The sequence below is a fragment of the Pseudorasbora parva genome, chromosome 5, assembly GCF_024679245.1.
Source record: "Pseudorasbora parva isolate DD20220531a chromosome 5, ASM2467924v1, whole genome shotgun sequence".
Lineage (NCBI taxonomy): Eukaryota > Metazoa > Chordata > Actinopteri > Cypriniformes > Gobionidae > Pseudorasbora > Pseudorasbora parva.
In genome coordinates, this window is record NC_090176.1 from 8,009,535 (window position 1) to 8,070,482 (window position 60,948).

The 60,948-nt window shown below is 38.7% G+C and overlaps 2 protein-coding genes across 2 annotated transcripts; both read left to right on the top strand.

The window, feature by feature from the left end:
* Nucleotides 1-10,862: 10,862 nt before the first annotated feature.
* On the top strand, nt 10,863-18,478 carry atp5mc3a (ATP synthase membrane subunit c locus 3a). The gene is made up of 5 exons (XM_067443151.1): nt 10,863-10,946; nt 11,132-11,202; nt 13,730-13,804; nt 15,228-15,418; nt 17,925-18,478. The coding sequence occupies exons 2-5, from the start codon at nt 11,164-11,166 to the stop codon at nt 18,037-18,039; spliced, it is 420 nt and encodes a 139-aa protein (XP_067299252.1). The 5' UTR covers nt 10,863-10,946; nt 11,132-11,163; the 3' UTR covers nt 18,040-18,478.
* An 845-nt stretch (nt 18,479-19,323) lies between these two features.
* atf2 (activating transcription factor 2) lies at nt 19,324-58,885 on the top strand. The gene is made up of 12 exons (XM_067443150.1): nt 19,324-19,375; nt 21,475-21,544; nt 21,664-21,760; nt 21,848-21,966; nt 24,560-24,685; nt 25,894-26,072; nt 28,582-28,696; nt 32,600-32,686; nt 39,992-40,147; nt 42,443-42,649; nt 45,955-46,060; nt 54,883-58,885. The coding sequence occupies exons 2-12, from the start codon at nt 21,497-21,499 to the stop codon at nt 55,089-55,091; spliced, it is 1,449 nt and encodes a 482-aa protein (XP_067299251.1). The 5' UTR covers nt 19,324-19,375; nt 21,475-21,496; the 3' UTR covers nt 55,092-58,885.
* Nucleotides 58,886-60,948: the final 2,063 nt, after the last annotated feature.

Sequence of the window (60,948 nt, forward strand, 5' to 3'; positions counted from 1 at the left end):
TAGTGATGGGATACAGTGATGGGAGACAGAGATGGGATACAGTGATGGGATACAGTGATGGGAGACAGAGATGGGATACAGAGATGGGATACAGTGATGGGATACAGTGATGGGATACAGAGATGGGATACAGTGATGGGATACAGAGATTGGATATAGTGATGGGATACAGAGATGGGATACAGAGATGGGATACAGTGATGGGATACAGTGATGGGATACAGTGAAGGGATACAGAGATGGGATACAGAGATGGGATACAGTGATGGGATACAGAGATGGGATACAGTGATGGGATACAGATATGGGATACAATGATGGGATACAGTGATGGGATACAGAGATAGGATATAGTGATAGGATACAGTGATGGGATACAGTGATGGGATACAGAGATGGGATACAGTGATGGGATACAGAGATGGGATACAGTTCTGGGATACAGTGATGGGATACAGTGATGGGATACAGAGATGGGATACAGTGATGGGATACAGTGATGGGATACAGAGATAGGATTTAGTGATAGGATACAGTGATGGGATACAGAGATGGGATACAGTGATGGGATACAATGATGGGATACAGTAATGGGATACAGAGATGGGATACAGTGATGGGATACAGAGATGGGATACAGTGATGCGATACAGTGATGGGATACAGAGATGGGATACAGTGATGGGATACAGAGATGGGATACAGTGATGGGATACATAGATAGGATGTAGTGATAGGATACAGAGATGGGATACAGTGATGGGATACAGAGATGGGATACAGTGATGGGATACAGTGATGGGATACAGAGATGGGATACAGTGATGGGATACAGTGATGGGATACAGTGATGGGATACAGAGAGGGGATACAGTGATGGGATACAGAGATGGGATACAGTGATGGGATACAGAGATTGGATTTAGTGATAGGATACAGTGATGGGATACAGAGATGGGATACAGTGATGGGATACAATGATGGGATACAGTGATGGGATACAGAGATGGGATACAGTGATGGGATACAGAGATGGGATACAGTGATGCGATACAGTGATGGGATACAGAGATGGGATACAGTGATGGGATACAGAGATGGGATACAGTGATGGGATACATAGATAGGATGTAGTGCTAGGATACAGAGATGGGATACAGTGATGGGATACAGAGATGGGATACAGTGATGGGATACAGTGATGGGATACAGTGATGGGATACAGAGATGGGATACAGTGATGGGATACAGTGATGGGATACAGTGATGGGATACAGAGAGGGGATACAGTGATGGGATACAGAGATGGGATACAGTGATGGGATACAGTGATGGGATACAGTGATGGGAGACAGAGATGGGATACAGTGATGGGATACAGAGATGGGATACAGTGATGGGATACCGTGATGGGATACAGAGATTGGATATAGTGATAGGATAAAGAGATGGGATACAGTGATGGGATACAGAGATGGGATACAATGATGGGATACAGTGATGGGATACAGAGATAGGATATCGTGATAGGATACAGAGATGGGATACAGTGATGGGATACAGAGATTGGATACAGTGAAGGGATACAGTGATGGGATACAGTGATGGGATACAGAGATGGGATACAGTGATGGGGTACAGTGATGGGATACAGAGATGGGATACAGTGATGGGATACAGAGATGGGATACAGTGATGGGATACAGTGATGGGATATAGTGATGGCATACAGTGATGGGATACAGTGATGGGATACAGAGATAGGATATAGTGATGGGATACAGTGATGGGAGACAGAGATGGGATACAGTGATGGGATATAGTGATGGGAGACAGAGATGGGATACAGAGATGGGATACAGAGATGGGATACAGAGATGGGATACAGTGATGGGATACAGAGATGGGATACAGTGATGGGATACAGAGATTGGATATAGTGATGGGATACAGAGATGGGATACAGAGATGGGATACAGTGATGGGATACAGTGATGGGATACAGTGATGGGATACAGTGCTTGATGGGATAAAGTGATGGGATACAGTGCTTGATGGGATACAGTGATGGGATACAGTGCTTGATGGGATAAAGTGATGGGATACAGTGCTTGATGGGATACAGTGCTTGATGGGATACAGTGCTTGATGGGATACAGTGATGGGATACAGTGCTTGATGGGATAAAGCGATGGGATACAGTGCTTGATGATTGATGGAATACAGTGCTTGATGGGATAAAGTGATGGGATACAGTGCTTGATGGAATAAAGTGATGGGATACAGTGCTTGATGATTGATGGGATAAAGTGATGGGATACAGTGCTTGATGTGATACAGTGATGGGATACAGTGCTTGATGGGATAAAGCGATGGGATACAGTGCTTGATTGGATAAAGTGATGGGATACAGTGCTTGATGGGATAAAGTGATGGGATCCAGTGCATGATGTGATAGAGTGCATGATGGGATGGAGTGCATTATGGGATACAGTGCATGATGGGATAGAGTGCAAGATGGGTTGCAGTGCATTATGGGATACAGTGCAAGATGGGTTGCAGTGCATTATGGGATACAGTGCATGATGGGATAGAGTGCATGATGGGAGGCAGATGGGATACAGTGATGGGATACAGAGATGGGATACAGTGATGGGATACAGAGATTGGATATAGTGATAGGATACAGAGATGGGATACAGTGATGGGATACAGAGATGGGATACAGTGATGGGGTACAGTGATGGGATACAGTGATAGGATACAGAGATGGGATACAGTGAAGGGATACAGAGATGGGATACAGTGATGGGATACAGTGATGGGATACAGTGATGGGATACAGTGATGGGATACAGTGATGGGATACAGAGATGGGATACAGTGATGGGATACAGAGATGGAATACAATGATGGGATACAGTGATGGGATACAGAGATAGGATATAGTGATAGGATACAGAGATGGGATACAGTGATGGGATACAGTGATGGGATACAGAGATTGGATACAGTGAAGGGATACAGAGATGGGATACAGTGATGGGATACAGAGATGGGATACAGTGATGGGGTACAGTGATGGGATACAGAGATGGGATACAGTGATGGGATACAGAGATGGGATACAGTGATGGGATACAGAGATGGGATAGAGTGATGGCATACAGTGATGGGATACAGTGATGGGATACAGAGATAGGATATAGTGATGGGATACAGTGATGGGAGACAGAGATGGGATACAGTGATGGGATACAGTGATGGGAGACAGAGATGGGATACAGAGATGGGATACAGTGATGGGATACAGTGATGGGATACAGAGATGGGATACAGTGATGGGATACAGAGATTGGATATAGTGATGGGATACAGAGATGGGATACAGAGATGGGATACAGTGATGGGATACAGTGATGGGATACAGTGAAGGGATACAGAGATGGGATACAGAGATGGGATACAGTGATGGGATACAGAGATGGGATACAGTGATGGGATACAGATATGGGATACAATGATGGGATACAGTGATGGGATACAAAGATAGGATATAGTGATAGGATACAGTGATGGGATACAGTGATGGGATACAGAGATGGGATACAGTGATGGGATACAGAGATGGGATACAGTTCTGGGATACAGTGATGGAATACAGTGATGGGATACAGAGATGGGATACAGTGATGGGATACAGTGATGGGATACAGAGATAGGATTTAGTGATAGGATACAGTGATGGGATACAGAGATGGGATACAGTGATGGGATACAATGATGGGATACAGTAATGGGATACAGAGATGGGATACAGTGATGGGATACAGAGATGGGATACAGTGATGCGATACAGTGATGGGATACAGAGATGGGATACAGTGATGGGATACAGAGATGGGATACAGTGATGGGATACATAGATAGGATGTAGTGATAGGATACAGAGATGGGATACAGTGATGGGATACAGAGATGGGATACAGTGATGGGATACAGTGATGGGATACAGAGATGGGATACAGTGATGGGATACAGTGATGGGATACAGTGATGGGATACAGAGAGGGGATACAGTGATGGGATACAGAGATGGGATACAGTGATGGGATACAGAGATTGGATTTAGTGATAGGATACAGTGATGGGATACAGAGATGGGATACAGTGATGGGATACAATGATGGGATACAGTGATGGGATACAGAGATGGGATACAGTGATGGGATACAATGATGGGATACAGTGATGGGATACAGAGATGGGATACAGTGATGGGATACAGAGATGGGATACAGTGATGCGATACAGTGATGGGATACAGAGATGGGATACAGTGATGGGATACATAGATAGGATGTAGTGATAGGATACAGAGATGGGATACAGTGATGGGATACAGAGATGGGATACAGTGATGGGATACAGTGATGGGATACAGAGATGGGATACAGTGATGGGATACAGTGATGGGATACAGAGAGGGGATACAGTGATGGGATACAGTGATGGGATACAGTGATGGGATACAGTGATGGGAGACAGAGATGGGATACAGTGATGGGATACAGAGATGGGATACAGTGATGGGATACCGTGATGGGATACAGAGATTGGATATAGTGATAGGATAAAGAGATGGGATACAGTGATGGGATACAGAGATGGGATACAGTGATGGGGTACAGTGATGGGATACAGAGATGGGATACAGAGATGGGATACAGTGAAGGGATACAGAGATGGGATACAGTGATGGGATACAGTGATGGGATACAGAGATGGGATACAGTGATGGGATACAGTGATGGGATACAGAGATGGGATACAGTGATGGGATACAGAGATGGGATACAATGATGGGATACAGTGATGGGATACAGAGATAGGATATAGTGATAGGATACAGAGATGGGATACAGTGATGGGATACAGAGATGGGATACAGTGATGGGATACAGAGATGGGATAGAGTGATGGCATACAGTGATGGGATACAGTGATGGGATACAGAGATAGGATATAGTGATGGGATACAGTGATGGGAGACAGAGATGGGATACAGTGATGGGATATAGTGATGGGAGACAGAGATGGGATACAGAGATGGGATACAGAGATGGGATACAGAGATGGGATACAGTGATGGGATACAGAGATGGGATACAGTGATGGGATACAGAGATTGGATATAGTGATGGGATACAGAGATGGGATACAGAGATGGGATACAGTGATGGGATACAGTGATGGGGTACAGTGATGGGATACAGTGAAGGGATACAGAGATGGGATACAGTGATGGGATACAGAGATGGGATACAGTGATGGGATACAGAGATGGGATACAATGATGGGATACAGTGATGGGATACAGAGATAGGATATAGTGATAGGATACAGAGATGGGATACAGAGATGGGATACAGTGATGGGATACAGAGATGGGATACAGTGATGGGATACAGTGATGGGATACAGAGATGGGATTCAGTGATGGGATACAGAGATGGGATACAGAGATGGGATACAGTGATGGGATACAGTGATGGGATACAGAGATGGGATACAGTGATGGGATACAGAGATGGGATACAGTGATGGGATACAGTGATGGGATTCAGAGATGGGATACAGTGATGGGATACAGTTATAGGATACAGAGATGGGATACAGTGATGGGATACAGGGATGGGATACAGTGATGGGATACAGTGATGGGATACAGAGATGGGATACAGTGATGGGGTACAGTGATGGGATACAGAGATGGGATACAGAGATGGGATACAGTGAAGGGATACAGAGATGGGATACAGTGATGGGATACAGTGATGGGATACAGAGATGGGATACAGTGATTGGATACAGTGATGGGATACAGAGATGGGATACAGTGATGGGATACAGAGATGGGATACAATGATGGGATACAGTGATGGGATACAGAGATAGGATATAGTGATAGGATACAGAGATGGGATACAGTGATGGGATACAGAGATGGGATACAGTGATGGGATACAGAGATGGGATAGAGTGATGGCATACAGTGATGGGATACAGTGATGGGATACAGAGATAGGATATAGTGATGGGATACAGTGATGGGAGACAGAGATGGGATACAGTGATGGGATATAGTGATGGGAGACAGAGATGGGATACAGAGATGGGATACAGAGATGGGATACAGTGATGGGATACAGAGATGGGATACAGTGATGGGATACAGAGATTGGATATAGTGATGGGATACAGAGATGGGATACAGAGATGGGATACAGTGATGGGATACAGTGATGGGGTACAGTGATGGGATACAGTGAAGGGATACAGAGATGGGATACAGTGATGGGATACAGAGATGGGATACAGTGATGGGATACAGAGATGGGATACAATGATGGGATACAGTGATGGGATACAGAGATAGGATATAGTGATAGGATACAGAGATGGGATACAGAGATGGGATACAGTGATGGGATACAGAGATGGGATACAGTGATGGGATACAGTGATGGGATACAGAGATGGGATTCAGTGATGGGATACAGAGATGGGATACAGAGATGGGATACAGTGATGGGATACAGTGATGGGATACAGAGATGGGATACAGTGATGGGATACAGAGATGGGATACAGTGATGGGATACAGTGATGGGATTCAGAGATGGGATACAGTGATGGGATACAGTTATAGGATACAGAGATGGGATACAGTGATGGGATACAGGGATGGGATACAGTGATGGGATACAGAGATGGGATACAGAGATGGGATACAGTGACGGGATACAGTGACGGGATACAGTGATAGGATACGGAGATGGGATACAGTGATGGGATACAGTGATGGGATACAGAGATGGGATACAGTGATGGGATACAGAGATGGGATACAGAGATGGGATACAGTGATGGGATACAGAGATGGGATACAGTGATGGGATTTAGTGCATGATGGGATGCAGTGCATGATGGAATGCAGTGCATGATGGGGTGCAGTGCATGATGGGATGCAGTGCATGATGGGGTGCAGTGCACGATGGGATGCAGTGCACGATGGGGTGCAGTGCACGGTGGGATACAGTGCATGATGGGATGCAGTGCATGATGGGGTGCAGTGCATGATTGGGATAGAGTGCATGATGGGGTGCAGTGCATGATGGGATACAGTGCATGATGGGATACAGTGCATGATGGGATACAGTACAGCTCGGTTATAGATGCTCATCCTTTGGCAATAGAGGGTATGTGTATGCTATCACTGTTGGCCGGTGTGATGCGGTTACGCCCACTGAGTGGCAGCATTGGTTTACAGCATGAATATTGTGAAAAACACACAAAACATCTAAAACAGGAAAGAGTTTTGAGACTGACTGCATATATAGATTTTAAAAGAAATCTGAGGTACATTTTTACAGACTACCGAAAGCTACAGGAAAGAGAAGCAAATGGATCGCCGCAATTCACAGAAACAATGTGACTCCAGACAGCGAAACGTGGATATACTGCACAGTTATCATTTTGTCAATATGTTGAATGGGGGAAAATCATACCCTTTAAATTGTATTGTTATATATTGCATTGACAACTCATCAGTTCAATATTTATCATTGTTTATTCTGCCTAATTTAAAGTTTTTAAATACTGGTAAACGCTAACAAAAACTAGCAAGTTTTAAGGCTGGATGATATGACGATATATAAAACTGTTACAAGTGATCACCTGGATTTAGACCTATATTGTATTTATATAAAGCATTCACAGGTAAATTTGCTTTATGTATTTCCCTGGCGTTGAAATCAGGCTCATAAATGTCAGGAAACACGATTCCTGGCTGCATGTGAATATTAACGGAATACTGGATCTTTGATGATTTGTAAAGAAAACTACATTGAGTCCAGCCTTTAGTTTAATCTGAAACTCGCTTGTTTTACTCAAGTTTTCTCAGTTTCCTCTATTAGCTCCAGTCGCACAGCAGCTCTTCTGCCACTCAGTCCTGAGGGGGCGTTCCCATGAGAAAGTGATGTCAATGCATACCCTCTAGAAGAAATTCCCCAGCACTTGACGGTTCCTTAAACTGTCCTGCAGAGTTCGGCTCAAACCCTGAACAAACACACCTGGGATCTTCTAGTGATCCTGAATGCCTTGATGAGTTTGCTCATGCAGGTGAGTTTGATCAGGGTTGGAGCTAAACTCAGCAGGAGTGTGTGAACCAAACTCATCTAAAGCTGTTTATTGTAATTGGGTATAGTCTGTTATTTCTGTTTTGACTTTATTAATATAAATAAAATGCATATTAATATTATCACTATTACTCTGTATTTTACACACACAGAAAGTAAACATACACTGCATACATACTACATGCTAGAGAAGCAGTGGGAGCAGTTCAGGCTCACTGACCCCCTCTGGTGGAAAGGGGACACGGGGAACGGGAGCGTCCCATACAGAGCATTATAAATTGTAACTTGTAATTTTTTGCCATGTTTTGAACATGAGATTTCAAACAGTCCATCACGCAGGTAATAATTTGGATGCTATTAACCCTGTATATCTTAACTAAACAGGAAACACTTTACTATAAGAGTCCATTTGTTGATGTTAGTTATGAGTAAAATATGAAAATATTATTTTCAACATTTACTGATACATTATTAAAAATGTAAAGTTTGTTCATATTATTTAATGGATTTGAGCTCACATGAACTAAAAATGATTTATTAACATCATCAAAGTTTTATAAATACTGTAACAAATGTATTGCTCATTGTTATGTTATAGTTAATGTGGTTGCACTTTATTTTATAGTACATGCACTTACAGTGTACTTAACTCAGAAAGTACTGAGTAATATGAGCGTTAAGGTTAGGTTTAGGGGTAAGTTAGTTATTGCAATTACTATACAGTACATGGGAAACAAAACTGTAAAATAAAGTGCTGATGTTAATGCATTATTTTATTAAACATAGGCAAGCCCCATTATTCATTTTTATATAAAACTAATTATTTTATCAATGTTCCATATAAAAACCAATTTCTGCCACGTGGAGAACAAATTGTTTTGGTGAACCATAATTATGAAATTCAAAGTTATGCAATGAAAACTTGAAATTATGACATGCAAATTACTAATTATGAGACTAAGGCCTGGTTCCACAGACAGATCTTAGAGTAAGCCAGGATTAGGCCTTAGTTCAGTTAGGACTTTAAGTAGCTCTTATAAATGTGCCTTAGAAAAAAATCATTACTGGTGTGCATCTGGAGATAAAACAATGGCACTGACATGTTTTAAGATAAACTGCCTTCAGTCAAAACAGCTCAAACATGCAATTAAGTTTAAGTCTTAGCTATAAGATTAAAAATTATAATTATAGCATAAGTCATATAATAATGAGATTAAAAGTTAGGGTGTGTGAGAGATTGAGTGCTTCTCACCTGCACTGATCACACCTGAGGCTCCAGCCGTCAGTGCACTCATTACCTGAACCTCCACTCGAGCCTCGGCACCCGCGGGCCATTCATCACCCTCAAGCAGACAAATACTGCATGTGGAAGAGCTGGACACGCTCAGCAGACGCTCGGTGACAGCTGCTCGGGGAGAAACCAGGGGAAAGATATTTACATGGGCAGATTACAGAAGGATTTTCTGCCTCTTTTTGTTGAACAGAGATATTAATCTGAATGAATTAAGAAGGGTTTATATTAGGATTGGATTGGATTGTCTATATCTTTAACGCGGGTCTGTAAAATTAAACACAATTATAACAGTATCACAACAGTAAAACATCATTTGGTAAGTCATCTTGGAAATTATGACGTACGTAGTCGCAAAGACATTGAAAGTATATAATCAGATTGAATATTTACAGAACTTCAGTGATTTTTTTATGGCATAATTGAAAATATTTGTCAAAATTCTGACTTTTTATGTCATAATCAGTGTTGGGTGTGATTAATTACTTTCCCCTTGAAAAAGTTAAATAAGGGTTAACTTATTTTTTTCTGTCATTTTAATTACAGTCATTTCTGATGTCATTGCATTAAATATTATAGAAAAATTCTATATAATACCAACAGTGGATGCAACATCAAAATACAATGTCTAATGTTGAAATGTATGTTTTCAATGTAACATTCTCATGCTTTGAAGAATGATTTATGTAATTTTATATTATTCATTAAAAAAAATGCAGTTTCATGTCCATCCTTTTTGAGGTTGATATGGGATTTAGACATTAAATTGGTGATCCAATACTTTTTAGATATAGAGTAATTAAGACAGTAATATAATTACAATAACAATATAATTGCAACAATAACACTGTTGAAGATAGTTACATTTTTTAGAGTTACTTACCCAACACTGGATGATGTACAAAAATGTTTTCTTTTCTTTAAACAGTTACTCATTTTATGTTTTATTATAAGCAGGCAAGTTCTGCAATCCACATTTACATTCCGCTCAAACATTTTTTATGCTGCCATTAACATAAATTATCCTCAAATAAAAAGCTATGAGAACATCAAATATTATGATTTTGTAAAATATGTAAATTTTAATTCAAAAAATAGTAATTAATTCAATGTATACCGTTTGTATAAAAATAAATAAATAAATGAAAATAAATAAATCGTTCACTAGGCCTAGCCTATATGAAAAGGCTACTTTCAATATTTAAACAAAAATGCAATTATAGTTATTTTTATATTATAAACCTATTATTTTATATTATATTGGTGTATTTATGATAACGTCAAAGTAATTATGTAAAAAAAGAGGATTTTTGTAGCATAATGAATTGTCTCTGAGCTTATTCCAATAAAGCTCGGATACAACGACCTTGCTTCGACGTCACACTAACATCCGGGTCACTACGCAGAGTCAGTTGTGCGCAGGCGCAGTGCAGCCAGTTCGACCTCTGTCTTCGGTGAGTGCGGCCGTTCATTCTGAGCACATAAATCTGCATCCATCCCTTATCCTCTGTCTGAAATTAAAACAGAGTTGCGCGTTTGACTGGGATGTTGTTAGGAGAAAGTGTTTGTTGTGTACGACGGTTGTATTTCTAAAGCTCTTTATATAAATCTCCTCTGACCTTATATTTTGTCTTTGCAGAAGTCCCCGGCCGCTCAAATTCACGTTTCAAAATGTTCACCTGCGCAAAGTTCGTCTCCACACCCGCCCTGGTGAGTGGTGTTGACTTCACAAACCGAGTGTGTGTGCGTTAAATGTGTTTTGTTGATGTCCGGCCTGCAGGTTGAGCTTGACGTCATTCATTCAAAGAAGGATTTTTTAAGCGTTCATTTTTACTGTCTATCTATTCGTGAAACGTCACGCGCGGTTATGGTTTACCTTTGACCTTTTGCTTGTCAGTGTCAGTTTTGAGTTCGCAAAACGCTAAAGTTTAGGTAATTGACATTAATGGCACCAATTAGTGACATTAATCTGTGTTAGTGGAAAGTGTTATTCCACCTAGTCTGGTATTTATTGCAGTGATTAAGATGTCAGTTGTCTTTCTATCATCATTATCAAAGGGGACTTGTTAATTTGTATCTCTTGGTATCCTCCAAAGTAACTTGGGATGAGGCATTTCATTGCCAGTAACCTGAGGAGAGGAGTCACTTGTCATTATTATCAAGGACACAATGGTGCTCCTTCACAGGATGTCCTCTGGTGGGACTGAACCTATTACCAGGCCAGTCTAGGCTAAGTTCACACTGCAGGTAAATGTGAACCAAATCTTTTAGATTTGTGCCACTTCGATACGTGGTCCTAAATCCGATACAGGTTGTGTGTTTTGTAATATGACCTCAGTCTGGGCAGTCAAAACAGAATTCATGAGACTTTAAGCTCACTCTAGTTCTGCGCTCATGGGAGACACTGCAAAGATTTTACACACCTGAGGCTATCAAGACGGTTGTGAAAGGCCTGTGATGTGTTAGAGTTAAAGGGTTAGTTCACCAAAAAATGTAATTGATGTCATTAATGACTCACCCTAATGTCGTTCCACACACCCGTTCATCTTCAGAACACAGTTTAAGATATTTTATATTTAGTCTCATAGCATATCCAGTCTATGCACACTATACTGTCCATGTCCAGAAAGCTAATAAAAACATCATCAAAGTAGTCCATATGTGACATCAGTTAGTTAAAGGTGCACTATGTATAGGGCTGCACGATTTGGGGAAAATATATAATTGCGATTATTCTGGGTAAGATTGCGATTTAAAATGCGATCATTGTTATTATTGTTTTTTACAAATGAAAAGTGTGTGTGCGTGTATAAGTTTGCGTTTTTATATTAACGTGACTAATAATAATTATTATGATTATTATTACTGCTAAAAATATTTTTTTAAAAAAGAAATATTACCATTACATTCTATGTAGTATTTTTGCAGTAAAATATCCCAAAACCACTATGCCAGTGTTATATATTTTGTTCAGTTGAGTTCTTACAATATCCCAAATGTTTCCAACCATTTGTAAATTTTGAGAAAATTATTATTTTAACCAATGACCCGGGACGTTTCAGCGTAGCGTTTGAGGGAGTCGCCTGTCAATCGCGTCATATCTGCGTTACCCTCGGTTTTATTCTGCAGAAGCGCTTTACTCTTAGCAGTGTGAACATGTCACAGCAGCGCCGAGCGAAAGCACTGTGTCCCGTCATAATAAAAGCCCTGCTGTTCGCGAGGTGTGGGTTCGGCAACAATCGCTCCAGCAGCCGTGCTCAGCTCCACAACACTCGCTCCTGCTCTGCTTTACACTACAGTAACGTTAATAACCGCATGCATGAACGTGATTTCTGCCCGAGTCCTATTTTCCACCGGCTGTGAGGTGAAGACCACATGTCCCAAGATACTGCGCTCACACTTGGCGTCATCAAACTACGGCTTTGTTTAGAATAGGCGCCCTCCAGTCGACCGAAAGTTGCACAATGCACCTTTAATTTGAATCTCTTGAAGCATCGAAAATAAATTTGTCCAAAAATAACAAAAAAATACGTCTTCATTTAGCATTGACTTCTCTTCCACGTTTGTTTTCAAACCTCAAATAAAGAATCAAACGGCCATGAATCAATCAGTGAATCGATCAATGTTTCGGATCGCCAATGTCACGTGATTTCAGCAGTTTGGCAGTTTGACACACGATCCTATGGAGGACGAGCATGATTTACCATGTTTAGTGTATGAATTACCACAATCTAGCATGATTTACCATATTTAGTCAAAAAAGTAGTCTAGGCTGTAACTCATCTTCGTTTCGAAGAACCGTTTCTGACTGGTTTGCCTAATTGACCAATCCTGCATTGAGAGAGGTTAGGACCGCCTACCTTATTAACATACGTACACAAATAAATAAATGTAGAAATGCGTGAATAAATGTAGAAAAGGATAGTATTACACAAATGAGACAAATAGCACAATTAAAAATTATACTTTTGACAACAATTATGTATTCATTAATTTATGCATATCTACTTTTATTTATTTCAGCATTTAATATATTTTTTTAAACATTTATCTATTAATTTATGTATTTCTACATTTATTTATTTAATTCTGCATTTATTTATTTATACTTAAGTAATTTCTCGTCCTCCATACTCGTTCTTGTACAACACCTGCTTGTTACCTGCCTTTAGGAGAACCGTTCAATTCTGTTTCTTTTAAAATTCACCCCTAAAGTCAGTGTGTTTGTGTGTTGTAGGTGCGTGCGGGCTCCAGGTCCCTGTACAGGCCGCTTTCTGCTGCTGTACTCTCCAGACCAGAGGTCAAACCTGAGGTGAGTGTCAAACCTGCTTTTGCCTCCAAGTCGATCTCCTTTCATTTATGGTATGTCTTTACTTGCAGGCTTAAAGGTCATGCTTTGTGTTTGAGATGAAGTTAACCTACAAAACATTATTAGTCAAAAGTCAAAACTTTATCAAATTGATTTGATACAGAGCTCTTCTGATCCACTGCAAACGTTTTAAAGGAATAGTTCATGGAAAAATTACATTTCTGTCATCGACTCAGCCTTCAGTCTTTCCATGCTATGAATATTTTGGGTAAGCCTAACTTAAAGGGTTAGTTCACCCAAAAATGAAAATGATTTCATGAATTACTCACCCTCATTTTGTTGGACACCCGTAAGACCTTCGTTCATCTTCAGAACACAAATGAAGATATTAGTGTTGAAAGCTGATGGCTGAGAAAGGCTTCAGAAAGGCCTCCATTGGCATTCAGTACATTCCCACTGACCCACTCACAAGACAAATAAAGGCACTAAACACATCGAAGCAAAGTCCATCTCTCTACAGTGGCTGTACAATAATTTTACAATCCGATGAAAATGGTTATTGTGTGCACAAAAATCAAAATAACGACTTTATCCACCAAGTTATTGACGTGAACTCGATGCAGGCGCGAGAAAATGACTCGGGTCCGCCGTTCAATACATGACCCAGAAGAGGAGCAGCGCCGCTACCGCTATATTCACATCTGAGATACACGGAAGACAATAACTTGGCGGATAAAGTCATTTTTTTATTTTTATTTTATTTTTTGCGCACAAAAAATATTCTTGTCGCTTCGTTAAATTATTGTACAGCCACTGTAGTGAGATGGACTTTGCTTCGATGTGTTTAGTGCTTTTATGGGTCTTGTGAGTGGGTCAGTGGAAATGTACTGAATGCCAATGGAGGGCTCTCTGAAACCTTTCTCAGCCATCAGCTTTCAACAAAAATATCTTCATTTGTGTTCTGACGTCCAACGACATGAGGGTGAGTAATTAATTAAATCATTTTCATTTTTTGGTGAACTAACCCTTTAAATCTGTTCCTCATATAAAGGGATCATATCTGTTTCCAAGATCGTTCATTTTACGATCTAAGTTTTGGTTTCCTTGACTTTCATTGGAGGGTCTAAAACCTCTCAGCTTTCATTTAAAAAGCTCTTCATGTGTGTTATGAAGATGAACCAAAGTCTCATGGGTTTGGAAACATATGAGAGTGAGGAAATGACAATTTGTATTTTGGGGTGAACTAACCCTATATGGTAATAAAATTGTCATATGCTTCTCATAAAATGTACAATTTATTCCTTCTGGTGAGAAATGTGATTGTCGTATTGACACCATATTTTAGCTCTGCTGTTAAAGGATGATGGGTGAGCAGAAGACACTAGGGTTGTGTAGAGGTCATGTAAGTCCTCTCTTGCTCCTGTAGGTCAGTGGTGCTGTCCCGCCTCAGTCGCCCTTCACTCAGGTGGGCCTCAGAAGCTTCCAGACCAGCGCTGTGAGCCGCGACATCGACACCGCCGCTAAATTCATTGGAGCGGGAGCTGCCACCGTGGGCGTGGCTGGATCCGGAGCTGGAATCGGGACAGTGTTCGGGAGCCTTATAATCGGATACGCCAGGTCAGATGCATTTCACAGTCTTATACACTACTGATTAGGGCTGGCTGAAAAAAAAACTTGATTTTAATCGACTCTCATTTTTATAAAACTGATAATGATTGTTAATTCCCAAGAATCGATTAGTCTATCCTGTTTTCAGTTGATGAATGAACTGAACATTGTAGTGCGCTTCCCATCCAATAAATTTGCTATAATTTGTGCTTTATTTTTTATATGAGTCTCAGATTTCAAATGACATTCAAAACTACGAAATTCACAAAATAAACACATTTTTGGTGCCATTTAAAGTAATGTAGTACACTATAACATTTACCTAAGAAAAACCATATTCAGTGATTATAAACGTAATCGTCATCTTAACTCTAGAGCAGGGGTTTTCAAACTTTTTGTGTGTGTGGACCACTATTTGTAATCAAAAAAAATTGCGGACCACCTCATAACATAATAAAATATGTCTACACACAGTCCTGCCTGAATTATTCCGCACTTCTAAATAGGCTTACTAGCACTAAAACTATAACTAGTCATCACATCAGGACAACAGGCTTGTTAAAGGAAAGTTTACTGCACACAACGGCTGCCACATATTTAATTTATTTATTTACTCAAGCGCCCTAATGCTAAATGGCTTTTGCAGTATTATCTCTTCACCCTCCTTATCGTTTCTTTTTTTATGATGAATCTGGCTCATAGATGCATCCGACTCACTGTCAATCTCTTCATTTTTTGTAACTTCTGCCTCTGTCTCTTTTCTCTTCAGAGAAACCGTTGCTATCCACGATCCATAACGGCACTGAACTTGAACGTCACGGCCGAGCGCCACTAGGCTATTTTAGAAATCGCACAATAACTTGACAATTTAATACAAATGTTATATCAATATAGGCCTACACATTCTTTTTACTTTTTATTTTTCTATGGGAATTTCCTGGTAAAATGAAGGTAAAAAAATATTATTTTATTTTATTTTGCCTTTCCACGGTACCCTCATGGACCACAGTTTGGGAATGACTGCTCTAGAGAACCAATATAATTTTTTGAAGTTCTTCAATATTTAATTCATGTTTGAATACATTTTTAGGTACGTTTTTATGACAGCCGCCATCAAAATGTTCATAGGCTACTTAATATCCCCCCCCCCCCCCCCCCAAATGAGTTCAAATGAGCAGCATTTATTTGAAATTTAACTTTTTAGCAAAATGTTTAATGTCACTTTAAATAAACTGAATGTATTCCTTCTAGGGCTGTCAACGAATATTCTAAATTTTAATATATATTCTAATATTTTAAAAAAAAATGAATTTTCAAGGTGGAAATTAATATTCAAATAAAAAATAAAAGTGATTAAAAAAAACTGCCGCGAGATCAAGTTGAATGCAAGTGAATGTAAGATACGCATACATGCCTCATATTATTTAACGTTAAACAGAAACATTACTATAGTGTAGGCTACTGTACTGGCTGAAGAGATATTGCATGAATAAAGGATAAATGCACTGCTTCCACTGTTTGATTATTTACCGTTTCATGTCAAGGAAAAGCTCCATGTTTAGCACAGCACAGCTCGCTCTGAGCGCTCAGTATGCTGTAAAACTTCAATTAATATTTGTTTCAATCACTGAATGAAGCCTGCTATATTAGGGACAAGAGTCGCAACCTTAAATTGCGTTCACAAAACTCTTGATCAGCACTCAAAGTTTGTTCATTTAAACCGTTATGCGCAGAGAGCGTGAGGGAGAGAGTGAGGTCTGCGGTCTTGGCCATTAGTTGATTCACTTGTTTTTGTGTTAGTAATACGGTGTCAAATATGTTTAAACTTTAAATAGACTACCTATACAAGTAGTTATGTCTCTTTGTATTAATTTGTCCTTTTATTGACGTAATGCATTGACAAAATGCGCAACCAGATGTTTGAATTGTTCGACTATTCGCGTTTTTTTAAGAGGGAATATTCGAACGTCATTTTTGAGCAATTTTTACAGCCCTAATTCCTTCTGAAGTGTTTTTTTTTTTTAAACAAATTTTACTAATCCCATGTTTTTGAATGATAGTGTATTTCAGTTCCTGCCAATGTTACCATTTGTTTTAATGGTTTATATGTATTTTAGGGCCCTATGAAATCCCCCCCATCACCATCATAGCATCTCCGATGTTGGTTTGATCGTTCAGAAATGCCCTCTGGATGCAAGATAACATGACAGAGTTTATTTTGCAAGCCATTTATGATGAAGGAAAAAAGAGCCATAATTTATTCCCAGATTGCAGGAACTTCCATTTCTATTACAGATATGTTGTGCTGGTTTCTCAGGATGTGATGATTTCTTCTCTTAAACACATTGGATGGAAACATTGCTTTATTCACAAGTGTTTTATGCAATATTCTAATTTCGTGCATAAGTTAAATTCACAACTTTGGATGGACTGCTAGTTTCAAAGAATATTAAAAACAGTTTGCCAAATGTCTCTGCATGTAATTTCTAGTAAAGCGCAGTTCTTTATGTTGCAGGAACCCGTCTCTAAAGCAGCAGCTCTTCTCTTACGCCATCCTGGGGTTTGCTCTGTCTGAAGCCATGGGGCTCTTCTGTTTGATGGTGGCTTTCCTGATCCTGTTCGCCATGTAAAAATCTGCTTAATCTGTTAACACATTTAGTGCAGTTATGACTATGTATTTTTGCTGTTGCTACCAAAACGTCTGCTGTCGGTCTCTGCAGGAGAAAAAGTATGAAGTCCACTGTGTTAAAAGAAATCATGTAACAATTAAATATTGTTTAACTATTTAACCTCCATATCCGGTTCATGCCCATTAAAGAAGAACAGTAACAGCTCCATCGGTGCTACCGGAGTATCCACGTGAACTTCATGGAAATAACGAACCTGATAGCACTTTCTGTACATCAGAAGTGAGTGTGTGAAGACTGTAAGGGTCCACTCGGATGTTTTCAGTGGTTAAACTGCTGGTTAATGGACTGTAAATTTATAGCAATTGGTTGTAAGCCAATTAAAAGCCACAACTGCATTTGTAAATTGCGTTAAATAAATTTAGATCACCGTTTACCGTAACTCTGTGGTGTCTGCTTCATTTTTATATTCATATGCTTATACATACCAACAATCATGTTATGCAACTTCTTGTTTTGCTTGTTTTACTAATACAATAAGATCAAAAGATATATTTGTTAATATTGTTGGTTACACTTTACAATTAGGTTCATTAGTTAACATGAGCTAATGATGAACTGCACTTATTTAGCGTTTATTATCTTTTTTAATGTTGGTTTCAACATTTACTAATGCATTGTTAAATCTTGTTAATGTTAGTTAATGCATTGTGAACTAACATGAACAAACCACGAATCGCTGTATTTTTATTAACTAATGCTGAACAGAGGGGTTCATGTTAACTAATGCATTAACTAATACAACGGCATTGCAAATTGTTGCCATATTGTTTAATGGTACCTGAACTACAACTTAACAGCTGTATTTTTATTAACTAACCATAACAAAGGTTAATAATAACCTGTAACAAATGTGTTGCTCATGAATTCATTCACTAAAATTAACTAATGGGAGTATAGGATCTTAATGTAATGTATTACAGTTTTATCTTATACATAAATATTTAGCATTTATATTACAAAATCAGGTGTCAAATCTGATTTAGAACGAGTTTAAAAACAAACTGTGTGTGTGTGTATATATAGATATAGATATATGTGTGTGTATAGGATAGATATAGATATAGAACGATTCACCAAAGAATAACTTTTGCTCTAAAGAGTTCAAACTTATATTTATCGCGAGATTACAGTTTAAAGGGCTTGGCTCCTTGACTGGGGCAAGTGGAGTACCTACGTCTCGCGAGAGTTTGCACACGTGTTTTGTGTTTGACGGAGTCCCTAATTCTCGCGAGAGTTGGAATAAGTGGGCTTTGGCTCTTCAGGGTTCAGCCTGCGGGTGAGTAAGCGCATCAGTACGGACTATTTATAGACAGACACGCCCTTTTTACTAGCTTTTGGTTGACTAGTAGAATAGTCTTAATATGTAACACAATAAAAACGCAGCTTTATGACATGTTGAGAGCTTGTCGTGGTTTCTTTGTTATTAATATGGCGACGCATGCTAACAGCTAGCTGAGGTCCCATTGAAATGAGTGAGAGCTGAGCATTGATTAGCCTGCTGAGACTGATGTAAACAATCTGTTTTTAGTGCTGATACAGTCACGGCGTCGCTGGAAATACACTAAATAAATGCATGTTTGTGGTTAACGACACGGACGCCTTAAGTTTGGCTATGTGATAATATAGAAACAGTGATATTTAGAAGATGAATGTGACAATAGGCTGTGCTGTTATCTGGCTGACCATTAGAGCACATTTACTATTGCATGATGTGAGTGATTGAGGGGTTTAATAAACACAGACACCACTGTCATTGGTATTTAAACTTAAGTTATACAGATAGTGATGCATGATGGCTGTTGTTAGTTCTACTTTTAATCTTATAAATCTATGTGTCCTGTCAGCTTGGTCTAAAACAACACCAATTCAGTAGTACAGAATAATACTCGTTTCTGCTCATGTTTATGGATTAATACTGATTGATAAACAGTACTGGTCAAAAGTTTGGAAACATTACTATTTTTATGTTTCGAAATAAGTATCTAATGCGCATCAAGGCTGCATTTATTTTATATAAAATACAGAAAAACAGTAACATTGTGAAATATTATTACAATTTAAAATAAGGCTTTTCTACTAGAATATACTTTAAAATGTTATATATATATATACACACTATCTAATATAGTTTATTTATAATTCACTTTTCATTCATGATCCTTCAGAAATCATAATAATAATATGATGAACCCTTTTAAAGATACATAAACATCTTTTCTAACAATATACATCTTTACTATCACTTTTTATCAATTTGACATACTTGCTGAATAAAAGCATTCGTTTCTTTCAACAACAACAAAAAAAGAAGAAATGCAAATTATCGACCACCAAACTTTTGAACGATAGTGTGTTTTTGTTCATAGGTGTGGCTTTAAATCATTATGTATTTTTTCCCAATATGCATAATTTTTTCCCCAAATTCATTTTTTTTTCTGTTTTAATTCTTCTGGATTCTGTTGTTGTTGTAGTTGTTGTTGTTGTTGGACTCTGGATATTGTAATCAAAAAGCATGTCAAATTAATTGAAATCATGAAACATACAATTTAACAATTTATAGAAAGTTTAATAAAAATTACATGTTTAGGGACCTATGAAATGTGCTTTAATTTTTATTTTATTTTTTACCAAATTCTGTGTTTTCTGTTGTAAGTTTTCTGTATTCCATTTTAATGGTTTAATTAAATGTTAATAATCAAAAAGCATGCCTAATTATTTGAATTCATAAAAACAATACAATTTAATTTCTAAGTTATTTTTTTATACTGTGTTGTGAATTTGAATTTTTCTGGCAATCAAATGAAGGCATCAAATATTTACGTTTTATTAATCTTTTAATCATAATCATTAAAGAAACTTTTTTGTCAAACAATAATTTATTAATATTATTATTAGTGTTAGTATTATTATTTCATTGAGATGTAGCTAAATTTTAATGTAATATATATTTCTGTCACAATTTTTTATAAGCTAAACCAAACGGTTATTTTAATGGGTTATTGTGAAATAAGTTTCTGTGTGTTTATGATATGAGGATAGTTTTTCTCAAATGAAACGGTAAAATGCTCATGAAGTGACTCTCAGAGCGGCTCTGGAGATGAAGCTCATGCGTTCATGTCCTCATATAGTGAGGCGGCAGAGGCTGAAAACACCACGAGCGTCACACGATTCATATTTAAAAAGTGTACTTACCTGCTTTTTATTTATTCAACCAAAATTTTACAAATCCCATAAAATTCTGTTATAAAGTTTTTATGACTGGATTTCGCGATTCCATCCGCGTTTCCCTCTTCGCTATTATCACAGGGCCCTAATTATGTTGTTGAAAAATGAAAAGTTGCAAGTTTGATGTGCCGTTTTCCCCCATGTTATCAGGTGGCAGACTGAAGCTGTGAATATGAGTGATGATAAACCGTTCCTCTGCACTGCTCCTGGCTGCGGACAGGCATGTCACCACTCTTACACACTAACAGATATTTAAATAAAGGCTGCAATTAAGTTAGATGCTTGCTGCACATTTTATTTCTCACATTACTATTTATGCTTTGTGTCTGTCTGCAACAGCGATTCACAAATGAAGACCACCTGGCGGTGCATAAACACAAGCATGAGATGACCCTGAGATTTGGTCCGGCACGCAATGAGAGCGTTATCATCGCCGGTGAGTCACCTGATCGTCACAATAAAAGAAAACAAACACAAACTATTATTCTTCATGGGTTTATGGCTCTATTGGCTACTGTTGCAGACCAGACGCCAACGCCGACCCGCTTCCTGAAGAACTGCGAGGAGGTCGGGCTGTTTAACGAGCTCACCAGCCCCTTTGAGCATGACTTTAAAAAGGCCACGGAGGATGACATTAAAAAGGTAAACATGTCCGTTTATTCTGCAATTTACGTGATCAAAGTTTGGGGTCGGTTAGATGTTTTCACATTTTTTAAAGAAGTCTCATCTGTTTACCAAGGCTGCATTTATTTGATAAAAAAACTGTAATATTGTGAAATATTATTACAATTAAAAATAGCCGTGAATATATATATATATATTTTTAAAATATATTTTACTATTTTGATGAAAAATCTGAATTTACAGCATAAATACTAGGGTTGGGAATCGATAATCAAGTCCAATTCTGGAATCGGATACTTAAGATTGGGAATTTTGATTCATTTTCACAAATCCATTGTAGGCATTTTAATATGACTTTAAACCATTACCGGTGCTTGCACAGAAAACTGATTTAAATATGATTTCAAACCATTCAAACGCAAGAAGTCTGTGCTGAACATCGATTCAAAGCGCACTCTTAGAAAGCAGCCTCTTATACTAAATAGTGTGCGATACTGAACTGAGTTCTCTTCCGTATCTTTTTGCACTTGAACGAACAAACACACACACAAAAATACCAAAATATCCTTGTAAATAACAGTCGGTTTATGTCTTAAGTCATGGGTGTCCAAAGTCCAGCCCGTTGACCAAATGCGGCCCGGGGATGAATTTCAAATGGTCCGCAGCCCATCTATTAAAATATATAAAATATAAGCCATGGGTTGATCTTAGGCAACAGCACAACTTGTGAGCTGAGTCTTAACAAATGTGTTTACTTGCTGACTGTCTCCATCACACGACCACTAAACAGACAGTGAGAAGCTTTCAAGCTCGGCGCAGAGGTCTCCGGTACAAGTTGCAAATCTCTCGGTGATTTAATTTAGTTTAAAGCCGTTTGAAACTCTGCTCACTTAATCAACAACACTAACATGCAAATGAGGAGAAACACTGAGCTAAAACGATCCAGTTAGAATACTTTGAACCAATAATTCACCAACATTTATAACACTACCTGTAACTGTGGTATTTTGTCAGAAATGTAGATAGGTTAATATCAAATTTTATTTCATTTTTAATGTAGACATGTATTAAATGAGTAATAAAGGCCAAATTACGGACTAGTTTTGTGCATTTGTATTTATATTAAATGTGTTTATAGACTAAGGGCCCTATCTTGCACCCAGCGCAATTGACTTTGTACACCGCCGACGCATGTGTCATTCCTATTTTGCACCTGCGCAAAGCGCGCTTTTCCCTCCACAGAAGCACGTCGCTAAACTAGTGAATGAACTTGCGCTCCCTGGGCGGTTCAGCGCAAAAAGGAGGCGTGTTCCGGCGCAAACAATCCCTGGTGCTATTTTGCTGTTCCATTAAACCATTGCGCCACTGACCAGAAAAAACCTAGTCTAAAGTCAGTGGCGCGTTGCGCGTTGTTCATTATGCTATTTTAAGGGCACATGCTTGACCATAATGTATAGCGTGCACAACGCGCATACACTTTGCTCATGTAATCTACACAGATGCAACAGTTATGTTTGCAAATCATAAATTGTTACACTAAAAAAATATTAACACATGAGATGACGGAAATCATTGTGGTGTGCCACGAAGATGTGAAAAAATAGGCATAAATCTAGCTTACAAATTATTCAGGCTAATTGTAGTAATTAAGGATCAGACCTGTTTGCCCAATAGTGGCAAGGCATATATGGATATAAGGACATCTGACAAACTGGTTTGTCCGTCAAGAACCAGGAAAAAAAATCGACTGAAAAACTGAAAAAACTGTTTAACCGATGCTATTTTGGGTGGGTTTCTCCCATCCCCAAACAACACAACTTCTCTGTCTTTCACTGCTCTTACAAGAGCATCAGTCTCCTCGGCTTGTGTCATCGCGTTTGGATTATTGTAATGTGTTGTATCTGGGTGTGAGTCAGGCGTCCCTCTCCCATTTGCAGCTTGTTCAGAACTCAGCTGCCAGACTTTTAACGGGCACTAAAAAGAGAGAACATATTACTCCAGTTTTAATTAAACTGCATTGGTTACCCATACGATATAGAATTCAATATAAAGCGCTGCTGTATGTTTTTAAGTCTGCATGGTCGAGCCCCTGACTATGTTACTGATTTAATCAGCCGCTGTCACTCCAGCAGGTCTCTGCGCTCAAATGATCAGCTGCTTCGTGTGGTTCCACGAACACGTTTAAAATGTAAAGGTGACCAGGCTTTCTCTGTTGCAGCTCCTAGGCTTTGGAACAACCTTCCACTGTCTGTAAAGACTTGTCCATCATTGGGTGTTTTTCAGAGTGCGCTAAAAACGTATTTGTTTTCCTTAGCTTTTGATAATGCTTTGTAAGTTGTGTATGTCATATGTTTGTATTGTTTTTGCGCTTATTATTTTTAAATTTTTCTTGTATACCTCATGTACAGCACTTTGCTTCCACTTGTGGTGTTGAAAGTGCTCTATAAATAAATGAAGTTGAAGTTGAAGTAATCAAACAACGAAAAACAAAGAGAAAAATCATTCTTGACTGATTATTTAAATTGAGTTTTAATTGAACATTTAAACTCCCATGGAATTTTGTGACTTGAATGGATAATTAAACTTTGATGAATGTGTGTTTTTTTTTCAGTTGCCTCTGGACTTGTCTCCCCTTGTGACTCCTGTTGTTCGAAACAAGATAGAGGAGCACGCACCCATCGAGTCCCACCGAAACAGTCCTCTTCCCCACCCTGAGTCTACCACCACTGACGACAAGGTGAGACACAGGGCTCCGCCTTACACAGAGCAACATGAGCAGTCGCAGGAATGGCTAGGACTTATTTTAGGTCATTCTTACTTGGTGCTTGTCATTTAGTGCTAATTTGGATTTCAGGTCCACCCGGGACGATCCTAGGCTCATATTGTGCATGATTCCTGGTTCCTGGCTTTGAACCTACAACATTTTTGTTTGCAGTCCAGATTCATGTAGCCACCTTCTCCCCTCAATCTGCCAGTGATAGGTGCTTGATTTAGCTTGTCCTGGAGCTCCTTGGTTTTAGAGGAGAATACATTTAGAGGAAGGATCACATGACACTGAAGACTGAAGTAATGATGCTGAAAATTCAGCTTTGATCACAGGAATAAATTACATTTGACTATATATTACTGTAGAACACAGCTGTTTTAAATTGTAATATTATTTTACAATATTACAGTTTTTATTGTATATTTGATCAAATTAATGCAGCCTTGGTGAGCAGAAGAGAGCATTAATCACACTGATCCCAAACCATTGAACGGTAGGGTATATCACAGTACAGACTAGTGCTGTCAAAAGCACCAACCGCGATACCAAATCAGTACTGAAATTTAGAAAATGTCACACTTTGAGCGCTGTTGAGCTGAATCGTAAACACCTCTGACTGGCCATTGTGCTCACACGCTCGTCAATTAGGTTTGTGATTGGCTACTACGATCAGCGCTTCATGAACATGTTGTAAATATACATCAATGACGCTTTTCACCGAGCGCTTGCACTGATACACACAGAGCGATACACACACTCCCACTTTCAAACACTTCCGTGTTCCTTTAAACCGTTGCCTTGCGTTGACTATTTTAGCCAATCACAGGCACATCCGATGAGCGCGTGAGCAAAATGGCCAATCAGAGGTGTTTACGATTACAGCTCAACAGAACTCAAAGCGTCACATTTTTAACATTTCAGTACCGATTTGGTATCGCGGGGTCGGTACTTTTGACAACACTAGTACAGTCATTTTTCTTGGCTCCTTCAGCTGTCTCTAAATGTTCTGTCTTTAACAAATTGTGGTATCATAATTCATAGATGAATCATGCATGTGCTTCCTGTGACGTAAAGGCTTCTAGCTCAGTCAGAAACAGTATCAGTCCAGTGATGGACAGTCAGAAGTGTAGTTTTGTTTGAGCGGTTGATGCAGCTTGGCTCTCGTGTGGTGTTTTCAGGAGGTTTCTTTGCAGCCGACCTCTCTGCCTCCATCCACTATAGTCCGTCCTGCCTCCCTCCAAGTCCCAAATGTACTTCTGGCCAGCTCTGAGGCTGGTGTTGTTATTCAGCAAGCTCTCCCATCTCCAACATCTAGCTCTGTTATAACCCAGGTCCCATCCTCTAATAGACCGATAGTGTAAGTAACTTCTAAACGTTACTTGTTTATTCTGCTTCTCTCCTAGTTTGACATCATTTTCTCCTTTAATGCCTCATTCGGTTTTTCATTTTGGTCAATCATTTACTTGGAGAATTTATTATTTAGTTTCAGTTGTTTGTGATCCATGTTCCTTTACTTTCACATCATAGATTTGATATGTTCTTGACCATCAGACAGGTTTTATTTGAGCCTTTTGTTTTGTTTCACACACCAATTGATGAGAATTCATGCTGTTGTTTTTAAATGTTTAATACTTATCACTTAAAGTCAACATGAACACACTAGTATTGACACTATTTGCTTTTTAATACAACCCCAAATCAGAAAAAGTTGGAAAACGCAAATCAAAAAAGAAAGTAGTGATTTCTAAATTTACTTTGACTTGTATTTCATTTCAGACAATATGAACACAAAATATTTCATGTTTTGTCTGGTCAACTTCATGTCATTTGTAAATATGCATCCTTTCCTGTCATTCAGACCTGCAACACATTTCAAAAAAAGTTGGGACAGGAGCAATTTAGGGCTAGTAATGAGGTAAAAGGGTTAAATAATGATGTGATTTGAAACAGGTGATGTCAACAGGTGATTGAAATCATGATTTGGTACAAAAGCAGCATCCAAGAAAGATCTAATCCTTTAGGAGCAAAGATGGGCCGAGGATCGCCAGTTTGCCAACAAATACGTGAGAAAATTATTGAAATGTTTAAAAACAATGTTCCTCAAAGAAAGATAGGAAGAGATTTGGATATTTCACATTCAACAGTGCATAACATAATTACAAGATTCAAGAAATCTGGAGGAATTTCAGTGCGTAAAGGACAAGGCCGCAAGCCTAAGCTGAACAACCGTGATCTCCGATCCCTCAGGCGGCACTGCATCAAGAATCGGCATTCATCTATAAGCGATATCACCACATGGGCTCAGGACTACTTTGGCAAACCTTTGTCAAGTACCACAATACATAGTTACATCCACAAATGCCAGTTAAAACTGTACTGTGCCAAAAGGAAGCCTTATGTTAACAGTGTCCAGAAGCGCCGTCGACTTCTCTGGGCTCGGAGGCATCTGGGATGGACCATCACACAGTGGAAATGTGTACTGTGGTCAGATGAATCAGTATTTCAGGTATTTTTGGGAGGAATGGACGCCGTGTGCTCCGGACCAAAGAAGAAAAGGATCATCCAGACTGTTACCAGCAACAAGACCAAAAGCCAGGGTCTGTCATGGTATGGGGTTGTGTCAGTGCCCTTGGCAAAGGTAACTTGCACTTCTGTGAAGGCACCATTAATGCTGAAAAGTACATAGAGATTTTGGAGCATAATATGCTGCCTTCAAGAAGATATCTTTTCCAGGGACGTCCATGCATATTTCAACAAGACAATGCAAAACCACATTCTGCACACATTACAAAGTCCTGGCTGCGGAGGAAGAGGGTCCGGGTACTTGACTGGCCTGCCTGCAGTCCCGACCTGTCTCCAATAGAGAATGTGTGGCGCATTTTGAAGCGCAAAATGCGACAACGAAGACCCCGTACTGTTTCCCACCTTAAGACTTGTTTGCAGGAAGAATGGGACAAAATTACACCTGAAACACTTCATCACTTGGTGTCTTCAGTCCCTAAACGTCTTTTAAGTGTTGTGAAAAGGAATGGCAATATTACAAAGTGGTAAATGCTTTACTGTCCCAACTTTTTTTGAAATTTGTTGCAGGTCTGAATGACAGGAAAGGATGAATATTTACAAATGACATGAAGTTGACCAGACAAAACATTAAATATTTTGTGTTCATATTGTCTGCAATGAAATACAAGTCAAAGTAATTTTAGAAATCACTTCTTTTTTTTTTTTATTTGCACATTCCATACTGTCCCAACTTTTTCTGATTTGGGGTTGTACATTTGGGGGAAAAAATGTTTTTGCTTTGTAATATTTAATTAAAATATAATAGCTTGCTCTGTGCTTGAGTTTCCCTTTTACACCGAAGTCATTTAATAATAATATTTTTAAATTGAACCAAAAGCCAAATAGCCATCTTTTTATGTAATTTATAGTAGTTTAGAAATGTCAAGTAATTTAATGCCGGCTAACATTAAAATAAAAAGAGATACAACAACAATACCAAATAATGGAGAAAGCGTTGTGAATGTGTTTGACTCGCACTAAGCTCAGTCTAATCTAAAATCCTGTCCTATTTCCTCTTATTGATTATCCTGTTTTACTCTGGAAAATGTCACATTAAATACAGTAAAATACATGCTAATGCTGTTTCATGTTGACTTTAAAGCATGATGATGTTGTCTTTGTAGCTAATTTTTTTGTGTAAAAATTCTATATTACAATTTTGTTAGTTACGTTTAAAATTAGAATATTGTTTATCTCTCTCTCTCTCTCTCTCTCTCTCTCTCTCTCTCTCTCTCTCTCTCTCTCTCTCTCTCTCTCTCTCTCTCTCTCTCTCTCTCTCTCTCTCTCTCTCTCTCTGTCTTCAGGCCGGTGTCCGGCACATTTCCGGTTCTTCTGCAGCTGCCTAACGGTCAGACCATGCCAGTCGCCATCCCAGCCACCATCGCCAGCTCCAGCGTACACATACCTACTGCCATTCCTGTGAGTGTCCCGCACACTCACTCCTCTCTTAAAAAGCTCCTGTACAATAATTTTACATCAGGGGTGCCCAATCCTCTTCCTTAAGATCTACAGCTTTTATCATAATGAACAGATTCAATTTTAGGGTTTTTATTCACATATAAACATTTGTAACAAGTACAATTCGGTGCTGCTCCTTTAAGGCGGAAGGCACTTCTTTTTTTACTCACTCGCTGAGTGGGCAGTCCTTCAGATGGAGCGCGAGCTGTGAGCTGCATGTTTTATGGGGTTCTCCAAAAAAAGAGGTGTTTGGGGGGTTATTTTGGCAAGGTTGGCTGCTAAAATTCGCATTCATGGGTCTGAATATCACATAATTGAGGTCGCTTCAACCTGTGGACGTGGAAAACAACCCACGGGGAAAAAAACGCAGATTTGGCAATACAGTGCAGTTGAGTTCTGTTGACATTTGACAACTAACATTATGTGTCGCTCCGTTGCTCTGATTGGTTGTTGGTCTGCCCAATTGAGGTCTTTCCTGGTTGGGTTGAAACACGCCCCATAATCACAGCCCAATGGAGCATCAGACTCATATTCTGACTAGAATTGAGTATGACCACATCAGGCTAGTTTATATGTGAATAAAAGCCTAAATTCAATCTGTTCATCATATAAAGCAGTCAATTCTCTTTGAAGAATTTGGATTAAACAGCTCAAATCATATGGATTATTTTTTACGATCTAATAAGCGTTTTAAGCTTCAGAGTGGTAGTTATAAGGAGAGAATTTCATTAATTTTCTTCATTTCGAAGATGAATGAGAGTCTTAAGTCTTTGTAACAACAAGAGAGTGTGTAAATGATGAGAGAATTTTTTGGGTGAACTAAACCTTTAAAAAGGGTTTGGTGAAACCTTGAACAATGTAAGTGGACTTCACTGAAAGAACTAAAATAAATTCTTGGATTGCTTTTTCTGTGAAGGACACACTTTATGCTGCCGTTGGATTTCTAAATAAAGGTGAATTAGACAGCAGGCTAATATTGAAAAAGCCTTTGAAATATACATGCCTTAAAATGCTGTTTAAAGTGCCCCAATTATGCTTTTTTGAACATAAACTTTTTTATGCAGTGTGTAATAGAGCAGTTTGTGAATATTAAAGGTCTGCAAAGATTTAATGAAGACAAAGTTATCGTCTCCTCAAAGAAAGGATCGATTCTGAACTGCCCGAATTAGTCATCGGTAAATCCAGTCTCGCATCATTTCTGTGCCTACTTTGACCCTCAAACACTAGTTGTAGCTGAGACTGGAAGAGTTTGGTTTGTGCTGTTCATGGCAAGAAGACACCATCTGACCAATCAGAGCAGAGTAGACCAATCACAACAGACTGGGCCATCTGACCAATCAGAGTCGGCTCTCGGCAAGGAGGGGTTTCGAGAGACTTGAATCTTCGAATTAACTGGTTTCAGGCTCTTTGAGAAATGAGATCATGTGTATAATGAGAAAATTAAAGTGTTTTTTTGACATTGAATGTTTTAAGAGACTAAAACTAAATTAGGAACCTTTGAAATAGTATAATAAGGGCACTTTAAGTAGGCAGCAGCGTTTTTGGAATAGAGTTATTGTTTCAAGTCCAAAAGGCCTTTTTTTATTTGGCTAATTAGACATTTTAAGGTCATCTCCTTTGTGCTCGAGTGCCTCAGAATTATGATGCAGTAGATGATTGTATTGTAAGTGTGTCCTGAACACTATTTGTCACTCCTGTGAGGAGCGGTGTGATCTACGGCCCTGTTTATACCTGCTAATAAAGTCCATCAAAGGTGATCTAGTCACACACACACACATCTGAAGTTCACAGAAGCTTGACTAAAATAAACGTGTTCAGCTTTAAAACGTTTTCCTCTTTTTAAAAACCCTGCTTTTCAAATCGCAAGTGGTCACAGGAGACGCATTTGCGACGCAAGCTGTCTGACATAAACAGTCCCAACAAATCCATCACGGAGAAACAAAATGTGCTGGAAAGTCATGTAGCCTCTTTTAAACGTGTGTGTGTGTGTGTGTGTGTGTGTGTGTGTGTGTGTGTGTGTGTGTGTGTGTGTGTGTGTGTGTGTGTGTGTGTGTGTGTGTGTGTGTGTGTGTGTGTGTGTGTGTGTGTGTGTGTGTCAGTGGATGATGTTGGCTCTTATGAAGGACACTGCGCCGCTTTCATGATGTCAGCCTGTGAGAGGGGTGCGGTAATTTATCCAGAGGCACATTATCACTCATACACACGTGTCTGGGGCAGTTAAAAGCGTGTGTGTGTGTGTGTGTGGAACACTGAGCAGCATATGATTATGTCCCGTAGGCTTTCAGCAGGAGGAAAGGAGAGGGATGCGAAACAAACTAATAAACAAAGAAAATGTTTCCCCTTGTGCTGTATTACAGGGTTTTGTTTTTTAGCTGGACACTCACAGACCAATTTTATGTTATTGTTTTTTATTTATTTGAACCAGTTAAATAAATGTTAACTATATTTAATGTTAATGAATGTTAACTATATTTCAGCACTTTTAACATGTATTTGCAAACAGGGACTCATTGGAGCCAGTTTAGTGATGCAGTTAGTTGTGATGGATTCAGACCCATGATGACTAACTCAACCATAGACCGTAAAAAAATACTCAAACAATTGTTTCTATGTGTTTTTTTCACAGTAAGGATAACTAATAGAAAATTTGAAAGTTGTGTTGTCCATTTAGTCAATTATATTTTCCAAGTATTTTTATCTCAACACTTTTTATTGAAAATTCACACCTCTGCTAATCTGAACAAAGATAAAGATATTTCTATATATCTTTTTCTAAATGATAACTATTATACAGTAAATCGGAAGATGACAAATTTAAATGAAAAAATGTATATAAAAACAGAAAAAAATCATCAATATTTTCATTATTTTATTTGTACAATAATTTTACAGTCAAACCAAAATGTATTCAGACACCTTCAACATTTTCTCACGTTATCACGGTTTATTAGCTATAGTTTAGAAAATGGTAATAAAATATGACAAGAACTCAACTTGTTAAACTGAACAAACTCATCTTGATAATGTCAGATAACTTTGATAGAAAGGGATGGAATGGATTACAATTAACCAATCAGCTGTTCAATTTAAGGACACAATTAGATAATACCAGTTTAGCTCAACCAATGACCAAGCAACGCTGTGGTGTCAAAGGTCGCATTAGCAATTAAAGAAAAAACACTTCAGCAAAACATCCTCAGGTCAAAGTGTCTGAATCATTTTGCTCCCAAACGTGTATATATTTTACCGGTAGTCACTGTATGATTTATTTTTGGGTATATGTCAGAGTTAACTTTATTTTACTCTCCTCACTAACATAAATGAACTATAGTGAAACATTACATCTGGTGTCCGAATCATTTTTGGTTTGTATATACCCTATTTCTTGGACAAGTCAAGTCACCTTTATTTCTATAGCTCTTTATACAGTCTGTTTTAAAGCAGCTTTATGGGGATAAACGGGAACATAATGATTCAATGATGCAAACCGTGATCAATTCTGTTGTAAAGCAGCTCTAAAATGCCAATAGTAAACAGTCATTGTTCAGTTGGATTCAGTGTTGATTCAGTAACAAGTCTCATGGTTTTCCTTGAAGTGCAGTACCATATTATTTACTGGTTTTATGATTATGCTAATATAAAAATTCCAAGGTATTACCATCTGAAACAATTACTATACATGATCTGTTTTGTTGTTTCTGTTGCTCACAGCAGCAGCTCAACCCCAGATGTGAGCATATGCTCTGTGTGTTTGAGATAATGAGGGCTGTATTTTGTGCCTTTTTACTTTAGTGTGAGAGAGAGAGAGACAGAGACTGATCACAAATTCATTTTTCCCCCATGTGTGTCTGTGTGTGTTTTCAGCTGGTCAGACCAGTCACCGTAGTGCCTAGTGTCCCTGGGATCCCCGGCCCCGCCTCTCCACAGCCTGTCCAATCAGAAGCCAAGATGGTAATTTCCTCCTCACATGTGCATGCATTCATTTACATATGCATGCACATGCGCCTCATCTGCATAAGTGTGTTTCAGTGCAAGCAGATTTCCCTTCAGCCCAGAGGGGCCGAGGATGTGCAGTCCACAAAACTGAGCTTTGCAACCCTGCAAACTGTAGTTCTTGAGCTCAAGCACAAGAGGGCATCGATCTGGAGTGTGTTAATGTGTGTTTGTGCATTTTTACACAACCAGAGCAGCAGAGATTGCTCAAGTAGTGGTTTTTGAAATGACCATCAAAAGCTAGAGCTCAGATTTGAAGAGAAATTTGAACATAAATGTTCATTCATTTTTTAAATTAATTATTTCTCGAGCTCAACTAATCAACTCGACACACACACACACACACACACACACACACACACACACACACACACACACACACACACACACACACACACACACGTATACAGTATACAATATACAAATATATTATACATATACAGTACTGGTCAAAAGTTTGGAAACATTACTATTTTAAACATTACTATTATGTTTTTGAAATTCTTTTATACCCATCAAGGCTGAAAAAATACAGGAAAAAAACCTGTAATATTGTAAAATATTATTACAATTTAAAATAAGGGTTTTCTACTTTAATTTACTTTAAAATATAATGTATTCCTGTGATCAAAGCTGAATTTTATCATCATGACTCCAGTCTTCAGTGTCACATGATCTTTCAGAAATCATTCTCATAAGAGGATTTATTATCAATGTTGGAAACAGTTTTGCTGCTTAATATTATTAAATAGATAGATTATTTGATGAATAAAATGTTAAAAAAGAACAGCATTCATTTAAAATATAAATCTTTTGTAACAATATATACTGCCATTCAAAAATTTGGGGTAATTTTTATCTTTTCTTTTTTTTTTTTTTTTTTTTTTTGAAAGAAAAAAACTGTTTCCCACATTGATAATAAATCCTCATCTCATTCTGAAGGATCATGTGACACTGAAGACTGGAGTAATGATGCTGATATATTAAAATAGAAAACTATTAGTGTAAATTTCTAGTAATATTTCACAATATTACATTTTTTTTCTGTATTTTTGATCAAATAAATGCAGCCTTGATGACCATAAGATACTTATTTTTTTTTAAAAAACATTAAAAAATATTGATGTTTCCAAACTTTTAAAATTTTCCAATTTCAATTAAATAAATGTTGTATTTTAGTTTAATAATATTTATTGAATATTTTGAGGAGCTCTTTTGGTACTAAATACTATTTGTGCAATAATTATTGCCCATTAATGACCCCTTAAAATATTTTTCTTCTAACATTTCTATTATTTCTATTACAAGTAGTGTAGTAATTAAGGTTAAGATAGAGAATTCCAATCCAAAGAGGCAAATTAGAGACATTTTGTGGCTGAAAAAAATTAATTGCAGATCATAACTGCTTGGTTATTTTTAGGTTTTGCATTTGAAAAGCCTACATGTTTAGACATGGTCATACACTAGATTTCTTTAAATGTGAAATTTTAAAACGTTAATAACGTGCATCATAATAATTTTAATTTTTTGGATTAATATTTTTAAATTCCCCCACCCCCCATAAATTGTATTCAATCTGTGGGAAACACTGATATTACAGATTTCTGTATTTTTGATCAAATAAATGTAGCCTTGATGAGCATAAGATACTTATTTCAATACTTTTAAAAATAGTAATGTTTCCAAACTTAAATATGGGAAATATTAATTTATAAGAGAGTACAGATCAACATTTGGCATTAAACTAGCTGACATAAACTAAGTTATCGCTCAGTAGGGGATAAATGTGCACCCTTATTACTATTCTTAAAACAACATACCTGTTTCAGATTTCATTAGAATAAAATGACACCTAATATTTAATTCAAGCTCCAGAAGGTGACCTGATTTGTAATAGTTTTACTATAAAATGTGATTTATTTCTTAATAATCTCAACCCATTTTGGACCCTATTTGTTTATATGCTTGTGAACAAATCAGTACACGCATACTTATACGTATGTGCATCCAAACACACACCTACACCATGACCAAACATTCATAACACATGCACGGTCATGGAAAAAGTCTTCCTATTGCAAGAAATCGCAGAGGTCCAGATGCCAAAGCTCACACTTTATTGGTGGAGACCAATACTCGTAACTCATTTTTATGGTGTTTTTGACCAGTGACCTCATATACAGGTGTTTGCCTCTTCTTTTCATCTTCAGACAGTCTGTCCAAAAACATTCAGTTGGGTACTTTCCCACTCTTTTTAATGAGCTCATCCACATTTTTTATCAATACTCCCTACTAGTGGCATGGTCTGTTTTGAAACTTTAATCACATGTTGAAGGCCAAAGAAGAGATTGCTATTATGCAGGTGTAAGTTCAGCTAAGGTGAGACCTACAGCAGGGGTTTTCAAACTTTATGATGCCAAAGACCCCCACATATGAAAAAACTTGTATGAGGGACCCCCCTTCTTAAAATCCATCAATATATGTGACCCTGGAACAGAAAAGCACATTTAAAAAAATAAATAAAGATTTATAAATATAACTTTATAGAACATGATCTTTACTTAATATCCGTGTGATTTTTGGCATAAAAGAAAACTTTATAATTTTGACCCATGCGATGTATTGTTGGCTATTGCCACAAATATACCTGATGAATAGTTTTGTGGTCAAGGGTCACATTTTTATGCATGAAAAAACATTTAAACTGTTAGATAAATAGTAAGTTTGACATAAATACAACATATTGTTTCTAAACTTGAATTGGTTATACTTAATGTTGGATGTATTAAACCTGAAGAATAACATTTTTTGTGAAAAAGTATTTGTATAAGCAACTTTCTCAAATGTGTGTAAGGATGCAGCTTACGTACTGCGTTAAGACACTGCCTTACAACCCAGAGAGCGAGATAAAGGGGACTATAGTGAGAAAAACTCACTTTAACCAGACTTTAACCATTTTTGCTTTTCTTTTTATTCCCTGAAATTTTCTGAGGACCCCTTAGAAACATTCTGGAGGTCCCCGGACCCCAGTTTGAAAACCCCTGACCTATAGTGTCATTGTGCAGGCTTTGTTACCCATATCTTGAAGGCCAAAAGAAGAGCTTACCATCGCTATTCAGGGGCAAGTTCATGGCTAAAGGGAGACGTGTGGTGTAAATCACAGAGTCTGCAAACAAATCCGAAATTTCCAATAAAAATATACTATAGCACCACATACACCCTTATAACACATGCCACCCACCCTCCGAATAACCTCAGGAAACACAAGCACAAAACCTCAACTCATCAGAAAACATCTAATGAGCCCTCGTCAAGCAAACACCCCCTCATCTCTCTCTCTCTCTCTCTCTCTCTCTCTCTCTCTCTCTCTCTCTCTCTCTCTCTCTCTCTCTCGCTCGCTCCCCTGCCACACAGACACGGCACTTTACAAGGACTGATGATGCTGCAAAGACCACAATAATGATAATTAACTTGCTGAATTTAGAAGATTATGCTGTTAATTAGTTGCAAAATAAAGATAAGTAATAAAGGAGCAGATGGTTGAATAAAACCCTCGAGATGGAGGGCTACTGCTCTGAAGGGGCTCCGATGGCAGATATGAAATATGAATCTGACTGGCCCCACACACATCGTTCACATTCCCTCTTTCTTTCTCTCTCTCTCTCTCTCTCTCTCTCTCTCTCTCTCTCTCTCTCTCTCTCTCTCTCTCTCTCTCTCTCTCTCTCTCTCTCTCTCTCAGTCTTTCTCTCAGTCTTTCTCTCAGCCCTTGCGTGACTTGTTCCACGTGAATAATTTCTTTCTAGTCATGTAGAAATGTGGAGTTCGGGGAGGGTATTGCTCTATAAACTAATTTGCTAGATAGATTGGTCTGCCGAGGATGGCTGTTAAAATAATGTTTTTTTCTTGTGTTCTCATGAAAATGAATGCGTCCTCCGTCCCTGTGGCCATGGTTACACACCTCACCTGCTGTGGGGCCGTTTGTTAACTCTCGTGGTTGACTGCCTTCGGGCCACATCATGGCTTCCTCCAAAGGGTCTAGTCAGTTAAAATAAAAATACTATATCTATGGATATATATAACCTCTCAGTATCTGTACATCTGAAGACTGGCTTTTCTGTTCTTGTGTGTATGTATGTTACACTGTAAAAAAAAAAAAGGGGGGGGGGGTAAATTTTTATTCTTTTATTTTGTCAAATCATTTTAGATAATTTATGTGGTTTGGATAACATAATATTTCCCCTTTTTTGTATTAACACCAACATTTTAGAAGTTAAACCAGCAGTATTTTTTTTTTTACAATGCTAGGGTTACATATTTTAATTTAATGATATATCTATAGAATTATTGCTAAAAGAATTTCATAGAAGAGGTTTTAAAAATGTTTCTGTAAGGATATTTTGGTAAAAATATTTGTGAAATTACACATAATGTTACGTAAAATAGTGTTTGTTTAGTTTTTTCACAGCATAAAAGATATACACAAAAGAAAATATCATTCATATAGGAAGTGGTGGACAACCAGTACTGGCTTATTTAAAGCCTCCACATAAACAACATTTCATTTTCAGAAAATAGTGTGCATATCCAGGGCTTGACATTAACTTTTTTGCTCTCCAGCCTCAATGGCTAGTGGTTTTCTTAAGTTACTGGCCACTCAGCATCTTCACTGGCCACAATTTTGACATCCATACCATGGGTGAAAAACTGCCATTAAAGATATTTTTAATATCATCTCATAATTTGTCAGAAAGTTTATTAGGCTGCTGTCACTTTAAGACCTGACCCACAGATCCATTATACTGTTACACATGCGTTTTCTTTCTCAACTGTTTACGTTCACTTAATACATAACTGACTGTGTTTACGTAAATTCTCGCCAAGACCGGCATTTTGACATTTTTGTGTGTGTATTTGACTGTTAAAGTGCAATAAGCAGCGAAAAAGAACTGCTGCTTTGGGTGTGAACACAAAATCTGCAGGAATGAACAAAATCGTGTGCAATACAATAAAAAAATCTATATTGTTTGACATTGATATTGAGTATCATCAAAACGCTAAAAATGATTGTAAACTTGAAGCGCTCGTGTTGTCATTATGGGGGGTTGCTCATAGTGAAGAGAAAAGCTCTTGGCGCTGAGGTCTCTATGCTGCACACGCTACAGTACGCCAGGGAAAGGCAGATTTCCCTGACAAGAGAAAATCACAGGCATCTCCAGGGAATAGTGAATTAGCTACGACAGCTCTTACTCCTGTGGAAGAGCTCTGAGGGAAGCATCTGTTTAAAGCTGTGATGAATATGTTGTTTTAATCCTTGCCTCTGGTTTTCTGCAGAAGTTAATTATTCTAATCTTCAGTTCTCGCCTCTCTCTAATGTAGTTTAGCCTCCTGATCCCAGAGAGAAAGAGAGAGAGCACCATGTTTTCTCATTTCACTGCAGTTATGATGGAAGTATATAAAACTGCTGAAGAGAGGGAGATTATATAGTTAAACGCTGTGCGCATTGGCAGATTTTTGACTGTCGGCATAAAGTCTGTTGCATACTGCAACACTTTGGCAAGAACTACAAGTGGCCAATCACAGCTTGGTATTTTGAATGTGACACTTCAAAGGGTAAATGTTAAATTGGACATAAAGGGGAATAAACAGTTGTATTCTTACTCCCTGCATTGTTCAACAAATTTTCACGGGCAAAATCCAGTCATGTCAATAGGAATTTTGTGTGAGGACGAAAGTTTTCCCAACCTGATTTGGCAACTGGTTTAACTCGGTTATTGACCAACAGTACTCGTTTTGAAAGTGACTTCTGTGTGAGCTGTGCTTCTCCTATCGCTACACTATTGGCAATAAACAATGGACCTTTTTTGGTCTTCAAGATTTCAGCATAATTTTCAGTAGCACTATATTTTAGGGTTCAGTTATTAACTATTAGCAAGTTGCTTATTAGCATGTATATTACTAGGATATTGGCTGTTTATTAGTACTTATAAAGCTCATATTAATGCCTCATTCTGCATGACCTTATTCTGCATCCCTTAATCCTTCCCAATACCTGAACTTAAATACTACAAAAACTACCTTACTAACTATTTATAAGCAGTTAATTAGGAGTTTATTGAGGCAAAAGTCGTACTTAATAGTGAATATGTTCCCCATACTAAAGTGTTACCTAATTTTCTAATGCGAGATCAATCTATAGCCTCCCGAGTGCCACTGTCCACAAATGAGGACATTATATTTTAGTGAATTTCTCTGAAACCATACATGTCACAGTCTGGATGTCCTGTAAAGAGCATATTCAGGGCTTTTCAGAGATACCATTTGTTTTGATGTTTCACCAGGACAACAACTTCCCCTGGGTCTTTAAAAATGACTGAATGATCAAATTTACCACTTGAATGGAAATATAATATTTTGTAAAAATCATTTACATCTGACTAATTTTCTAATTGTTTGTTATAGATCAGCATCTCAGATTTTTTTAATGGGGTTTCTAATCAAAATATGACTTTCTGTGATGATACAGGGCATTGATTTCATACATGTCCTCTGGGACTTTGTTTGGTGTTTGTGTGTGTGTGTGGGGGGGGGGGGGGGGGGGCAACACAAAGTGAATAGGGAAAGAAATTGCATATCGATGTTATTATAAAATAATTGATATTATTATGAAAATTTTGCCAACTATTTCTCCCATTATTACACGTCTTTTTCATTACATGTTGCTCCAAGAACACATTCAAGACAGTGTATAGACACATTGCATTGAATGGGAAAACCCATGGCCATTTTACCCACATATTGCATAAAGTAAAATGGCATATCAAAAAATTCCATTATATATTTCATAACATGTCCTGGCATCTACTTGCGAGGACACAGTATAACATGAATAAAACATCATTAAAAGAAAAATGTTCTGAAAAATGTAATGACATGAAAAAAATACTAAATTCAAAAGGCTTTGTTTTCCTGGGTCGTTTAACAAAACGTGATATATTTTGAAGATTCTATACCATAATACTATGAACTTAAAACAAGATACTTTCTAGCAAACTGATTTAAAAAAAAATACACGCTGAATAATTGCATAAAGCCACCCAATCAGATTTTGAAGAAGTGTCTGGCAGGTTGTGAATGGTCTGGTGTGCCTTGATTCTCTTGATGTAGTTTATCATTGATATCTGCTTTTGCAACCGTTTGAGTGGACAGTATTTTAAAGACATTACAATAGTACATGTTGACTTGACCTCTGACTCTCACCTGTAGAAGCTGAAGGCGGCCCTCAGTCAGCAGCTCCCTCAGGTAACCAACGGCGACGCAGGCGACATCCAGAGCAGCTCGGCCAGCGAGACTCCGCCCCCGAGTGAAGAGCCACGCCCCAAGTCACTACAGCAGCCTGCTACATCCACTACAGAAACGCCTGTATGTACCGTCTCTTGCAAATAATCCCAGAACAATTAGGTATCATGAACTAACAATCAACGACAGGTTAACAAAAAAGTTAATGCTGATTTTTACGTATATTTTATATTCCCCATATATTTTAATTTAACGTATTAATTAAGTAATTGTTGTTTATTGTTAGTTACATGATACCTAACGCGTTAACTACGATTAACAAATTGTACCCTAATATTATGTACCCATTTTCAAACAGCAATAATATTTAAAAAATGATTTTAATAATTTGCAAACATCTAATCAAATGCAATGTATATTTTTATAGACTTATTAAATATGGTAGCAGTTTATAGTAATTCTTTATTTTATAGTGTCCTTGTTACATGTTACATGTAATTACTGTTGTAATAACTATAAAGTATGCATAATTACATGCAACTAACCCTAAACCAAACCCCAGTTCTAACCCTATAGTAAGGACATTATTATTATTATAGTAAAGACGTTAATTATTATTACTTAAATATATAGTGTGATAAATAATTACACGGTAACACAGACACCTTAAAATAAAGTGTAACCCACTTTTTTTACAGCCGTACTTCTTACAGCCCGATTCCCCATGTACATACTATAGTAATAAGCAATAACTGTGTGATAACTAGGTGCTAACTGAACTTATAGTGGGGCAAAAAAGTATTTAGTCAGTCACCAATTGTGCAAGTTCTCCCACTTAAAAAGAGGAGAGAGGCCTGTAATTTTAATCATAGGTGCACTTCAACTATGAGAGACAGAATGAGAAAATTAATCCAGAAAATCACATTGTCTGATTTTTAAAGAATTTATTTGCAAATTATGGTGGAAAATAAGTATTTGGTCACCTACAAAAAAGCTAGATTTCTCTCTCACAGACCTGTGACTTCTTCTTTAAGTGGCTCCTCTGTCCTCCACCCGTTACCTGTATTAATGGCACCTGTTTGAACTCATTATCAGTATAAAAGACACCCGTCCACAACCTCAAACAGTCAGACTCCAAACTCCACTATGGCCAAGACCAAAGAGCTGTCAAAGGACAGCAGAAACAAAATTGTAGACCTGCACCAGGCTGGGAAGACTGAATCGGCAATAGGGAAGCAGCTTGGTGTGAAGAAATCAACTTTGGGAGCAATTATTAGAAAATGGAAGACATACAAGACCACTGACAATCTCCCTCGATCTGGGGCTCTACGCAAGATCTCACCCTATGGGGTCAAAAAGATCACTAGAACGGTGACCAAAAATCCCAGAACCACACAGGGGGACCTAGTGAATGACCTGCAGAGAGCTGTGACCAAAGTAACAAAGGCTACCATCAGTAACACTACGCCGCCAGGGACTAAAATCCTCCAGTGCCAGACGTCTCCCCCTGCTTAAGCCATTACATATCCGGGCCCATCTGAAGTTTGCTAGAGAGCATTTGGATGATGCAGAAGAGGATTGGGAGAATGTCATATGGTCAGATGAAACCAAAATAGAAATTTTTGGTAAAACCTCAAGTTGTCGTGTTGCAAGGGCATTGAAGATGAAACGTGGCTGGGTCTTTCAGCATGACAATAATACCAAACACACCGCCCGGGCAACGAAGGAGTGGCTTCGTAAGAAGCATTTCAAGGTCCTGGAGGGGCCTAGCCAGTCTCCAGATCTCAACACCATAGAAAGACTTTGGAGAGACTTTAAAATCCGTGTTGCCCAGCGACAGCCCCAAAACATCACTGCTCTAGAGGAGATCTGCGTGGAGGAATGCGCCAAACTACCAGCAACAGTGTGTAAAAACCTTGTGGTGACTTACAGAAAACGTTTGACCTCTGTCATTGCCAACAAAGGGTATATAAAAAAGTATTGAGATGAACTTTTGTTATTGACCAAATACTTATTTTCCACCATAATTTGCAAATAAATTCTTAAAAAATCAGGCAATGTGATTTTCTGGATTTTTTCCCCCTCATTCTGTCTCTCATAGTTGAAGTGTACCTATGATGCAAATTACAGGCCTCTCTCATATTTTTAAGTGGGAGAACTTGCACAATTGGTGGCTGACAAAATACTTTTTTGCCCCACTGTACACCTAAACCTATCCTTAACCCCTGTAGTTACCACCACATATTACTCAGTACTTTCTTAGGTAAGTCACTTCAAGTGCACATACTGTAAAATAAAGTGCAACCAGTAAACATTAATGGCTGGCTGGTATGTTTTATTTTTTCATCAACCGTTTGAACATATGATAACAATGCCACTAATTGATTTTTGTTCATGTTTGATTGTCGGCCCGTGTAGGTGTCTCCCGCCCCTCCAGCCCAGCACACAACCAGTACAGGTGGGCGGCGGCGGAGAACCACCAGTGAGGACCCCGATGAGAAAAGACGGAAGTTTCTGGAAAGAAACAGAGCCGCCGCGTCTCGCTGCAGACAGAAGAGGAAAGTCTGGGTGCAGAGTCTGGAGAAAAAAGCAGAAGACTTGAGCAGCGTGAACGGACAGCTACAGGTACACACACACACACACACACACACACACACCAGACTCTCTTTGAGTGTATTAATGTGTGCGTTTGAGAGCCAGACAAAGATGGTGATGAAGTCATTAATGTAAATTAAGAAGTGTGTTTGCATGACAGCCACGGCGTGATTGTTCGAGTCTCCTGCATCGATATGGCCCTGTCAATAAAGACGTTTCCTCCAGATGTCATCGGCACACAAGCGTATCGTCTGTTCTGTCGGAGCGTTTGTGAGCTGCCCTGGAACTCTCTCAGGGAAAGCCGTCTCTTTCTCAACCCCCGTTTTGTAGCAGGCAATTAGGATCCGCCACTGACAAGTTCGAAACAGTTCACGTAACCGTTGTCTCTGCTGATAACGGAGAGTGTGGCTCAGCGTCGGCACGTTCCAGACAATTTAATGAGATGTGCCACTGTTTATTTGCACGCTGTCTTTTTTATTTGTCCATTTAAACAAAGCGCAATGCTTTCGCGACGGGGTGGGGGAAGGGCGATTAATTTGTGGGTTATATGAACGAATAAGCTAACATGAAACAGATGGAGAGCTGAAGAAGGGTGTTGGGTGTATTACAGAATGTTTGGGACTCTGAAAACGAGTATGACAGTGTTTCATCGGAGGGAAGGTGTTTAATACGAGCACATTTATCAGCGCTGATGGGCTCGTGTAATTGTCCCTCTCTGCCCCGTTGGCCCAGCTGATCGGAGCGTAGAGCTCTAATGATGCTCAATTACGTTAACATCATCCTTAACTGGCTTTTTAACGAGGTGTCAGGGTTTGCAGACCAGCGCACGGCAACACTCGAGCCAAACATCCCCCCTGTGCTGTCTTTATGGATGCAGCCGGTCTGCGAACGCATTAAACACTTTAATGGCCTGAACGGGCCTGGTCTTACCGCTTCGCCATCTCTCTGAAAACAGCAGAGGGGACATTTGAGATTCATCAGATTTTATACATTTCACTTGATGATTTTTTAAAGCAGAATGGGAGGACAGTACCTGAAGCCATATGTCACTTTAGATATTCGTGTCATTGAAAGTTCACCGGTAAAATACCTGGTAGCAAAATATTAACAAAAACATGTTAAATTGGTGTTCCTTCTTTTGTTTGTCTGACCAACACATTGGCTTATTGCACGTCAATTAATTGACCAGCATTTGGGAATTTTCCTGGTCTGTGCATTTCTTTCATATGTTTTAGACTAAATATTTTTTCAATTCAATTGTAATTTTGGGTTTTTGAAAGAAGTCTCTTTTGCTAACCAAAGATGACTTTATTTTCTCAAAAAATGCAGTAAAAACGGTAAAATAATGTGAAATATTATAACAATCTAAAACAGCTGTCTATCTATGTTAAAATGTAATTTACTCCTGTGATCAAAAATCATTCTCATATGATGATCTGCTGCTCAAGTAACAAATATTAATTATTATTAATGCTGAAAACGGTAACGCTGCTCCATATTTTTGTAAAAACCTTTTTTTGCAGGATTTTTTATAAATTAAGTTCCAAAGAACTGCATTTTTGAATAGAAAATGTTGTAATATTATAAATGTTTAATCAATCAGGGTCATGATTACCCTGTTTTTGTGATATGCATTTTCCTGCTTATACTCACCAAATAAATAAATCTACATAAAACATTCATTTATCCCTCATCCTTCCCTCACACTTTGTAACAAATCCTTCCATCGTGGATCAAAATGACCCGATGCCCTAAAATCCCCCCCAAAATATTTTTTTATTTATATACTTTAAATATTTGTTTAAAGCAATTTTTGGGGAGGTTTTTTGTTGTTGTTATTTTTATTTTATTTACAATAATATTACTAGATTTTATCAGTAATTTAAGCACATTCTTTCAACTTAAATTCAGAATAGCTCACAATTTTATGCCCTTTTATTTTAAACCCTTTTAATTCATTCTTTGCCGACCACATGTAGAAAAATAATAATATTACACATATAACACATTTCATGACTCTTGAGCTTTTCTCAAATGAGCTGTTCCACTGGGTCCTAAAATCAGTTTCTCTTCAGTATGCATTTAGATACACATGTTAAAATTTATAAAAAAAACAAAAAATAAAACCTTTTTTTGTTTTCACTATGTGTACTGAAGCATTCCTCTCATTCCATTCATTCCTATGGGAGTGAGATTTATCCGTGAGGGAAGGATTTGCTACTTTTTAAAATTTCAAGCACAAAATCCGTCTTTTTTTGTGTATTTGTGGTTCAAGTGTGACAAAAGTCCTAGGGTCGAACCACTCTGATGAACACTCAATTAAAAAAATAAATAAATAAAAATGAGTTTTGAGAAGGATAAGGGTTAAAGTTGCTTATTTTATGAGAATAAAAATGAACAGAGAAACATGGAATAAACACATCTATGTAGGAGATATTTTGCCTGAAACGATCTGTAGCATCATTATAAAATATTTTGACCACAGAATGATCACAATTGACAGCTAGGCAGTTTACTGTTTATTGCAGTAACTATGTGTTCGCCATCTCGAACCACTCGATTGGCCACACCGCTCTGTAAATATCTACATGGCAATTGAACACCCATACTGGTCCACCATAAATGTGTCCGTCTTATTTTACGATCACTGTTGAGAACAGCGTTGCCCCTGAGCCTTATGAGTTATTTTCAAGTAACTAATAATAATAGCCTGCTGTGGTCAAGTGGATGCCCGTACTGAATATTGTAGTCTTGGGTGCGTTTTGATGTGGAAAAATAGATGGAGAGAGAGAGGCCTACTTTTGTGGCCGTAATGGAAGATGGCAGTTTGTCGTGCACATTGCCACAGTGTTGGCGCAGCTGTGTTTAAATCTGCTTCTCCTCTGCACACCATGCCAAGATAAAACAGATGGAATGAAATAAACTGGCACGCTTTTAGACTCCTGCATTAAATGTCGGCCGTGTTGCTGAGGAACAGAGAAAGTGTTTAAATCTGCGCTCTTGTGCCCTTCTTCCGCACCCGTTCAGCTCACTGTAAATCCTGCTAAAGTCACCTTCGCTGTTAAACAGCCTGTCTTTAGCGCATGCAGAACAGCACAGCCCCATGGGAGTCCTAACGGCAGACGAGAGTAAATCTCACCAGAATGGGCGCCAGTGTTTCGCTGACGGAGGGGAGAGCGCTCTCTGTGCTTCTCTCTCCTGGGACTCTGCCATTAAGCAGCTATAATTGTGTCCCAAAAAAAACTTAAATGAAGACAAGCTAATGATCTTCTTCTGTTGATTCCTTACTTATCTGCTCATCTTGATAGGTCACATGCTTCTTTCTCTCTGTCCAGAATGAGGTGACTCTTCTGCGTAGTGAGGTGGCCCAGCTGAAACAGCTTTTACTGGCACATAAAGACTGTCCTGTGACTCTCCTGCAGAAGAAATCAGCATACCACCGTGAGTACCACATCAACATACCACACTGAACACCAGTTTGCTTGGTCATCAGACTCCTGGTCCTGCTTTGAGATTTAGATTTAGCGCTTATGGATCAAAACAGCCTTAACATTTTTATATATTTAATTTATTTGTATTAGAGACAACATTAAATTACCGTTAGTACCATGTTTCAGTGCTCTGAAGCCTGCAAAACCTGACAATTTTCTAAAAATCTTAAATGAATTTTCCATATGTGTTTTTTTGTTTAGTATCACACTTGATACACCAGGCTTTTATGGCTTAAAGAGAGATATAGTAAGAATATGGAGGATAAACATCTTAGTTTTAGATCATATAGATCATATAAAGATCGTATAGCATTTAAACAGTCAACTACCATAATGCATATATATCAGTTGTCACTCAATATCTCCTAATAATATGTCTTCGAGAGTTAGACTTGACTTAGAGAGATATTAAATGTTTAGTTTTATGATCAAATCTCTGTGGTTTTTATTGTGGGGGCTTATCATATAATGCAGTGCAATACAATGATAAATGAGAGATGAACAAATAAATCTTCCTCAAGTCTAATGGATCATATTTGATACTTACATAACATAACATGATTTTTCTATTAAAAAAATGTTATGTTTACATAATCAATTAAACCAAAAAGTTGGTTCAGTCCATTAAATGTTCATCTTGAAATTTTACTAACAGTATGAAAGTTAATTTTGTATTTACTTTATGCTTTGAAATCTTTAATGATTTCTATAAAGGCACGTGAACCACGAGCTGACGGTGGACTTTTTTACAATTATACTAAAATTCCTTTTACTTAAGTAAACTATTAATCATAGCAGAAGGCATATAGTACATTGTGTTCAATGTATTTTTAATTAATGTTTTGATCATATTACTAATTTAAAGGCCTTGGAAATTTGTATATCAAGTATGATACAGTGAAATGACAAATCATATTTTAAATGAGTTTTTACCCGAATATTTTACCCGAGATTGTGTATCACAAAAAATTGGCAAGTAATAATGTCTTTGTATTGCATTATCCTCACTAGAATTGCAAAAACAAACACGCAGCATAACCAGTGTAGGCCGATTAACAATATGCATTTTTTGGCATTGTTGCCTTCATTTAGATAAGACAGTACATACACTATATTGCCAAAAGTATTGGGACACCCCAAATCATTGAATTCAGGTGTTCAATCACTTCATGGCCACAGGTGTATAAATCAAGCACTAGGCCTGCAGACGCTTCTACACACATTAGTGAAAGAATGGGTCGCTCTCAGGAGCTCAGTGAACTCAAGCGTGGTGCCGTGATAGGCTGACACCTGTGCAATAAATCAATTCCTCAATGTCACTAATTTTCCTACTAAATATTCCACGCTCAACTGTTAGTGGTATTATAACAAAGTGGAAGCAATTGGGAACAACAGCAGCAAGACATTTTAGACAATTTCATGCTCCCAACTTTGTGGGAACAGTTTGGGGACGGCCCCTTCCTGTTCCAACATGACTGCACACCAGTGCACAAAGCGTCGGTCCATTAAGACATGGATGAGTGAGTTTGGTGTGGAGGAACTTGACTGGCCTGCACAGAGTCCTGAGCTCAACCCCATAGATCACCTTTGGGATGAATTAGAGCGGAGACTGAGAGCCAGACCTTCTCGTCCAACATCAGTGCCTGACCTCACAAATGCACTTCAAGAAGAACGGTCAAAGATTATAATAAACACACTCCTAAACCTTGTGGAAAGCCTTCCCAGAAGAGTTGAAGCTGTTATAGCTGTAAAGGGTGGGCCGACTTCATATTAAACCCTACGGATTAAGAATGGGATGGCATTAAAGTTCATATAAAGGCAGACGTCCCGAAACCTTCGGCAATATAGTGTGGATTGGACCAGAAGTAAGCAGAAAGTAAAAAGAACACGAGCTGGGATTTTCGACTCACTCACTGATGAAAATGCCCGTGTAAAATAGTGTGGTTGGGAAAAACTGCCCTAGGTGTTTGGCTCATGTGACTTGGGCCAGTGAGATTCCATCGTGAGATTTCATTCACAAGGCCGCAATCACGGTTGGTGAAGAGTTGTTCAATTTTGCTTAGGATTCAATCTCACTGAATAGCTTTTCTTTCTTTGAAAATGAGTAAAAAATTCTGGATTGCCAGCTCTGCGTAATGGGTTGTTCTTTCTTTTTTGTGTTACATATTCAGTTTTGACTATAACAGATGAGTGTTATTCCTAATGAGTGTTCTGTGGGGTTTTTGATGAAATGTGAAGAGTGGAAAATGAACTAGCCCTGAGTGTGAAATAACACAGATTCATCTCGTCCCATTATTACCTCAGAACTCCGAGGACTCATATATTTGCTCAACAGCGATGTTGGCTAACAAAATGATCCCCACTGTATGTGGCGCTGTCCTCTTTAAGATGAGTGATAAAGAGGCATTCAGAAACCGAGGGCTGCTTTTGGTACACACGCCTCTTTGGCCGTTATGCTTTAATGACACCTTGTGAAATGTGCAGATCTGCGACTGGTCTGCCATATGCAGCCACTTCATATCAATTAGCTGTTGTCAGAGGGACGGAGAAGCAGTTGTGGGAGTGACTGTGTGTACGCTTTTGCTGGAAGCGCTTCTGCGGGCAAAAGCTTAGCGGCTGCGAATGCTAGTGTGTAAGCACTTTTTTTGTACATAACATTCAACACTTGGATTCGCCGATATGTCGTTGGCTTTGAGTGTGTGTGTCTGCGTTTGGCTCATTTTGCAACCCAGCGCTGACTTGTATTGACAATGATTGCTTCCAAAATGAGTGTATTATAGAGGAGAGTCTGACAGAAGCGCAGTTTGGCAACTGGGACGCGCCGCTGCAGCCGTGCAGTTCATTATGCGACGGCATTGTTAAGCAGCTTGACTGACAGGTCTCATGCATATTATGAGCGGGATGGTTGTCGGGTGAGATTGGGTTGTCTGGGAGCTGGTTCATTTGCAGGCATTGGTAGGTCTTTGCGAGGTAGAGGAGAGTGAGGAGATGATCGAAACCATTCCTCAATCCTGTTTATGCTGCCAATGTCACCGAATGCCGTGAGGGGTCATATATTAGTCGCCTGTGCAAATGAGGCTCAGAGAAGAGCTTCGTTCCGTCTTTGTAAACAACGCTGGTTTGTGCCACATTCATTGCAGGATGGAGAAGCAGCAGATGGTCATCACCTGTCAAAGAACGGTCTTAATATGGTGAAAAAGTGCAAACGTCAGTGCGGGTTTCCTGTGCTCACATTCGGTCACCTGAGCGCTCCCGTCTTGTTCACTTCATTACAGTCCGTTAGGCCTGAAATATATTGAAAATCGCATTGTGCCTGCGTAGGACAGGTGTAAAGTATGGCAGACGAGATCTCGCTTGGCAAAGCATTTTCATTTCTGATTGCACACTTAAGTAAAGTATGTTTCTGGCCTTAATCTCTCAGGCAGTGCTGCCCTGGTAGCAGGTGGGGGGAAATTACCCAGGCTGCCCTGCAAACAGGGCAGGCCATGCCTCCGTTTGGCATTGCACAAACCCCATCTGCTCACAGCGGAGATGATCCGAGAGGAGGTGAGCGGAGAGCGGTCTCAGGAGCGTGCAACGTTGTGTATGATAATATATCACCCCCTTTCCTGCTTAATACCATTAGGAGTAATTACAGATGCCTGAACACGCAGAGGAAGAGAGGAGAAAACCCAACTCGGTTTTCTGTGTTCAACCGGAGTTGCGGAGGGCATTTACAACCCCATGTAGAGAGTCACCCAATCCGGAGCCGTCAGAACCGCACACACAATCTAATGCTCCCGCATTAATTACCAAATGCCATTTCAGCGGTGCTTGCTTCATTAGCTATATTAATTATCATGGTAGTCTGCATTTCTTTTTGAGTCAGAGCGAGAGAGCCTTTTTTCATTCCCTTCCTCATCAGGAGCCAATTAATTCAATGCAACTGCAGAACAGCTGGTGGCATTTGGACCGCGCATCTCTGCCGCTCTCCTGTGTGTGTATCATTAAAATCAGGTGCAGTAATTATCTGTCGCTGCAGTAGTTGGCAGGAAAGGAAGGGGATCGTTGGGAGGGGTGCTAGAGTCTGGACGCACGCTACAGCCTCTAATATACCCTGATGATGTTGGTTTAAAATGACATTGTAACTTTAATTAAAGGTTACAAAGCAAGCACAGGGATTAATAAAAGACAAAGCATTGGACTGGGGAAGTCTTTAATCGCAATCATGCCAGCAAGTCATCCGGTGCGAAAGAACTGGAGATGTTTGCGGGGTCAGAGCTGAGCTCTCTCTCTCTCGTCATCGATCGGGGGTTTAGATGTGGCTCTTTAGCGTAAGCAGTTAGTGCCTGATGGTAGACGTCATCACCACTGCTCAAGAGTGATCAGTCACATGGTAATTACAGATCAGGTGAGGCTGAGGCAACAGTGGCACCACACTTTCAGTGGGCATGTGCCAGCTGAGCAACTGCCATTGCAGTTAATAGTTAACTGTTAGCATTCCTATTTAAACTGCAGGCTGTCATCATATCTTTTACACCACAGTTGTGTTATCATCATCATTTAAATCAAATGATCAGGATGATTAAAATTTGGCAACTTCCTTTTGCCGGTTACTCGACACGGTTAAATTGCAATCAAGGATTTTCTTTCAAATCGATTACTCAAATTTAATTGAGAAATCGATACAGCCCTAGTTATTGCGATATATTGTCACACCCTTAATTAACACGAAATTTCATGTTTTGAATAGTAGTTATCATCAACACTGGCACATTGCTACTTTGAACACATTAGTTGCTGACTATGACGATTTCAGATTTTGACTTCACGACTATCATAGCCAAAATAATTTGTCAACAATAGTGTCACTATCTATAGGAATTGTGGGGGAAAAAAGTGGTAAAAGATTATTTTTTTTCGACGAGTGGCAGCAAATGTTAAAAATCAATGGCGCCACCTACTATATTGGAATATCATCTTGTTATTCTGCTATCTTCTGCTGGACTATTAAAGTCCCCCTGTAGTCAATAATTGTTTCCCTTAAAACTCCCCTTTGATTACCAAAATGACACATTTAAAAAAATCATGCTTAAAAATTGCTTGAATTTAATTTAATTTAATATACGCGGATTCATGAATATTCAAATTAGCCTCGCCTCCACTCACTCACAGGAGCTCGGACTACCTGAATAACAACGGCAAGTGGAAATACTGGTTTAATTCCGCCATATATGTTTGAAGCAGAAACTGATTCAGAAGAGGAAGAGTAAATTATACAGACATTTTAAAACAAGTCGGCGTTTCAGAATGTTAATGCGTTTTATGTATCGCTCTCTACAACGTCAGACCTTTTGCTTGACTACATTATCAAACAGCTAATAATGTGTTGGTAATGTTACACAAACCATGTTCCCATTTGCAATCTCTGCCTTCAGTATCAGTCAGTATATCCTTAGAAACGCTTTGAACAACTCAGAATGTTAGTGGAGAAAGAATATAGTTCATCATAACCAAAATATACATCATATACATAATTCATCTTCTATATTGTTTAATTGATATAATTTTTCATATCAACAGAAAAATATACTGGGATATCCTGGCTTCTCTTGAAACTCCCTTGCCTCAGCGTCGTAGTTAAAGGTGCACTATGCAGTATTTTTGCAGTAAAATATCCAAAAACCACTAGGCCAGTGTTTTTGTTTAGTTGAGTTCTTACAATATCCCAAATGTTTCCAACTATTTGTAAATTGTGAGAAAATTGCTATTTTAACCAATGACCCGGGACGTTCCAGCATTGCGTTTGAGCGAGTCGCCTGTCAATTGTGTCATATCTGCGTTACCCTCGGTTTCGGCTTTTATTTGGCAGGAGCGCTTTACTCTTAGCAGTGTGAACAAGTGAACGCACGGAGTAAAGTCATAACATCGTTTTAAACACACTTAAATGTATCTAATATGATAAACAGAGCTGCATTACCTTATAATCATAACCGGAAGAGCGGATCTGTGCAGGCGCCCGGCGACTGTGTCCCGTCCCGTCATAATAAAAGTCCCGGTGCTCGCGAGCCGTGTGTGTGTAACAATCGCTCCAGTGGCCGTGCTCAGCTCCTCAACACTCGCTCCTGCTCTGCTTCACACTACAGTAACGTTAATAACCGCATCCATGAACATGATTTCTGCCCGAGTCCTATTTCCCACTGGCTGTGAGGTGAAGACCACTTGTCCCAAGATACTGCGCTCAAACTTTGCATCATCAAACTACGCCTTTGTTTTGAATAGGCGCCCTCCAATGGACGGAAAGGTGCATAGTGCACCTTTAATGATATGCTAAATTGTGCGCACACATTGACGTGATTGGTTACAAGGTTGTTTGTGACGTCAGAACATGACGTTGTTTGTTTCACTGCATTTTAAAAAAGACAATACTGCCATTGACTTATGCATTTGCATGACATAACATGACTCTTTAACATGACATAAATATTTAATTTTTCGATACCAATATATTGTGACTCTCCTTTTGCTGACCTTCAAGTGCACAACCAATGATTACAATTATGTAGGTATCAAAAAAGCAAACAAATGAAGAAGTTCAGTCCTGTGCATATCTAGGTACAATCAGTTGCATAGCTTATAACACAATGTTGAAGGCAGAAAAAACTATGCATGCCATGTCATACATTTAATATGCACATTGCCGTTTTATTGCTAGCAAATTGCCCTTTTGTGATGCTTTCTGCAACTCTGGTGTTGAGAGGTGTGTTGAAGCCCTGATGTGAATAATGTGTTTGCACACAGATGGTAGGGAGACTGATTTCACACTGATATTTTTAATCTGAGAGTCAGTTGCTTTCACGTCATTAATCAGCAGGAACTATCAACAGTTTAAAAGTGATCGGTAACACAACAGATTTCCAAATGAACTTCTATTTCACAGAATCCTGAATAAATGTATTACAGTTTCCACACAAATCTGAAGCAGCACAACTGTTTTCATTATTGATCACAATAACACGTTTATTGAACAGCAGATCCTCATATTAGAATGATTTCTGAAGGATCATGTGACTGAATAACTGAAATAAATAATCTGAACTAAACTGAATACTGGAGTAATGATGCTGAAAATGCAGCTTTGATCATAGGAAATAATTAGCAGTGTTGGAGAAATGCATTGCAAGCAACGCAAGTTACGTAATCAGATTACTTTTTTAAGTAACTAGTAAAGTAACGCATTACATTTAAATTTAAAGTTACTTCTTCAAATGCGTAACCGAGACGTTACTTTGTTCCCCATGTATTGACTGACGTCTCTCCTGTCCTCATGTAGAGAGAGTGCAGAGGTGTTGTGTGTCTGTGTGTGAACAGGATGATTGGTGTAGAGCATTTACTCATCTCACTTGCACAATTTTTTTTTTCTTTTTCTCAGAATTGACAAAAAAAACCTGTGAAATGCGAACTCAGAATATTAAGTTACAGCATAGACTGTAAAACAAATATAGAAGTAGTGTCCATGAGGTAGGTTTCATGAAGAGGTTTCTGAAGAGCGTTTCTGAAGCCTAAAGTGTGGCCATTGCCATCTTGGCAGCACATCACCACGTGGAGTAACTGAACATGGGCAAAGAGGAGCTAACAGGTGGAGTGGGTGGAGCTAACATGCGGAGTGGGTGGGGCTAACAGGTGGAGTGGGTGGAGCTAACATGCGGAGTGGGTGGGGCTAACAGGCAGAGTGGGTGGAGCTAACAGACAGCAGACAAATAGCTAGCAGTGACAGCAGCAGCAGTCCACCTGTCACTCAAGTGGCCACACCCTTAATTGTAGAACTTTAAGGATTATTATAATTTAAACAAATTAGTTATAAAAAATTAAAAAAACAGTTGTCATGAAGGGCAAAATTAGCCGTATAGACCAAAACTACAATTTGTGAACCCCAAGGGCATCCGAGATGTAGGTGTGTTTGTTTCTCCAATAGAACACAAAGGAAGATTTTTAACTCCAGCCGTTGCTCGTATAATGCATTTCAATAGGGGTTAATATTTCTATGAGAGTAAAAAACACACACGTACGAATCCAAATTAAACCCTGTGGCTCGTGACGACACATTGATGTCTTAAGACACGAAACGATCGGTGTCTCTGACAAACACAACAGATTACTTTCTATACAAATTAACTAAGTAATACAATCTGTTATTTTTTAGGGAGCAACGTAATATTGTAACACATTACTTTAAAAAGAAACTTTTTTTTTTTTTTAAATAAACTTTAAAAATTACTTTAAAAATAAACTAAAAAATATGTATATATATATATATATATATATATATATATATATATATATATATATATATATATTCAAATAGAAAACCTATTTTAAATTGTAATAATATTTCACAATGTTACTGTTTTACTGAATATTTTTTATTTCGTATCATTTTCTTTATCACTTACGGTTCATTCATCATAATTGAAAGGTCAAGTCAAGCACTTTGCATTGTGGGACACAACATCCCACACAGTGTGCTCTGGTTGTGTACTGCACATTTTGGGAAATGCATTTGGTCATCCGGGTATTCTGTGAAACAGAACATTTCATGGTATATACACAGCATTATTAGTAGTATGACCCCCCCTCTACACACACGCATAATTAGCCAACACTATTTAACAGACAATATTTTCTGTGTGTGTGTGTGTGTGTGTGTGTGTGTGTGTGTGTGTGGAAGCTGCTGATGTCTGTGTTGTTGTTAGAGTCTCAGTCGCTGATGTCTTCTGTGGCTTTGTGTTTCAGAGCTGGATAAGGAGGACAGCTGTGGGGAGATGTCTGTTCCCAGCAGCCCACAGAACGAGGCCATCCAGCACAGCTCCATCAGCACATCCAACGGCGTCAGCTCATCCACAGCCACCGCAGTGGCCCTCGCACCCGGCCCCGCTCTGGGGCCCTCAGAGGAGGAGGAGGGCGGCGCGTCTTCCTCTCACGCCCAGCCTTCAGGAAGCTGATCAGGCCTCTCATTGCTCACTTTGATTCCTGGCAGCCATTTTGAAATAAAGGGGATATGAAATGTTCCCTGGAACATTCCAGTCTCATCTCCCTTCGGTTTTCATTTGAGCTCTTTTCAATCCAGCGCATTTTTACAAAGAGTGAGTACAGTAGTTGGGAAAGCCCTTGGGAGGTTATGCAGAAATTGTACAGATTGTTTATGCTTTTTCATTTGTGGTGTATTTATTGAGCGTGTTGGAAGGATCAAGGCGTAATGATTCACGACAGCCCAAATGTGTCCGGATTCATAGACTTATTGAAGCGCTATCAGAGGTGTAAAGATGGAGGAATCTGCCACTTTAATTACTTTACCTTTTATGGTGCTTTTCCACTGCATGGGACGGTTTGGTACGGCTCGCTACGGTTCGCTTAAATAGTACCACCTTGGTGTGGTTCCAAGCGTGCTGTACCAATACTAAAAGGTGATGTGTAAACACTGCAGATCACTGATTGTTCAGAGAGAATCATCCCTACCATTATATGCTTTTGTGACAGTAGGTGCATTTACATGGAGCACTGTAATCGGTTTAAAACTCCAATCCGAATGAAAATGCTCCATATAAACACCTCAATCAGAATTGAAATGCCTAAATCAAATGAAATTGTAATTGGGTTGAGAGGGGTGGGATAAACCTTTCTATAAACCGAACTAAATAAAAATTCTGCCATGTAAATGCTTTAGACGCGTTAAACCGATTGCTTTGCGTCTGCGTCAAACGTCACAGGGTCAGGGGTCGTCAGAATGCGAAATAGCGGCGGCAAAATCTAACTCTCCCACCAGTCCTTACTACGGACCTTCATCCACACGGTTCTGCTTTTCGTCGGAGGGAGGGGTAACACTATTGAGATGCTCCTTAGAGATGCACAGCCACCAAAAACGTCAGCTTCCTGCGCCCGTCTTTTCCTTACACCTTCCAGCATTAATACGCCTAAAAATTCACGCTGTAGCTTGATTAAGAGCAACACTTTACATGGCGCTTTGGGTGTACAGTGGTACATATGAAAGTGCTATATAAATGCCTCATTCATTCATTCATAAAAGTAGCGCGCAAAATAAATAATTGAACTCCATGTTGACATGGAGGCGGCAAACAGGACATATAGGCTAATGCAGGGGTTTTCAAACTTTACGATGCCAAGGACCCCCAAATATGATCCACCTTTATGGGGGACCCCTTAAATCCTTCTAAATATTTTTATGTATGAAACAACATTTAAACTGTTAGATAAATAGTAAGTATGACATTTTAAATACAACATTGTTTCCAAATTTAAATTGGATATACTTAATTTTGGATGTATAAACCTGAAGATGTTTAATTAAAAATTTCTTGTATAAGCAACTTTCACAATAAAAATATGTACTGGTAAGCAGCTTGCGTACCGCATTAAGAATTCTGCTCTGCGAACCCAGTGAGCATGATAAAAGGGACTATAGTGAGAAAAAAATCACTAGCAAGATACTAAGCAAATATATACAATTCTGAAAGGTTTGTATATGGCAAACAAGGTGAGAAACGTTTAGAAATTAAACAGTTAGATTGGTCAGTAGACTTTATCCATTTTTGCTTTATCTTTTAATTATCTAACGTTTTTCTGGGGACCCCTTAGAACCTTCTGGAGGACCCCTGGGGGTCCCCGGACCCCAGTTTGAAAACCCCTGGGCTAATGTACGCATGTCACAAAGTCATTCCGATTGAAAACGCCATGGCATCTAAACACTGTATCGGATTAGATAACGTCTCATGTAAACAGTCCAGCGAATCTTTCAATCGGAATGACAAAAAAAATGCGCATGTAAACGTGGCTGGTGATATAGCGATTGAGACCCTAAACACATAGCAAATCAAGCGATGTTGTCACTTGTGCTTTGTGGTACGAGTGCCTAATACTCTTAGCAGTACTTTGTTTTGCTGCCATCAGCCTCCTTTGAAACAAACTTCTTCGTCTTCTTAGTTAAAAACGTCCACATGCCGAGAAGTAGGAAGTAGCACAATTACACCAGTCATTCTATAATCCCACCCACTTTAAAGCGGTGCGAACTGCAGTGGAAAACTAGCCTAGGAATCTAGACGCACCCTAGATGATATAATTTGCAGCCAGGGTCGTCTATCAACTCTCCATTGGCTTGCGAGCATGAAAAACCAAACTCTGGTCAGGCCAATCGCGTCGTGTATAGAGTCAGTGGGCGGGGCTTAACATAATGACGGCAGAGTTGTGACGGTTCCACGTGCTACTTGAAAACAAAGAAGCTGGCGAACAGCGGTTTCAAATCGGCTTTGCTCGCGACTCTGGAAAACTTGGAGTTAAGCTTTTAATTGAGCAAAGAACAGCAAAAACGGAAGATTTGTTCTGAGTTTTGTCGACCGGATACGGTTAAAGTTTAATCTATAGCTCCGCTTTACCTTCTCCGTTGCTCTGGTTGGTTGTTCCTATCACGTGCAGAGGAACTTTGAAAGACAACCAATTTGTCCCGCCCTTCAGATTGAGCCCTGCCAATGTTGTGTTCTTGAAGTGAGTTTGGCTTGTCAGGCTAGTGGAAAACCAAACCACGCCGTGCCGAACCGAGTCGTACCAAGTGTTATCGTGCAGTTGAAAAGCGCTATTATATTTTGCACATGAAGAGAGAGAGAAGGTCTCTTATCTTTTTAACGCTCATCATTCGCTTGACACGAGCAGTTCCAGCAGATCTTAGCTGTAGCTTTAAAACCAATCTTAAATGATGACGATAGTGCCGTGCTGTTGTGTGAATGTTTCAGATGTCTTTGGCATGTTAAAGGAAGTCATTGGGAAGATTTTCTAACTTGGGCAGTGATTGTAGGAGAGCATTATTCACAATGCAAACTTTTCTAATGCTTAATTTATATGTGCCATCATTGATTTGTTGCAGGTTATTCATTTCTAATTGAACGTTTCTTTTGCAATTAAAATGTAATGTTACAGGTAAAAAAATTGTGACAGACTTTGCAGAAAGCGCTCCGTGGACTTATTTTGATAAGAAGCTTAATGCTTTTTTTATATATGTGATTTTTTTCTGCTTGTTTCCAAAGTGGCCGGCTTTGTATTTATGACGTCTGACTCTTTGAGAAAAGTCATTAGTTCGTTCACTTTAGTTGTCTTTCTGATCCAGTGTAATTAAGGAAGCATTGTATATGCCATCACCATGAAATAACTGTATGTGATCTCTACTGGTACTATGTTTGTCTTGGGATCACGGCAACAACAAAAATTTTTTTTAAAAATCATCTTAACTAAGGCTTTATTTTCCAACCCAATGTTTTAAGCGATTCTTAAGCGAAGTCTTTAAAATAAAACTCGACGACTGAAAAGGAACCGGAGCTGCTCTTCAAAAGAAACAATGACAGATATAAAACTCAATAGTCTTTCTAATAACTTAAGTTATGCTTGGTGACAATTACTAAGTAAGAAATAGATGAAGTCTTTCGTTATCATCACTTTGCGTCCTCTTCTCTCTTTAAAACCTATTGGCTTACTACTGTGTAGTTCTATGAGCATTTTGTTCTGCTTTAAGTAACTTGATTTTTGTTTAAAAGGTGCATTTGTATGACAGTTGTTACGTGCTTACATGCATGACTGAATTCTCTAAGAGAATTAGACCAGTGTTGTTGCAGTCTTAGATCTTCAGCCAGGAAATGGCAGCTTTACAATGGGGGGGTTTGTTCTTATTTAATGGGTCCACTTTGGAAAAAGGATGTGATAATTATTGTGTTGGCAGTCAACTTGTAACTTGTGAAAGTTATGTATAAATTATAATAAGTTAATAAAATATTGTAATAAATCTTTTTATAGCTCTTTAAAGCTATTTAAAGCCGCAGTCATTGTGGAGATTTTTCCGTTGTCTTGTTTCTAGCTGGTTGATGTTTTGATATGATGCAATTATATTATGCATGATATTTTGCTTTGTAAACTCTGCCATCTTGTGGAGAATCCTGGAAAAATCAACTCAACATATTGAATTTTGACACTGAATCTCAACATATTGTCACAGCTTGTGCTTTGCCCAAACATTAACAGTCAGGTATGCTGTGGTGTCTGTTGATTTGCGGGCATTTGATTTGATTTGAGGGCAAATTGCTTGTGTTTGTCAGGATACATGTTTGGAAGGAAAAAGGGAATACCATCCCTGTAATCATGATCTTTCCTAAAACTGTATGGCTGCCTGAGTACTCTCTCATTCTTCAAAATACAGAAAATAAGTTAAAACAACAACATATTAGCAGCTAAATAACAACAGGTGTAAAAACAAACCCTACTAATGGAACAAACCTATATTTACTGCAATGCTGGAAATATATGCATAGTGCTTGCTATGCGATTCAATAATCTGAATGTAACGTGAACATAAATAAGCATTAACAATGTTACAACTTAGCATATTTAAAGTGTGCTCATTACCTAAAAAGTACAACATTTGTAAAATGGCATATCTCCTTTAAAGAAAATGACACACTGCAGAGGAGCTGTTATGGGCCGTGTATCAGATGGCACACTTCATGTGCACTTATGGTCTTGTGGACTTACAATGGGCTTTGCGTGCGTGTGACCATTACACCCATAAGACTGTAGGGCAGGCGTTCCCAACCCTGCTCCTGGAGATATACCTGCAGAGTTCAATCCAACACGCCGGTCTGTAATTATCAAGTGCTCCTGAAGATCTTATGGTGCGGTCAATTCATTTCGTAAAGATCATATTTACGAGTTGAACTCGCATGAACTCCAAAACCAAAATCGTCAATACCAGTGGGAAGTTCGAGATTTTCTTTAAGCCCCGTTCTCTACGAGTTGGGTCATCAGTGAGAAACATCGTCTGTAGTTGAATATAACCATAATGGGTATTTAGCAGTGACACTGTCAGGCTTTCTCATTTACAACAACGTAAGCTAGCATTGTAATATAACAATTACTCTAATATATAACGATACAGTTTACAGTGGCTTCATCGATTAATTAACTTTAAAGATTAAAACTCACCTGATGCGCTTTCTTTGTTCTTCATTTTCTTTAAAGCTACACTATGTAACTTTTTTTGTTTATTCTTAGCTAAAAACACTTAGTTCTTTCACAAATATATGTACTCATTAATGTATATTTACTTCTTTCAAGTAATAAAGTATTCTGGTAAGTTTATAATATGCCATTGAAAATACATACGGGTGAGGGGTTCGAATGCCGGTCGCCATGTTGCCCCTTCATCTTGAAAGTACATTAGCCAAAGAGGGACATACCCGTAAATTCAAGCTGCACCTTTCGCGTTTTAACACTCGATGGCACCGTGTCGAATGTGAAGAGGGGGATTGCCATGTTAATCTTGGACTAAATCAGCCACCGTAGGAGTTAAAACGAAATCAGAATTGAGAGGAACAGAAACTATTATTCACTGGATGGTCATATACCTTTACACAAAATATCACACAGTGTAGCTTTAAACAGAGTTAACAAACCTTGCATTTTCATGAAATTCATTAAAAGAAGGTACACCGCCATCTTGCTCCGACCAAAGAGTTTTGAACGCATAGATGTCGTAAACACGACTTCTCACCTCGTGAATACCAACATCCCAGGAGGCCTTGAACGCACCATTAGACAATACTCTGATTAAAGCTGCATTATGTAACTTTTCTGTCCGTTAGAGGGCGCCGATTCAAAACAAAGGCATAGTTTGATGACACAAGGTTTGAGCTCAGAATCTTGGGACGTGGGCTGCGTCCGAAAACCTAGACAGTTGACTGGTTGCCTTGCTGCCTTATCAGACAATGGCTTGTATGGCATCTTTTTGTGCATGAAGGCACCTCATGA

What these genes read in the sequence shown, in the direction of transcription:
- atp5mc3a (XM_067443151.1), top strand. Translation starts at nt 11,164, where the DNA reads ATGTTCACCTGCGCAAAGTTCGTCTCCACACCCGCCCTG. An exon ending in TCGTCTCCACACCCGCCCTG is followed by an intron (nt 11,203 to 13,729) that starts GTGAGTGGTGTT and finishes TGTGTGTTGTAG; the next exon opens with GTGCGTGCGGGCTCCAGGTC. An exon ending in GACCAGAGGTCAAACCTGAG is followed by an intron (nt 13,805 to 15,227) that starts GTGAGTGTCAAA and finishes TTGCTCCTGTAG; the next exon opens with GTCAGTGGTGCTGTCCCGCC.
- atf2 (XM_067443150.1), top strand. Translation starts at nt 21,497, where the DNA reads ATGAGTGATGATAAACCGTTCCTCTGCACTGCTCCTGGCTGCGGACAG. An exon ending in CTACCACCACTGACGACAAG is followed by an intron (nt 24,686 to 25,893) that starts GTGAGACACAGG and finishes TGGTGTTTTCAG; the next exon opens with GAGGTTTCTTTGCAGCCGAC. An exon ending in TCCAATCAGAAGCCAAGATG is followed by an intron (nt 32,687 to 39,991) that starts GTAATTTCCTCC and finishes TCTCACCTGTAG; the next exon opens with AAGCTGAAGGCGGCCCTCAG.